General features: G+C 43.7%; 1 protein-coding gene across 1 annotated transcript; it reads right to left on the bottom strand.

Moving 5' to 3' along the window:
• Nucleotides 1–13,262: 13,262 nt before the first annotated feature.
• On the bottom strand, nucleotides 13,263–17,930 carry DOK2 (docking protein 2). Its single transcript, XM_006046121.4, has 5 exons — nucleotides 17,728–17,930; nucleotides 16,460–16,741; nucleotides 16,127–16,214; nucleotides 14,861–15,045; nucleotides 13,263–14,390 (listed from the first exon to the last, which is right to left on the bottom strand). Exons 1-5 carry the CDS (start codon nucleotides 17,788–17,790, stop codon nucleotides 13,767–13,769), a joined length of 1,242 nt encoding a protein of 413 aa, XP_006046183.4. The 5' UTR covers nucleotides 17,791–17,930; the 3' UTR covers nucleotides 13,263–13,766.
• Between the last annotated feature and the right edge of the window lie 54,159 nt (nucleotides 17,931–72,089).

The following is a 72,089-nucleotide window of genomic DNA, read 5'->3' on the forward strand; positions in this document are numbered from 1 at the left end:
CCCCCATTACTCCACAGGGCTACACTGTTCCCTCCAAATCTTGGTGCAAAAAAAAAAAAGAGAGAGAGAGAGAGAAAGAGAGAGAAATTACCCAGATTAGGGCTGGGTAATGAGCCATGCCGGGTGAGCAAGCACCATATTCCTCACTAATCTTGGTTTGTCCAGAGCTTGCCAACTCCACAGCCTCCCTCCTCCTGCCAGCTCAGAGAATATTTCCAGCTGGTGGTCTGCCAAGGGCCTAGCTCCCCAGGGTCTCCTTCAGTGAGACCTGGGAGCTCTGTGACTCTCGAGGCACTGGGTGGAGGAGGAGGCAGGCAAGCTCAGAGGGCAAGCCTCAGGGCACTTGCACAGACCTGAAAGCAAGATTCTTTACCATCTGAATCACCAGGGAAGCCCATCATTTCTAGAGGCCTCTCTTATAAAATGCAAAGACCTCTACAAAGCGGTCGTGCATTTAGTGAAACTTTCAAGGATTATTCTAGCCGGAAAGAGATGAGAGCCAGAAATTTGGTCTGGATAGAGGTATTAGTGTGTCTCTGTGTGTGTTTGCGTTGAGAGTGGGAGACGTATTGTTCCGTTCATTCAGATATTGATCACGCACCTGTGAAAAGTCAGTGTTCTTGGTTCTGGGAATACAAAGTGAACCAGAGATGAATATATTCGCCCTTGCAGAGTTTACTTTCTTTTGGGGGGTGGGGGGGAACAATAAACAAAAAACGAATAAAATGTTTGGAATGTCAGATGCCGGTCTGTGCTATGGAGAAGAAAAAAGTAGAGGAAGAGGAGGATCAAGGTTGGAGGGGGTGCAAGCCTCCTTGTGGGGGGCTTGCTATGAGGGAAGGACTAGCCTCTTGGCCTCTTCAGGTGCTAGAATAGAAGGATACTCTTGCAAATGAGCACATAGGAGAAAGTCAGGCCCTCAAATCACACAGCCTGTAGCTACACCCTCTCTGAAGCCCAGTTCAACTCTCTGATTACTGAGGAAGCTGTGTCAGCCACCATGACCTCTCATGTCCCCCACTGAGGCTTATTTTGGCTTTGTCCTGACTGTCAGGGTGACTGAGCAGCTGAGCATGTACACACACTCCCACGGGTTACCCTTGAAGATAATAATGACTTATGATTGAATAGAAACACACAATTCCCACTCACTTCTCATGATCTTATTTAAGCTGCCCAACAACCCCATGGAGTCAATGGGTATTACTAACCCTATTTTGTTGTTGTTTAATCACTCAGTCATGTCCCACTCTTGCAACCCCATGGATTGTAACCCACCAGGCTCCTCTGTTCATGGGATTTTCCAGGCAACGGTCCTAGCGTGGATTGCCATTTACTTCTCTGGGATGCAATTTGCCTAAGGTAGCACAGTTGTCAGGGGCAAGTCCAGGACCTAGTTCTCTTTCCACTCTGCCACATTGTCTCTTGGAAATCTTCAAGTCACAAAGAGATGACTTCCCTGCAGGGACTGCAGTGAGTAGCATTGGAAGGCAGCTGCCTGGCGCCACCCCACCATGCAGGGAGCTCTGGCAGGCTGCGGAGGGCTTGACTGAGTCCAACACAGACACATGGGAGCTTGCTGACCTTGGGCAAGACTGAAATCTGAACTTCAGTTTCCTCATTTGTAAACTATAAACAACACCCACTTCTTGGAGACCAACAGAGAGAATATGGAATGCCCTGGGTTCAAGGAAGCCCTGTGCCCCAGAGAGGCACCATGGTCACAACACCCCCAAACACACCCACACCCACGTGCTTGACACAATGTGGCCTAATGTGACACAGCAGCCTCCACAGCTGACTGTGACTTCCTTAAAACTGTCGTCTTCCTTCTGGGGACTTTCCTGGTGGTCCAATGATTAAGACTTTGCCTTCCAACGCGGAGGATGTGGGTTCAATCCCAGGTCAGGGAACAAAGGTCCCACATGTCCCAGGGTATAGCCAAAAAATTTAAAAACAAATAAATAATAAAATCTATAGTCTTCCTCTCATGATTCCTTTTGTGAAAAGAACTAAGTGGATCAGGTTTACAGCTGAGAGAAGCAGGAAAGACAGCCATACAGAATAGGGATGGCTTAGACTTGGAGATAGAGGTTCCTAATATCTGAATGAGAGTGAGCCCAACTTGGGACCAGGGAGAGGGAAGAGGTGGATGGACTGAGGGACAGCTCTGCAGCCAGCTTCCAAGTAAGGGGAAAGTGAAAGTGACAGTCACTCAGCCGTGTTCAACTCTTGGCATCCCCATGGACTATATATGTCCATGGAATTCTCCAGGCCAGAATACTGGAGTGGGTAGCCTTTGCCTTCTTCAGGGGATCTTCCCAACCCAGGAATAGAACTGGGGTCTCCTGCATTGCAGGCAGATTTTTTACCAACTGAGCTATCACGGAAACCCAAGTAAGGGGAAGCAGGATTTCACAGCCTATGCAGGCATCTGCTGATGAAGGACCCTAGTCCATGAAAAGTGCCTCCCAGGTGTTGCTTACAGCTGTCTCAGGTGCTGGCTCTCTGTCTTCTGGCACTGATACCACCCCTACTGAGACCACCGCGCCTATGTCTTCTGCTTCTGCACTTTTTAAATACTGAAATGTAGTTGGTTTACAATATTACATTAGTTTTAGGTGCAACATAGTAATTCAATATAGATCACACTCCATTTAAAGTGATTTTAAAATATTGGCTCTATTCCTGGTGCTGTACAATATATCCTTGTGACTAATCTATTTTATACATAGCAGCTTGTAACCTTTTACTCCCCTACCCCAGTAGTGCCCCGCCCCACTTCCCTCTCCTGACTAATAACCACTCATCCGTTCTCTATATCTGTGAGTCAGTTTCTGTTTTGTTATATTCACTCATTTGTTTCATTTTTTAGATTCCAAATACAAGTGATAACATAAGGTATTTATCTTTCTCTGTCTGATTTATTTCACTCAGCCTAGTACGCTCCAGGTCCATCCATAATGTTGTAAATGGCAAAAAAAAAAAAAAAAAAAGAAAACCTTAAGCCACTGAGCCCTTGGATCTGCTGACAGTGCTTGGCAACCTGTAGCAAAACAAGGAAACACTCCCTCTCCCTTCTCTGTTTCAGCCTCCACTTTAGAATGACTAACCATGCAGCCAGTGCTTTAGGTAAAATCAGGGATGCTGAGAAACAAGTCTTAAAGATAGATGGCTCCACCGTGGTCTCTGTGAATGGTGCTGCCTGCACTTGTACGGTGCACAGCCTGTGCCATTGTACACGATGGCCCTGTAGACACTCTACTGTCCTCAAAGCACCCCATCTCTCTCACAGCTTGTGCTTTATTCCACGGTCAAGCATGTCAGGCTCACCTGAGCCCTCATTATAAATGGCACCTCCTAGAGTTGTTCACTGCTCAACCTGCACAAGCATGCACAGAGATTCTGCAATGCCATCCCCTTCTATAAGGTAAGTCCTCTCCTAAGAGGCGCCTCTGTCCCTCACAGGAGGGGACCCATTCTCGCCCATTCTCACCAGTTCTCCAGACATTTTTGAATCCCAGCAGTAGGTCCCACTACACCTTAAATTAAGACTTTGAAGCTGTATTTTCTACACTCCCTCTTGTCAAAGTCATTTCTGCTTCCTTGCTGTCCTGAAGATTTCCCCAAAACAAAGGACAATAGAGTTAAGGGGGACATTGAAGTTCTTCTAATCCAGCTCTATCATCTTCCACATGGAAGAATAAGCCCAGGGAGGGGAAGAGACTTGCCCAGCATCCCACAGCCCACAGCCAGTTAGGGCAGAGCTGGGATTAGAGCTCCTGGCTCAGTGCTCAGTCTAGCATTCCTCTTTACAGACAGATGGAGGATAAGGACACAGAGATACTGAACAAGAAAAGATGCCCCAGGCACCAAGCCCTCTACACCATGGCTGGCCTTGCTGCCTTCACCATCAACAAACTCAAAGGGATTTTCTTTTTTAATCTTTTTTTAAGGAGGCACATCTGTCCTGTCTACTGGGAAGAAGGATCCTATGCTGGGTCAGCCGAAACAGAAGGCAGGACCAGGAGAGCTCAGTTTGGCTGTCAGGAGTTTGACAAAGTCTGAAGGTCCAAACAACCCACAGAAAGGTGGCCCGAGCTCTGTCTTAAGCTCAGGATGGGCTTGGCTTGTCAGTTCTGTCTGCGCTGGCCCTACTGGATGCACACTGGATGCCTGGCCCTGAGTGATCTATCTGACTTCTACAAGATCAACACAAGCCTCCCAGCCTTTGCCCACAAAAGCCTGCTGAATGCTCTATGCCCCTACTCTGCAACGGAGCCTACCCTGCCTGGCTGTGCTCCCCTGATCCCCTTGATCCCTCCTCCAGCACCATCTCCCATCCCAGAGCCAGCCAGGTTCCCACTCCTCCTCAGCCAACATTCCTGGAGAGAACCAGGGCTTTTTCTCTTTGGTTCTCAGGCATAACCCCAGATTTGAAACAACCAACCTCCCAGGGCACCCAGCAACACAGGAACATGGCTTCACCAACCACTCCGCTTTTCAAAAGCTGCAGCTTCTTGATGCTTCTTCATCCCTGGTGACCAGGCAGGGTGGTCTTATCCCAGCTGTTGTTCTGGAAGCTACCCTAAATAACTCCTCCATCCATTCCTCCCACCCCACTGCAACCTCTGCTTCCCCACACACTCTCCATCTCAGTTTATTTCCTCTCTTGTCCACATCTTAACCCCCAACTACAATCCTACCTGCCTCTCCACCCTCCATCAGCCTCTCCCCTGCCCTAACCTTATCCTCACTCATGGATCAAGTCTTTTCTGTCTATAGGTGTAATAGGAGCCTGGGCACCTGAAGTGGCAACTGCACCCCATTCTGGAGTTGTCTAGGCAGGAGAGTTGCCCCTGAGGATGAGGGTCAAGGATACCATGGGAGAAGGACTAGCGGGGAGTGGGGTATAGTTATTGGAGGAAACCAGAAAGGGAACAGGCTCACAGAGCGGCCCTTTCTGTACAGACCAGGGAGGTAACCAGCAGAAAATTAACAAAAACAGCCTCAGTCTAAGCGGTTTGCTGTTGTTGTTCAGTCCATGGACTGCAGCAGGCCAGGCTTCCTTGTCCTTCACTATCTCCTAGAGTTTGCTCAAACTCATGTCCATTGAGTTGGTGATGCCATCCAACCATCTCATCCTCTGTTGCCCCCTCCTCCTCCTGCCCTCAGTCTTTCCCAGCATCAGTCTTTTCCAATGAGTTGGCTCTTCGCATCAGGTGGCCAAAGTACTGGAGCTTCAGCTTCAGCATCAGTCCTTCCAGTGAATATTCAGAGTTGATTTCCTTTAGGATTGACTGGTTTGATCTCCTTGCTGTCCAAGGGACTCTCAAGAGTCTTCTCCAAGCACCACATTTCAAAAGCAAGTCTAAGCTATACTGCCCTTGATTAATCTGGGCCTCTGGCTCATACCCCTGGGCATTTGCTTGAGGACTTGCCACAGTGACATTGGAGAAGGAAAGAAAGCCTTGCTCAGAAATAATAGAGTAAGGGACTCAGGAGTCCCCTCCGCTTTGTCCCTCCCCATCCACCCAAAAGGCCAAATATGGTCTCCCTGTGGGTGTCGCCAGTGTCAACAGTAATTATTTGTTCCTGTGGCTTAAGCACAACCATAAGCAAATTTTAATAAAATGTAAATACATCTGAGAGGGATTTAAGAATTAACTTGGCCTCAGTTTCTTTAAGTGGAAGATAAGGACTCAGGCAAGAGGAGAGCTAAGGCCCTTTTCTGGCTCAGACATTCTGGTCCTAGAAGTGTTAGCAGACAGGAGTTTCTCAGCTCCACACTCCCCTCTGCACCCCTCGCCCCAGCATCCCAGGGTGCTGGCTTTGGGGGAGTGAGGCTGTGGCATGGAGAGGTGGCCCAGGAAGACAGGGGACAGAAATAGGGAGAAACCCGTCAATTCAGGGTTCTAGTCAGAGTCTGGTCTGCCAAGAAGTGATATAGAGAGCAGACTTGCAGACACAGTGAGGGAAGGAGACGGTGGAACGATTGAGAGAGTAGCATGGAAACATACACATTACTATATGTAACTCAAGTATTCTGACCTGGAGAATTCCAGAGACAGAGGAGCCTGGTGGGCTATAGTCCATGGGGTCCAAACACCACCATATGTAAAATACACCATATGTAAAACAGATAACCAGTGAGAATTTACCATATGACGCAAGGAGCTCACACCGGTTGCTCTGAGACAACCCAGAGGGATGGGATGGGGTGAGAGGTGGAAGGGAGATTCAGGAGGGAGGGGACATATGTATACCTATGGCTGATTTATGTCGATGCATGGCAGAAATCAACACAATATTGTAAAGCAATTATCCTCCAATTAAAAACAAATAAATTTAAGTAATAAAAAAAGTGTGTCCCATGCCCAGGGCCGGCCTGTGGCTCCTGCACCTGTAGGCCTGGCTGCCAGCTTGCATAGCACCAACCAGCCCACGACCCCAGACTCAGGCCAGGCCTCTCCCCTTCAGCACTCCTTCTTGCCACCACAGGGACCTCCTTCTCCATTCCCAGGCCTTCCACACTCTCTCTCCCAAGAATGGTTAGTGGGTCCCTCAAAGACCTGCTCCAGGGCAAATGCATTTTAAAAGAGGCCTGGAGAGTTCCCTGGTGGCCAACTGGTTAGAAATTCGGGCTTTCAGGCTTTCACTGCTATGACCAGGGTTCAATCCCTGTTCAGAGAACTAACTGACATCCCACCAGCCTCACAGCCAAAATAATAAATTAAAAAATAAAATGAAAAATTGAAACATAAAATTTCCATTGTTGCTGTTGTTGTTCAGTCGCTCAGTCGTGTCCTACACTTTACGACCCCCATGGACTGCAGCACACAAGGCTTTCTTGTCCTTCACTGTTTCCACAGTTTGCTCAAATTACGTGCATCGAGACGATGATGCCATCCAACCATCTCGTCCTCTGTCATCCCCTTCTCCTCCTGTGTTCAGTTTTTCCCAGCATCATGTTCTTTTCCAATAAAAATAAATAAATAAAAGAGCTTTGCTGGGAGAGGTTTGGGGAAGAGGAATTGGACCAAAACACTGATGATAGGCTTCCTGGAGTTAGTGAAGGAAACTTTCTGGAGGGGGAGTCCTCTTAGGGCTCCACAAACCATTTGTGTCCACCCCCACCCCCACCCCCAAGTAAAGTGGGCTTCATTTATTCTTTCCATCCTAAAATAGTTAATCTGCGCCTACCTCGTGCCCAGAAGTGCATTAGGTAATGGGAGTACAAGGATGAATTAAGTTAAGAATGAATCCTGGAACTTCCCTGGTGGTCCAGTGACTAAGAATTTGTGTTCCCAATACAGGGGGGCCCAGGGTCAATCCCTTGTCAGGGAACTAGATCCCACATGCCAAAACTAAAAGATCCAGCATGCTGCAACTAAGACCCAGAGCAGCCAAATAAACTTAAGAAAAAAAGAAAAGAAACTAATCCTGCCCGTAGTACATTTGCAGTCCAGTGGGAGAGACCACGGACCTCCTTCCTGCCTACCCCCTGCCAGCCTCCTCCTGCTCCTGCAGGGCAGTGGCCCCGGGGCTGTGTGATCACAACATGTTCGCCCCTTGGCAGGCTGTGCTAACTGGCCCCCCAGGTGCTTCTACCCAGCTGAAGCCTGCCCCCACACCCAGGTGTGCCAGCTGCCAGGCCACAGCAGGGATGGAGCAACTCAGATGGGGGGAGGCCATCTCCCCTGTGGCTTCTGCCCTCCGCCTTGCCTCAAGCCACAGGCCTTCTAGTCTAGGAAGAAACTTCCTCCCAAGCGCTTCCATTTCTGGGCTTCACAGCGCAGGCCAGCCCCGCTCTGCCCAGGTGGATGAAGCCCGCCGACTAGGAACCACCTAGCCAGAGGCTGTAAGGCTTTTGATGTTGTTCCTTGCCCTCTCCTTGAATGCTCTTCTGGTTTTCTTCATTCTCATCAGAATCCCAGCCAGGCCCTCCCATGTCAATGAAGCCTGAGTTCACCCCAAATCTAAACGACTCAGCTTCTCTGGGCCTCCAGCCTCTGGCTTATGAAACGACATCTCTGCCTACCCACCTGTCAGAGCCCCTGGGAGGTAAAAGAAGGTCGTAGAGAAGACAGAGCTCTGTAATCCCAGCACCAGTCTAGGAGCTGTGTATCCATCCATTCAGTCTTCACAAGAAGCTTCTGAGAAACATACTCTCTCCAATTTACAGATGTGGAAACAGGTGCACAGAGAAGTCACCTGAAGACACACGGCCAGCAGGAGCAGTGTCAGAGTCTGAACGCGGGTTATCTGCCTGCCATGCAGGAGACCTGGATTTGATCCCTGGGTCAGGAAGATCAGCTGAAGGAGGGCATAGCAACACACTCCAGTATTCTTGCCTGGACAATCCCATGGACAGAGGTGCCTGGTGGGCTACAGTCCACAGGGTCGCAAAGAGTCAGACACAACTGAGGGACTAACACTTTCACTTTCACACACACTTTACAGGCTACAGTATGTGTGTCTAACCAACTACACCTAACTGCCCCCAGAGCACTTTATAAATAAGGGAAAGCTGTACAAACTCAAGAACATTATTATTACCCAAAAGCTGTAGTCCCCTCAGGCACACCTCAGGCACCACCCAGCCCTCTCTGATCAGACACCGAAGCCCAAGGCTGAGCCAGTCCCAGGCTGCAGGTTTCAGAATTACTTAACAGCTATGGGCTCCAGCTCCCCCACAGATCCCTCAGACCCTGCTTCTCCCTCCGTAACCTGCCAGCCGCCTCTGGCCCAGAGATCTAGGGTCTGGTGTCAGGAAGAGTATTCTTTCAACCTGGTGGTCTGTAACAACCTACAGAGGTGATATGGGGTGGGAGATGCAGAGAGGTTCAAGAGAGAGGGGACCTATGTATATGCATGGCTGATTCATGGTGATGTATGCAGAAACCAACCATCGTAAACTAATTATCCTCCAATTAAAAATAAACATGTTGTAGAATAATAATAATAAATAGAAAAGAAGAGGGCTGGCAGGGAGCACAGAGGAAAAAGGCAGGCCTGGCTGGAGCCTGGAGATAGATGGTCTTGCTCTGCACTGGCTGGCATGGGATGGGCCTGGGAGCTGAGGAGTGAGGCAGGCCAGTAACATACAGCCCACCAGGGGAGAAGCCAACCTGATGCCTAACCAGATGAGACTCCCCTTCCCAGATCCCCCTCATACCTCTATCTTCCCTTCCCAGCTCACTGATCTCCCTCCCATCTCTTCCCAACCCCTCCCTCCCTAAGATCTCCAGCTGCCCCTGCTGACTTTATAAATGGCCCTGGCAGGAGGTGGGCACCTTGGCTAATTGAATCAGCGCCCATGAGGCAGGAGGCTGGTTAGCATCACAGCTGAAAGGTGGTGGCAGCAACAGCTTGAGTGCAGCCAGCAGGGAGGAGACTGAGTGAGCAGAGAGGCCTCGACAATCTGGGTCTCGGTTTATTCTGAAGCTCCAAGGTGGGAATCCACCAGAGGACCTTGGTCACCCCAGCATAGCCTGGGAGCAGGCTTATGGGATGGACCAGAAGTCAACAAGTGCACGCATACACACAGACACACACACAGACACACACACACCCCACATATTGGTCCTATGCTCTGGGGTGGGGTGGGGGGGGAAGGGAGGCAAAGAGGAAAACAAAGAAACAGGAATGCTATGTAATATTTGTGTGTGCGCGCACACAGTTACACCTATCTATGTATACATCTCTATGTATGCTGGGCTCTCTGCCTGACTCTTTGTGACCCCACAGATACGGACTGTAGCCCATCAGGTTCCTCTGTCCGTAGGAATTTCCAGGCAAGAATACTGGAGTGAGTTGCCATTTTCTTCTTCAGGGGATCTTCCCAACCCCAGGGATGGAACCCGGGTCTCCTGCATTGCGGTCGGATTCTTTACAGATTGAGCCCCCAGGGAAGCCCATGCTGGGCACCAGTCCTGACGCCATTCTCGCCCACCCTGATGCCACCTCTGCATAGTAATTAGCAAATAAAAGCAGTCTCTAAGTGCCTTGGTCACAGCAGAACATCTCATGGTATTGGCAGCTGTCACAGAGCTGTCTCTTGGTCTTATATTGCCCTGTCCCCTTCAAGACCAGGCCGTTTCCTCATCCATGAATTGGCTCTTTGACAACAGGCTGCTAGAGAAATACTTTAAGAAGGGCTTCACCTCTGTGTTTCTGTTTGCAGAGATTCATCCCTGAGGCTCACGCCTGCATGAAGCCATTCCTGTACAACCACTCTGTTCAGGAGCCACACAGGTACAGAGCGGGGCTGGTCCATGGTGGCAACTAGGGAACAAGGCCCAAGTCCAAGGTGACGGTGCCACTGGGGATGGGCTGACCCGGCTCTCTGGAGGACCTACCCCATCTGGTCACATCTGAGAAAGACCCCGTGGGCTTAGTCAGCATTCTCAGGACTCTCGTGGCCCCTCCCACTTCCCCAAATGCTCTGCTCCCCTGCCCCCACCAGCTCTCACCCCATCTTTCCCCAGGGCCCCAATCTACCACTTCCCCTTTCGAGCAAAGCTAGCTTCAGAAGGAAAAACTCCAAAGTCCCAGGATCTCAGCAGAGAGGGGAGAGGCCAGGAGAGAAGCAGTTTTCAGCTGGGGGCCCCACACCTCTTGGTGGCTGGGTCCACAGTCCTCCAAGAGGGACTCTGAGGATCTGAAGGTACCAGCTCTGAAATGCAGATCCTTGCAATTATCCCCCCATTCTTCTGAGCAGTAAATCTTGACGTTCCCTTCTGTAGGACCAAGCCCCCTCACGGGATTAGGGTTTAAGCCCCCAGTGGCCTTTTCCACAGGCTAACACTGCCCCCTGCTGGGCTGAGCTGGGGTGTCTGTCCCAAGCACTCATGGAAATTGAAAAAGGAGGAAATTGAAAAAGGGACATCCCTGGTGGCTCAGTTAACTATTCGCCTGCCAACGCAGGAGACGCGGGTTTAACCACTGGGTCGCTGGGTCAGAGAGGAGAAGGAAATGGCAACTCACTCCAGAATTCTTGCCTGGGAAATCCCATGGACAGAGGAGCCTGGCGGGCTACAGTCCATGGGGTCATAAGAGGCAGACACAACTTAGGGACCAAACCACCACCACCATCCTTGCCTAAGAAGGCCCCAGCTCCCACCCCTCATCTGGAGAGGGAACTACTGAAACTCCTGCTTCCAGTGTCTTCTGAGGCTGAGATGAGGTGATGACAGCCGGGTTAGTCCTTTGGTGCAGGCAAGAGTCAAGGTTCCTGGATGACTTTCCTCTCTGTCTCCAGCCTGCTCACCCATTGCCTCAAATTCCTTTAAAAGGGGGCAAACGCATGAGCTGAGATCAAAGGTGCCCACAACCCACATGCGAAGCTGGGCAGCCCATTGGTCTCTATCTTGCTTCCCTCCCCGCTCTGGAGCCCATTTCCAGCTGCTGCTAGGACCCCTCTAGCTGGATGGAGTAAACCCATGCGTGGGTGCATGGGTGCTCAGTCACTTCAGTCGTATCCGACCCTTTGCGACCCCATGTTCCTCTGTCCCTGGGATTCTCCAGGCAAGAATACTGGAGTGGGTTGTCATGCCCTTCTCCAGAGAGTCAAGCCATCTTAGCCTTAAACTGTCAGAAACTCAGCTCACCTTCTTCCGCAAACCCAAATCTCTCCGCAACACCCCATTTCTCTGTGTTCCACATCCAATGTGACTCCAAGATCCGTAAGCCCTAGCTCTTCCACAGCATTTGGACCCCCAGTCTCTCTGAATTTCCCCTTCCAATTCAGCTCACTGGGGCATCAGTCTATCTTCCAAGTAACCCGACAGCTGACTGACCTAACACAGAGCTCTATAGGATTCTCTGCTTAAAAGCCTTGTCAGTGTGATGGCCACGTATTGATAACTCTCGAAGGTAATTAATGGATTCATGGGGATTTATTACACTACTCCTCCCACTTTCGTGTGTGTTTGAAATTTTTTAAAATATAAGTTTTAAAAAATAAAGCCTTGTCATTCCTCCTTCCCCTTTAATTAGGTACAAATTCCTGCATAGCAGGGTTAGAATCTGCCTTCTCAAGTAGATTGCCCCATGTCCCCTCCATTTTTATTTATTTATTTATAATTGGAGGATAATTGCTTCACAATATTGTGTTGGTTACTGCCACACATCAACATGAATCAGCCATAAGTGTACATACGTCCAGGCTTCCCAGGTGACTCCGTGGTAAAGAATCTGCCTGCAGCGCAGGAGACACGGGTTTGATCCCTGGGTTGGGAAGACCCCCTGGAGAAGGGAATGGCAACTCACTCTAGTATTCTTGCCTGGAGAATCCCATGGAGAGAGGAACCTGGCAGACCACAGTCCATAGGGTCGAAAAGAGTTGGACATGACTGAGTGACTTAGCAGGCAGACAGGCATACATATGTCTCCACCCTCTTGAACCTCCCTCCTACCTTCCCCTCCATTCTTACAGAACTCTTTTCTGAGCATGTACATACTTCCCCCAATGCCTCCATTCACATTCTTCTACCAGTATCCTCTTTTCATATCCCTTCCCACCCTTGAAGGGCCACCTTAAGTGCCGTGTTTGATACGAAGCCTTTCTTGGTCCCCTAGAGAACAGCTATCTCCCCTGACTCCCAAGCTTTCGTTCTCCTCTTGTGAAACTTACATCCCCTTTTGTGATAGACATCTGTGTCCTCATCTCAGCCCACCTCTAGACTATAAGCATCACGAGGCCAAGGGAGGCTTTACAGACAGTACCCCGTAATACTGGCTGAGTTGGCCAGTAGCAGGAACATACTGACAGCCCTTTCCATGAAAGCAGGTTTTGATGAAAGGAGACTGCACAGAGCCTGCAGGGAAATACTGGGTTGGAACTTTCGGGCCAACCCAGTAGAAACATAAGGGCCAATACAGAACTTCAGAACAGGAAGGGCTCTCAGAGCCCAAATGGAGAAACTCCCTCAATTTACAGACAAAGAGATAAGTCTTAGAAAGGCAAGGGATGAGTCCCATTTCTACTCTGGCCTGTCTTCCACTCCAGGTTTACACACACACACAGCTTCCTCACTATTTTGGGGGTGGTGACCCTACCCTAGCAATGGGTTTAGCATCTTTCCCGGAGTGCCTTGACTTGCGGAGACCTCTGGCCAGATGTGGGGACCCAGCTGATGCCCAGAGAGGATCCTGCTGCTGGGAGAGGTGGTGTCAGTGGTGACCAGTCGAAGCATCCACCCCCAGCAGGGCCATGCCTGTCCCATCCCCTCCTCCCACACTCTCATGTTGCACAGAAATATTTCTGAAACGTTTAATGCCACAGGGAAGTCCAAAACTGGCAGAAAGCAGCAGCCATGCTCCTGCATGCCTGGGCCACGGCTGTCCCCTGAAAAGGTGGCCCACACAGACCGAGGAACCAGGGCGATTTGCTGACATCCTTTTGTCCTCTAAATGCCGGAGGTTCCACTTAGGCCGGCGGGGGTGGCAAAAGAAGAGGAAGTGGAGAAGGAGTAGGAGAAGGGCAGTCTCCGCAGGCACTCTTCCTGCCCTCAGATGGTGACTCATGCTGCATGCCCTGAAGGGGACAATTCCTTGGACCAGACTAAACTGGTCAAGCTGAGAGTTCAAGAAGGAGCAGAGCAGGGCTCCTGGGATGCAGTGGCCAGGAGTCACCAGCAGAAGCTGGAAGAGGAGGCCTGCCTGCCACTCCAGCTCCTTCTCACCAGCCTCTAACTTTGGCCACATATGGACAGGACTCCTGTGCTGGCGTCCCATGGGGATCGCATCTCCTCCACGCTCCATCACTTTGGGCCTTTCTTGAGTACAACATTGTCATACTCGGTCCCCTGTGGCCAGTCAGAGGCGGCGAAGTCTTGTCCCACTATGTAGCCATGCTTGAGGCCACTGGAGTCCCTGTCGGCTGTGGCCTGCCTCCTCCAGGCCTCACCCCGGGGCTCCTGCGGGCTGTCATACAGGGCCAAGGCAGCCATCCCCTCAGGCTCATCGTATATGTGGTCGGGTCGTGGGTGCGGGTGATCCTCAATGCTGTCGTACAGAGGGTCGGCTGGGGGCTGGGGAGGAACAGCCAGGACGCCTCTCAAGCTCTTCCCCAGGCTCCGGGCCACTGCATCGAAGGGCACTGCATACTCTCCCTCTAGTCCACGCTGCTGCCGGGGCGTGGGCACCTGGACGGTGGGTGACAGTGGTGGCAGCGAGTCGTGGGGTCGGGCGTACGGGCTCTCTGGCCGGGGCAGCACCGCAGGGACTGGGACTGGCTGGGTCTGGGGCCCAGGAGGGGCGGCGTTCTTCTGGGCAGAGATGGCCTCTTCCAGGGCCAGGAAGATCTCATTGCCTTGCCTGGTTTCGAACTCAAAGTTGCCTTCTCCTGAGACACAGCGCCGGCCAGCCTCGAAGGAAAAGGTTACCTGGGTGGGGGAGAAAGCCTATTACTGGGAGGCCAGCTGCTCCTATACCCAGTTTCCAATCACAAACACGTCACCTCCAACTTCCCTCCAGCCGGGGAGCTGCTTGACCTTCTCACCAAGCTGCTTCCTCTCCAAGTCTTTTCTTACAAACAAACCCCTCTCCTTTTTCCTTCTTCCTTCCATCCATCAGCATATGAAGACTGGCATAGAGTTCAACCTCCACACACCCGCTACTCCCAGCCAGGTCTTCCTCTTCTTTCCTTCCCTCCACCTCCACCTCCGTGTCTCCCTCCCCGGTTCTCTCCTCCAGCCCCTGGGCTGGGCTGATTTTCTTCTGCCGGTCTTCGTCTCATCTTCTCTCCCTCCTCCATTCTCTCTTCCTTTGAGGGTCCCTCGGCCCTCTCCCTGACACTCTCTTTTCTCTCACAGTTCATCCTTCCTCTGCCCTACCCCTGGCAGCCCCTGCTCACCTTATCCCGCCCAAAGCGTCGCAGGAACCTGTAAGGCCATTCATATAGCTGGGTGCCCAACTCGGGGCCGCCCCACAACTCCAGGGCACTCTCCCCAACCCGGAGGGTATAGGATCCCCGGAGCCGGCACCTCTCACTGACTTCTGTGGGTCTCATGGTCACAGCAAACTCCTTTCGGGGGGTCCCTGGGGAGGAGACACAGTTCATGGGAAAAACAGCCAACCTCTTTCAATTCTGTATGTGTGCGTGTTCAGTCACTCAGTTGTGTCCGAATCTTTGTGACCCCATGGACTATAACCCGCCATGTTCCTCTGTCCATGGGATTCTCCAGGCAAGAATACTGGAATGGGTTGCCATTTTCTTCTCCAGGAGATCTTCCTGACCCAGGGCTCAAACTTAAGTCTCTGGCGTCTCCGGCATTAGCAAGCGGATTATTCACCACCGCTCTAAATAAGCAGGCCAGGTCTCCAGAAGAAAAGTATTATCGGTGGCCCCATGACCCTGGTGCCTGTGTTCTGAAGGCTTAGCTGCCCTGTGCCAGGTCAGACTCCCCAAGATGCCAGGAACCCCCACCCCCTCCCCCAGGAGGCATCGTGCCCTAGCCACGAGCACCCCGACTCCTCCGTGGCCACATCCTTCCTGCTCCTGTCGCCAGAGTCACAGCTTTGTCTCCTCCATCTCATTGCTCGCCCCAACCCAGCTGCCTCCCCATCCCTCCTGCCACACCTGCAGGTGCTACCCCACCTCCCCAGCTCTCCCTGCCTACCCACCCTCTGCCGAGGCCATGGGGGGTCGGGGGGCCCTCCAAGGGGTGGAGCCTGGATGCACCCCTTGCCCTGTGTCTTCCTGCTCCGCCCAGGCAGTCCCCAGAGCGCTAGACAAGAGGACAGGAGGAGGACTGCCTTGTGAGCAAAAAGCTCCCTTGCTGCAGGACACCTAAGATCCACAGAAGGGAAATCATTCTTTTTACAGACGATTGCTCAGGTCCCATCAAGGGAGAATTCCAAACCAGCACTTTCACCTGGGTCCCTCAGCCAGGCCTGGATCAGAGGGAGCGGGCCAAGGGTGAAGGGTTGACATTTAAGGCAGGCCAGCCTCCCCAACCTTGGGCCTGGCCGGAAGCGATGAGGAGCGGCTGATAAGGGGCTGGCTGGGGCCGGGGGCAACCACAAGGCAGGAAGACTGGGCCGGCTGCCGGCCAACTCTCACCTCCTCCCCACCACGCCCTGGAGAGAACAGCCAGGGGAGAAGCAGGGGCCCCCTCACCTGCGGTCGCGCTGCTGTACAATTCATTTTCCTCCATGCGGGGCCGGCCACCCTTCCCCTCCAGCCCTGACAGCTCCTTCCGCCGACCCTGGGGAGAAGGCCCAACGTTCACCACCATCGCCATCTCCAGCCCCACCTCTGGCCACCCTAAGCTTTCTTGCAAAATGCACTCAGTCTGCCACCCCCACCCCCCACCCCCCCATCTTTATTCTGAATTGGGATCCACACCCCACCAAAGAACCACCCTCAGCATCCTGACCTTGACTAGCACAACACCTGCCCTCGGCAGGCACCCGGTGCCCCACATCCTCTCTACAGCCCTGGACGACTCACGGGGAAGGCCAGGAGGCAGATGGCCTGTATCCAGTCGCCACGCTCAGCGGTGGGGGCGGCCAGCAGGTACAGGCGTTCCGTGGTCTCCAGGAAGAAGGTGCTGGTGTCCCGGGGGCTGCTGGCCTCCCCACTGGCTTCGGACACCCTCAGGCAGTCATTGAGGCGGATCACTCTCCGGGCGGCCTCTCCCCGGCGCGACTTCTCGGAGCCCTCCTGGAGCTCCAACCGGGCCAGTGCGCAGCCTGAACCTCCATACAGTGCAGCCCCGAACCGGCGCCATTTCTGGCCCCAGATGGAGAGATGGTGACCAGCGGGGAGAGGAGGACCCCAGGGGGAGATGTAGGGGAAGATCACAGGAGACCCAAGGAGGCAGAGGGCTTAACACAGGCCTTAAGAGTTAGTATGCGTTGAAGATGCACCCCAAGTGACCCAGAAAGAGACCTCCAGTGACAGCAGGGAGGAAGCCAGAGGCAAGAAAAAAAGAAAAGGCACAGGGGTGAGCCCCATGATGACAACTGCAGGGAGACTGGGTAAGCTCAACGCAGGGAATCCCAGGTGAGAGGCAGAAAGCATGTGAGTCCTGAAGCCCAGAGGAGGCGAGGAGGGCAGCCTGAGAGCCCAGACTGGGGAGCTCCTCTTTCTGCATGAGGCCCCACAGAAGGCCCTGTCCCCAGGAACTTGCTGACGCTCCTGAACCTTCCTGACTCGTGGCCTGAGGCCATGAGAGGGACAGAGAGAGAGAGAGGAACCCTGGGGTGGGTCCCCTGAGGGAAGGAGGACTTCCCTATTCAAAGAGGCCAAAAGAATGAAAAGGAGTTTAGACACAATGGGGGCCTGGCTCCCAGAGAACCCGACTCAAGTTCAAAAGCAGCCAAACGCACCCCACTGGGCAGGAAAGGAGGAAGGAACCTCCACGGCCATCCCGAATTATCCCCTCCACTGTGCAGTCCAGTCCTTCCCAATGTGTCCCGGTGAGGAGAAGTCGCCACAGAACAAGAAAGAGTCAGAGTCCTCTGGTATCCCCTCCTCCTGGGGTCACGGCTGTCAGCAAAGGCCATGATGTGGAGGCTGCTCAAGGGAGCAAGCGGCTGCTAAGGAACGAGCCCTCCCAAGCTTGTGTTCTGCACCCAGTATGGTAGATGGCAGTCTCCATCACCCCATAAGGGTTTTGGAACATTCCAGGGCCTCCTCTCCTCTCCGGGGAGTCGCTAGCACCCCACCCTCCACCACCTCTCAGCCCAGCCCCAGACCAACGGTGCTCTTCTTACCTTCCCAAAAGTCTGCTGCTGCTGGAGGTACAGGAAGCCCTGCTTCACCACCACGTCCTCCATCCTCGCAGCATCCCGGGGCCCCTGAGCGCCAGCTCTCCCCTTCCACACCCACCCGCTCTCACTCCTCTCTGCCCTAGGTTCCCCCTTCTCTCAAGTTCATTTCCTCTCTGCCTAGAGTTTTCTGCACTATTCTCGGCTGCTCGATGACGACAGGCCGATAGGCCCTGTGGTTTCTTGCTCTGTGTGTGTGTTTTCTTTCTGACGAGTGAGTTTCACATTCAAGCTTCCTGCATTTTCAGTGAGTAAGAGAGAATTTCCAAAAAGCCCAACTCTAGCATTTCACTGAACGCAGCTCAGGGACAGAGGCCAGCAGGAGGGAGTCACCGACACAGGGTGGATGGCCCTCTGGAACAGAGACCCAGAAACAAAAATTTGACTGTAAAACCAGGAGCCAAAGGCTCCGCCATGCTCAGGCTGGATGGTTAGCATGATGGAGCTAGGAGACACCTGAGAAATCAACCAGCCCAACATGCTCATCTAAAAATGAGGAGACTGAGGCTCACAGAAGGGCTGAGGACAGGTTCAAGGCCATCAAACCGGAAACCAGGTCTCTCAGCTCAGCAGGAGCTGAGCCACACATGCACACTGGACACATTAGCCTCAGTACTTTCACACACTCTGCTGAAATGGTCTCCCTCTGTGGGGACACTCCCTGTCCCCCACAATGACACACACACACACCACCTCCTGAGCTTCTAGAAACATGAATGTCTCCACACTGAAGCGAGCTACACTCCCCAAGCACATCTCAACTGTTGGAGACCACCTTCTTTTCAACCTTTGTGAGCATTGTAAAGACACTTGAATTCTATCTGGAGGTTATAAGTTACAATAGCAAACTCTCACATTAAAAAAAAAAGTTTCATGGTTATCAAATGTGCTTCACAGTTAGCAAAGGTCCCAGGTCCACACAGTCTACAGACACACTTTCTACCCTTGGAAGAAGGAAGGGCAGGTGTGAACCCACCTGTTTGCAAGTCTCCTGAAGTCACAAGGCCAGAGGAGGAAGTACCAGGGTAACTGATCTTTTAATTGAACAGTCTTTTTATTGCTGACCTCAAGGATGCCTCGTGGGCTGCAGTCCATGGGGTCAGAGTCAGACACGACTGAGTAACTGAACAACAACAACAGATGCGACTGGTGGTAAAGAACTTGCCTGCCAGTTCAGGAGGAAAAAGAGGCGTGAGTTGGATCCCTGGGTCCAGAAGATCCCCTGGAGGAGGGCATGGCAACCCACTCCAGTATTCTTGCCTGGAAAATTCCATGGACAGAAGAGCCTGGTGGGCTAGAGTCCATGGGACCGCAAGAGTCAGACATAACTGAAGCAGCTTAGCATGCAAACAAAGTCTAGACTCCATGCAAGAAGATATATGGCTTAGGGGAAATCTAAGTGCCTCAGAGACTATCTAACTTTGGGCCAAATGGTTTAGAGAAGCAATCTGACAGAGGCATAGTGTGGAAATATTGGGAAAACCAGAGAATTAGACTAGCACTCTTGGGGTAACCCCATAATGGGTGTTTATGTAACTGAGCCATTTCCTCTACTGCAGGGGTTCGGTCGTCTTGGGAAGAAGAGCAGAGCAGTGCGCTGCTCAGATCTTCTGCTGTACATGCCATGTGCTTTACCAAAACAGCTCCAAACATGAGCATTATGGGCTCTGGGAGGAGAGGACTAAGACACGTAAAGCAAGCTCATGACACTCAGTCCAGCTGCCTGGATTTGAACAGCTGAATCCAGAAACCAAAGGGGAACCAAGGATGCTGGTGAAGGGGGAAAACGCCTTGAGAAGGGGTTAAGAGTATGGAAGTAGGTGGCTTATTCCATCTCTCTGGGCTTCCCTGGTGGCTCAGTGGTAAAGAATCCACCTACCAATGAAGGAGGCATGAGTTGGATCCCTGGAGTAGGAAATGCATTCTGCTCCAGTATTCTTGCCTGGAGAATTCCATGGACAGAGGAGCCTGGCAAGCTACAGTCCACGGGGTTGCAAAACAGTCAGACTTGACTTAGTGAGTAAATAACAACAATTCCATTTCTCCAACGCCTTAGGAGAAGCAGCATTACATAGGGGCTGCATGGACTGTGGATGACTCAGCATCTCCTTAGGGAGTGAGAAAAGAAGGGCTTCTAAGGCCATCCTGGGGGTTGTCAGAGAAGTGCCTTTCAAACGCTAATGTGCAAACCCGGTTGCAGATTCAGATGCAGTAGGCCTGGCATAAGATCTGAGATGCTGAAGTCGCTGGTGGGTGGACCGGACCTGACTAAGTAGCCAGACAACAAAGGATCCTCCCCTCCACCTCTCTGATCACTTTCCCCGAAGGTCAACTGGACGCATTCCACTCAGAACCACAGGGGGGAGCCCGAGTTTGCCAGATTACCAGGAAATTACTATTTAATCCCTGGAGGTTTAGACCCTAAGGAATCGGTCTGCAATGCAGGAAACTTGGGTTCGATCCCTGGGCTGGGAAGATCCCCTGGAGGAGGGCATGGCAATCCACTCCAGTATTCTTGTCTGGAGAATCCCCATGGACAGAGGAGCCTGGCGGACTATAGGCCATTGGGGTCACAAGGAGTTGGACACGACTGAGCAACTAAACACTGAGCCCAGGAATTTTGCATACCCCGCCCCGCTCCGTGCCATCCCTTGCCTACGGGAGCAGGAAAAGTTATTTTCCTGTGTCTGTTTGCCACAGGCTTGAACTCAGAGCAACCCCCACTTTTCCTGGCAGGACTTGTGGGGACCCTGCAGAGAAAGTACTAACCCCAGTATTTTCTGCCTGGCCACAGGCAAACCCTATGCGCAGGGACCCAAAAGAACACAGCAGAAGGGCAAAGAACCAGAGGCCCTTAGATGACCCAGGCACCAAAGATAGGGAAAGAAAGCAACAAAAAGGCATAAGTGGAGGGCAGGGTGCCCCTAGACTCCTTTTTGCTTTTATTGGCAAAAAAGGGACACCCCGCACCTCATTTGTGCCTTGGTATAAGCCACAGGATCCTTTCCTTTACAATGGTTTCTCTCAGCTGGAGTTAGGAACAGATCTGGAGATCAGGGCTCTAAGAACCTGGCAACTTTTTGTTACTATTCTCATCAGTGTTGAGCAACTAAATCTCTAATACAAAAGGGTTTCTGGGCTTGTCTTTGGGAGCTAGAAAGGAAGGAGCAGAAGAGACTGATTCCTTGGGCAGGTTTAAAGATTAAGCAACCCCCAGAGGATGAATGGCTGGGGAGGGCTGGAAAGGGGAGTACTACCCCAAAGGCAGCTCTGGACAGCAAAGAAGCAACAGCAAAGAAGGTATAGAATGGTGGGCAGGGAGTTGGTGGGGGCCGGAGAATGATGGAGGACTGAGCACAGAAATAAGTTGTGGGGGGAGGAGTTCAGTTCAGTTCAGTTGCTCAGCTGTGTCCGACTCTTTGCGACACCATGGACTGCAGCATGCCAGGCCTCCCTGTCAATCACCAACTCCAGGAGTGGGAGTGTTTGTAAAAGCAATCCTGCCTTCTCCCACCCCAGTTGTTCCTGTCAGTGGGGGAGGAAGGATCTGTCTCTTGAGTTTTATTCCTAGTCCGCACTCTCCATTAAGTATATCATTATTAACATAATAATATTACTTAACATTGGCGTAACACTCCTTAATGTTCAAACTCCTTAATGTTCTCCTGAGAGCCCCAAATGCACCCTAGGATGAGACTGAGATAGGAAGAATTCAGGTTAAAAGTTATTTTTTTGAGCATCTCCTCTGTGCAGAGGTAGGAGGGACAGGGCATAAACAAGACATTTGCTGTTGTTATTCAGCTACTCAGTCTTGTCCAACTCTTTGCGACCCCATGGACTGCAGCACGCCAGGCTTCCCTGTCCTTCATTATTTTCCGGAGCTTGCTCAATCTCATATCCATCGAGTCGGTGATGCCATCCAACCATCTCATCCTCTGTTGTCCCCTTCCCTGTTTTCATTGTGGTTCCCTTCTCTTTTTAAAAACATTTCTTTACTTGGCTGCACCAGGTCTTATTGCGGCAGGATCTTGGATCTTCGTCACAACATACGAGATCTTTAGATGCAGCATGCAAACTCTTAGTTGTGGCATGTGGGTTCTAGTTCCCTGACCAGGGATCAAACCCAGGCCCCCTGCAGTGGGAGGATGAATCAATGGACCACTGTTACCAAGTCCAAGCTCACTCTGCTTGCCACACGACAGGCCAATGAATCCGAGAGACAAGGTGCTGAGACAAGGAATACAACTTTATTTGGGGAGCCGGCTGACTTGAGGAAAAGGTGCCTCAAAATAACCATCTTGTCCAAGTCTGGATGCCAAGTTCTTTTATAGATCAGAGAGAAAGCAATGAGGAACTAAAGTCAAAAGACAGATGAGAGGGAAAGGCAGTGGGGAAGTAAAGATGTTTGGGTCTTCCCTCTCGCAAAACACCTCCAAGGGAATTGGCCAGGCTCGGGAAAGGGTTGTTGTGTGTGCTCATGCTCAGTCATGTCCAACTCTTTGGAATCCCATGGACTGGAGCCTGCCAGGCTCCTCTGTCCATGGGATTTTCCAGGCAAGAATACTGGAGTGCGTTGCCATTTCCTTCTCCAGGGGATCTTCCTGTCCCAGGGATAGAAGTCCCAAGTCGCCTGCATTGGAGGCTGATGCTTTACCACTGCACCACCTCTTGGAGATGCTTTGCAAGCCTTGGGAAAGGATGTGTTCATCTCTTCTATTCACAGGTGGGCAGGGACAGATTAGCTCTCAATGAGCTGAAAAAAGGCACTTTAGTTTACAGTCAAGCAGAGGGGCAGGGTCCTCTGAGGCAAGCTATTAAGTATGATTATAATAACAAAAGCAACAAAAAGCAAGTCAAAGAAAGTTTCCAACAGGGACTCAGTTGGCTTCTCTGCAACACCACCAGGGAAGTTCTTGACTTTTCTTTCTAGCTGGAGACTCAGATGATGAAAAAACTAAATATGTAAATACCTTAAAACAGACTATGATCAGTGCTCTAAGTATGACAGTGATGGGGGGAGGGGACAACTTTCTATAGAACTGGTGAGAAAAGCCTCTCTGAGGAGATAACAATTGAACTAAGACATCAGTGATACGGAAACCAGCCACTTGAAGATCTAAGGGGAAAACACTGCAGGCAGAAGTTCCTTCAAGGGCAAAGGCCCCTAGGCAGGAACAGCTTAACGTGAAGAACTGCAAGACGGACAGAATGACCAGAGCATTGCAAGCCAGAGGGGACCGGGGACAGACGGTCCTATCACATGGCCTTTCAGGCTACAGGAAAGATTCGGAATGTATTCTTTTTTTTTTTTTCCGAATGTATTCTAAGTGCAATGGGCGTTCACTTGAGGATTTTAAAGCAGGAATGTGAATGATCTGATTTATGATATTAAAAGGGTGTTCTGCAGCTATAGGGAGCATGGGTTGTCAAGGGGCAAGATCAGAAGCAAAGAAAGCAAGGATTCCATTATCTGAGCCCAGCAGAAAACTGATGGTGGTCTGGATCAGGACGTTAGTAATGATGCAGATGAGTGGCCAGATTTGGGTGTGTACTTGACTTGCATGTGGACTGGCTATGAGGGACTGTTGAAACACTAGATTATCATTTACTGCAAAGGGGAAGATAGAGGGAGAGAAACAGGTGTGGGGAGGGTTGTTGGTGGGCAAGGATTTGGGTCTGACCCCACAGGGAGCTGTTATTTCTACTCCATCAGGCAAGTAGGGAATTGGAAGTCTACCCCATTGCAATCATCACTCCAAGAAGACAGCAAGGAAGCACCTGACCCACCACCCCTGCTCTGTACGCTCAAGGAGCTAAGAACTGGATACTGAAACGTTGGAAAACAAAAACAGAAAAATCCCACATCTTAAAGGCTAGACTTGTCAGAAGCAACAATCAAAAGCTCTGTCTCCAAAGTTTTCTCCAAGTGAATCTAATTGGCAGTGAAGCTAAAGGTAAAGGAGAAAAGGAAAGATACCCATCTGAATGCATAGTTCCAAAGAATAGCAAGGAGAGATAAGAAAGCCTTCTTCAGAGATCAGTGCAAAGAAATAGAGGAAAACAATAGAATGGGAAAGACTAGAGATCTCTTCAGGAAAATTAAAGCTATCAAGAGAATATTTCATGCAAAGATGGGCACAGTAAAGGACAGAAATGGTATGGACCTAACAGAAGCAAAAGATATTAATAAGAGGTGACAAGAATACACAGAAGAACTATACAATAAAGATCTTCATGACCCAGTCAACCATGATGGTGTAATCACTCACCTAGAGTCAGACATCCTGGAATGTGAAGTCAAGCGGGCCTTAGGAAGTATCACTATAAACAAAGCTAGTGGAGGTGATGGAATTCCAATTGAGCTATTTCAAATCCAAAAAGATGATGCTGTGAAAGTGCTACACTTACTATGCCAGCAAATTTGGAAAACTCAGTAGTGGCCACAGGACTGGAAAAGGTCAGTTTTCATTCCAATCCCAAAGAAAGGCAATGCCAAAGAATGTTCAAACTACTGCACAATTGCCCTCATCTCACACGCTAGCAAAGTAATACTCAAAATTCTCCAAGCCAGGCTCCAACAGTATGTGAACCATGAACTTCCAGATGTTCAAGCTGGTTTTAGAAAAGGGAGAGGAACCAGAGATTAAATTGCCAACATCTGCTGGATCATTGGAAAAGCGAGAGTTCCAGAAAAACATCTACTTTTGCTTTATTGACTACGCCAAAGCCTTTGACACTGTGGATCACAACAAACTATGGAAAATTCTTAAAGAGATGGAAATACCAGACCACCTTATCCACCTCCTGAGAAATCTGTATCCAGGTGAGGAAGCAACAGTTAGAACTGGACATGGAACAACAGACTGGTTCCAAATCAGGAAAGGAGTACAACAAGGCTGTATATTGTCACCCCGCTTATTTAACTTATATGCAGAGTACATCATGCAAAATGCTGGACTGGATGAAGCACAAGCTGGAATCAAGATTGCCAGGAGAAATATCAATAACCTCAGATATGCAGATGACATCACCCTTATGGCAGAAAGTGAGGAAGAAGTAAAGAGCCTCTTGATGAAAGTGAAAGAGGAGAATGAAAAAGTTGGCTTAAAGCTCAACATTCAGAAAACTAAGATCATGGCATCCGGTCCCATCACTTCATGGCAAATAGATGAGGAAACAATGGAAACAGTGACACACTTTTATTTTCTTGGGCTCCAAAATCACTGCAGATGGTGACTGCAGCCATGAAATTAAAAGATGCTTGGTCCTTGGAAGAAAAGCTATGACCAACCTAGACAGCATATTAAAAAGCAGAGACATTACTTTGCTGACAAAGGTCTGTCTAGTCAAGCTATGTTTTTCCAGTAGTCATGTATGGATGTGAGAGTTGGACTATAAAGAAAGCTGAGTGCTGAAGAACTGATGCTTTCCTGGTATTGGAGAAGACTCTTGAGAGTCCCTTGGACTGCAAGGAGGTCAAATCAGTTAATCCCAAAGGAAATCAGTCCTGAATTTTCATTGGAAGGACTGATGCTGAAGCTGAAACTCTAATACTCTGGCCACCTGATGTGAAGAACTGATTCAATGGAAAAGACCCTGATGCTGGGAAAGATTGAAGGCAGGAGGATAAGGGGACAACGGAGGATAAGATGGTTGGATGGCATCACTTACTCCATGGACCTGAGTTTGAAAGCAAGCTCTGGGAGTTGGTGATGGACAGGGAAGCCTGGGGTGCTGCAGTCCACGGTGTTGCAAAGAGTCGGACAGGACTGGGCGACTGAACTTAACTGAGCTTAACTTGCATATAGAACCCTGGCTGCAAGGAAGTCTGGGTAATGTAGTTTTTAGGTGTCCTACCTCTGCGAATGAGGAAGACACACTCGGAGGAGGACGAAGGTTGATATGAATGCTGAGCACCAGTCCTCCTGATCCTTAACAGAAAGTGTGCGTCATTACTACTAACATACAACCTATACTCTCAGAATTCAGATAAAATTTAATCTGGGGACCATGACTGGAAGCCAGAGTGGGATCTAATGGAAAACAGGATCTATCTTTCCAAGTGGGAAAGACTAGAATTGGTCTCAGCAGGCAAGGCCTTACCTGACCTCACCCAGAGGGATGGCTTTTCCACTCAAGACTGAGCCCAGGGGTCCTAAAATCCCTTAATCTCTCCCCCCTACCACCTCCCGCAGCTTCTGACCACTCTTAGGAGGCAGCCTAGACAGCTGACTAAGATGACAATTTATTGGGGAAGGGCGGAACCGTGCCTTCTGCGTGTATCCATCATTACCATTACTTGGCGGTTATTTCCATGAATGTTTAGCGTGGAGAAAAGGATATAAATGGAAACAAGGAGATTTGAGTTGCTGGTAAAACCTAGGATGAGAGAGCAATGACCCCTGTCCACCGGAGCAGAAATCCAGAAGGACACAAATTCGTCGGCAGTGGAAAGTAAAGAATAATGCAGGCGTCCTAAGTGGGCAGTGGGCGCACCGGAAGAACCCCCGGGGGTGTGGTGTGGTTTGGTGTTACAGCAGTGGCACGGCCGCAGCCGGGTGAGGGGCACGACGTGAGGACACTTTTGCAGGGAGGAATCCGTCAGGTGCAGGGGTCTGGGCGGGGATAGGTCTTGGTCCCCCCGGGAGCCCTCGCCAAGCCGATGAGCTAAGGCAGCGCCACCTCCCGCTGCCGCTCTCGCCGGCCCGCCGGAGCGAGCGCGGCCCCTTTAAAAATCATGTAAACAAAGCTTTGTTCCGCCGGCCCCCTCCCCTCGCGCCCCCCGGTCTGCTCCCTCCTCCACCCGCCTCCCGCGTCTCCGGGCCGCTGACGTTGCCGCGCCTTTACGCCGTCCCAACGGCGCTGCGCATTCTCCAACCGCGGCCCCTGCCGCCCGGGCCTGCGCAGCCGGGCGGCGCTACGCCGCGAGCGCAGCGCGACGAGCCCCCAGCGCGCAGGCGCAGCGGCGACGGCGGCGGCGGCGGCGGCCGGGCCGAGGTGCGCGTTGGGGGGGAGGGGGGGCCGCAGAGGAGCATGAATGGAGCAAAATGGCGGATCATGTGCAGGTGAGAGGAGCTGCGGGGGAGGGGGCGGCCGCGGAGAGTGGGGACTGGGGGCGCGCGCGGCCCGAGGGGCTCGGGCAGGGTCGGGGCTCGCCGGGCCCGCGCCGCTGCCACTCGGGGCTCCGGAGACGCCGCCCCGTCCCGGAGCCCTGGGGCCTTTCCCGCCTCCCGGGCCGGGGGCCTCCTCCATCCCCTCCCACCCGGTCCCAAGTCTCTCGCGCGGGGCTGGAGATTCAGGGATCCGCGCCCCGGCGGGCACAGCCTACATCGCTTATCAGTGACTGTCCTCACTCCGGAGGGAGGCCTCCCGCAAGTCCTCAGTGCCCCCCAAGACGGGGGCGGTAGGGAGACCCCTTGCCGACTCTGTCCTGAGGGGCACTTCGCCGTCACACTCGCCGGCCCTAAACAGATAACAATAAGAATACCTCGCACTGATCAATCTCGCTCTACCGAATCTTTCCCGCCGCCTTCCTCTTCTCGCCCCCGAACATAAGAGAGACCCCCCTCCCTCCTGCCTCCTTCCCTGCTCCCACGGATTCGCCCACCACTCCCCCACTCCTGATCGCACAGCCTGCAGGGCCGAGCTCCCCGATCCTCCAAAATGGGTGCTCAGGCCTGGGCCCGCCCTCCCTCCGGTCCCCCTATCCCCAGTGAAGGAGTTGAGTGCCCACACCTCCTCTGAAACGCGGGGTGGAGGGGGTGTGTCTGAATCGAGAGCTGCAACGTTGGGTGCAGACGTTTGCTCTGGAGGGTCCCCATGGGGCTGCAGAGCTGCCCCGGGCGTGCTTTGGGCCCAGGCCACTTTTTTTCAAAGACATGGCACAGGCCCTAAGAAGGGACAAACCCTTAACCGCTCCTAAAAGTAGCTCGAGGAGTCAGGGTTATTTCTTGCAAACTCGATAAAGTTTTTCTTTTCTGTGCTTTAGATCCGATAATTTTATGACACAGTTATTGTTACAGTTATATTGTCAGAAACCTTTGGATTTTCTAGGTAACCGCACGGGTTTTGTGTTGTGGGAAGTAGAAAGTAGAGAGTATAGCAAGTGTGTCTCCTTATTTTGCATATTGTATAGTTATCATTCCTCAAGTAAAAAGGAGAATCGTCTCACGTTTTGTCTACAAGGAACTGCGGTGGTGTGACTTCTGTCAGTTTCTTTGGGAGAGAAGGGACTAAATAAATTCTCAGGCCAGGGATCAGTAGAGTAAATCTTTGATGGGGGAAGCACAAGTTATCAGGACAGAATTATATAGAAGATTGTAACCACTGATGGAAGACCACAGATTTGTATTTGAAACTCAGTAGCATGATTCAGAAGTAGCAGTAAAACTTGATACAAGGTGATAATAATAATACTGTAGTTCCTTGAGTTTTATAGCAAGCATTTCTAAGAAGCATGTAGGATTTTTATGTGTGTGTGTGTGTGTGTGTTTTTTAATTCTTCCATCCTAAAAGAGTAGATAGGCATTAACTACTGTCATTTTGAGGAAACTGAAGCATAGAACTGATGTTAGATTTATTTAGGAAGTGGATTGGAGGCTTCTGACTTTGGGTCCCATGCTTTTATCTACTGGGGAAATAAAAAAATAGTGTCAGAGAGCATTCCAGAATATGGTTTGAGTAGATAGCCTTTCTGATGATGCTTTGGAAGACAGGAAGTTCATGTACTTTTATGAATATGCATCTGTCTTATCTCTTGCAAAGAAGTCTCTCTTCCTGTGATCTCTCCCACATTTTGAATCAAAAAGGTGGTCATTCCTCACCAGAGGAACGTCAGGATGAGTTCAAGTGGTCTTCATAGCACTTACCTCTCAAAGGAGGGTCTGCCTTAGTAAGGAGTTGTTTTTTTTCCCCACCCACCCCAACATAAAAATCTACCAAAATAAGACTTACTAACTTTTCAAAACAAAGAGGAGGCGGCCAGTTCAGTGCTTCATTTGATTTCAGAGAGTTATAGTATGTTACTCTCTAATAGTGGTCTTTTTAACAACTAGATAAGTCTGTGAAGGAATTTTTTCTCTTTATGCTTTTGTTTGTTAGACCACTAGATTACTTTTACTTCTGGATACTTGGAGTCTTAAACATGTACTTTATTGTAGCAGAAAACCTTCTAAAGAAAAAGATAAATTCTCCCCTGTGTGGAATGAGTAAATAAATGGAAAGATTAAGGACAAATCTGAAGTGCTTTGAGGGGCAGTATTTTTCTGAAAACACTATTGGAATATGAGGTTTAAAAAAGTCTATCACTGATTCAAAACAGTGATTATTTGAAAGCTTCATGTGTAGTTCTAAATAGTTGAGTCATTATGTAGCTAGTGCTTTCCTGAACCACCAGGGTGAGCAGTTCTGTATTGTTGTTTTTTCTATTGACACTAAGTAAGTGTCATATGATTCTTAGGCTGGAGTTCTGAGCATCTCTTCTGATAAGTATTTAATGGAAGTCACAAAGCGATAGTAATGGAAAATTACAATATTTGATTTGTCTTTTAGCTCTGTTGATGTCAGTAGTCAAGTCTCTTCAGAAGAGAGGCTTGTAAGAACCTTCTCGTTGTGATAAGTTTCTTACTCTTGGTCTTAGAGGACCTTATCTAACACCCACCAAGGAGGCAGTGATTGTTAAAAATCAAACTCATTTGTATTTATCTTCATAAAATGAATGGTCCTCCTTCCGTTTTTAAAAAACATTAAGTTAGATGAAGATAATGAGGATTTGGTATTTTCACTTGCTGGCTAGTTATTGTAAAAAAATGAAAGTTAGCTTAGTGTACAATGTAACAGAAAAATTAAGAAGGATCATCAGATGTTTTAATAATGCTAGCTGGTATCCAGGCTCAAGAGAAGAAGGAAAATGTGTATGATATAATTGGCTATTAAGTATATTATTTAACATATAAGTCTATGTAAATATGGGACTTCCCTATAGCTCAGATGGTAAAGAGTCCCTCTGCAATTCAGGAGACCCTGGTTCAATCCCTGGGTCAGGAAGATTCCCTGGAGAAGGAAATGGCAACCCACTCCAGTATTCTTGCCTGGAGAATCCCATGGACAGAGGAGCCTGGTGGGCTACAGTCCATGGGGGTCGCAAAGAGTTGGACAGGACTAAGCGACTAACACACATGTAAATATATTAAATGAATGATAATTCTGGGGGTTTGTTGGATTTATTCTATTGTTATCCGGGTCTTACTCAGACTCTTACAGTATTATTTACTGGTCTCTGCATTATGACTGAGTAATAACAGAAAATACAGTTTTCACATAGTCATATTTGTTTAAATATTGACCACCACTGTAACTCTAGGGGTCAAGAAGAATCATTAAAACTGGCAGGTTAAAATTTAACAGAGTGCAAAAGTTTAGCCCGTTTAGAGGAAAAGATAGTTGTCTTTTTAGCTTTTAAAAACATGCAAGGAAACATGAAGGACTATGGGTGATTTATTTGGAGAAGAGAATTCTGTACAACTTTGGAGAATTTTAAAGGGGGGAAAATAGTTACTTTTGTAATTTTCTTTCAGTTAAACTGATACAGTAAGGGCTTAATGTGCCCAAAGCGGTTCTCTGTGCTGGGAACTGCAGAGGATTGAGGACTGAAAAAGATATTGGAGCCAGACTGCTGAAGTATCAAATTCTGATACTGTCTTGGGCAGGCTTCAGAAGTACAAATGGATAGAAGAACTAATACATTGATTGCAAAACATGCTACGTTTGTGTTGGATCATACGAAATAGCTACACATTCCCTCACTCACCCCAGGTACCTCTCCTGTGGATTTATACAAATAATGTCAGTATTTTAGACGGACACCTTTATACGTACTTGATAATTCTGACAGTGTTATTACCTCTTGTGAGAAAAGCCTTCAGAAGAATTAAGGGTTGTCTACATCCATGTGATATCATTCAAACACACAATAAAACAAAATATTTCTATAATGGAATCTCTAATTTAGATGGAGGTAGGAAAAAGGAGCATTAAGAAGATCCCTGTTCTGTATCTTACAGATAAATTAACTTCCATTTGATCCCAGAATTGATGTTCATAACCACCAGCTGTATTTTCTTCTTGATTGGGTTTGGAACATGATATTGTACCACAGCCTTTGGTGAGGTGAAAGTTGCCAATTTAAACCGATAAGCTGATGTGTCTGTAGGTACAACTTCCAAGGCTACTTTGCTCACTTTCATGTATGTAAGGAAGAGAGTATTTAGATATTGCATCATAGTTTTTTTTCTTCTTCTTTTAAACACCAAACATACATTATCTCACAGATATTCTCAGAGTCAGGAATCTGGGAGTGTCTTGACTAGATGGCTCTAGCTGAAGGGTCTGGTTGTCAAGCTGTCAGCCAGGGCTGTGGTTCACCTCCAGGCTTAACTAAGGATGGAGAGCCTGTTTGCACGCTCACCCACATGCTCATTGACAGGCGTTAGTTACTTAGTTGCAGGAGGGTGGGTGGGGGCCACAGTGCCTCTCTGGCTATTGTCTGGAGGTTTCGGCTCTTCACCACGCTGACCCTTCCTAGGATGTAATTTTTAAGGACTTCTTTTTTTACATTATGTAATGTCTGCTACGTATAAGTGACCCATCTTTGTTACGTGTTTTTTTTTTTTAATCTCTTATTGAAATATTCCTTCAGACAGATACAAAAATCATAATTTTTCAGACTGATGAATTTTCACAGAGTGTACACTCTTACAACCAGTACCCAAATCCACGATGTTTTCAGTGCCTCAGAAGTCCCTCTGATGGCCCTCTCTACAGCTACCCACACATCCTTCCTCCTGAGGGTAATTACTGTCCGGTCATTTGATTTTTAAGGATGCTTTTAGGAGTCCAGCTGTGGAAGGCCTATCCATGAGAACTTGAACTTCAAAGCGAGGGGAGAAGCAGCATAGAACACTGGTTCTTCAGTTTTGGGGGGACTTTGTTTAAGAATGTAATAGAAGCTGTGTGCTCTCTAGGGAAGTAAAGTATATCTATGTAAAAATTTGCCTACAATTTCAAGCTATTTGAGTACTTTAGAACTAGAGTTTAAAGATATATTCCTTTTTAGATGAAACACCTATCGTATTTTATTGAGAAACTGATTTATAAGTCTTTCTCAAGCTAGTTCAGGGTCTCAGTATATATTCCTGGAGAGTTACATGCAGGTTGAATTTTTAAATTACTGAATTTTTGAGGATGATGAAAGACAATGAATGACTATTACGCGTTTAATGTCCTGTCTTACACACATGCAAGGAAGTACAAGATGTGTTGTCCTATTTTCAGGGGCCTTGCATGGTAATTAGATACTGAACCTGGGTTGAGTTGTGAATTTGTCGTGAGACATTGTTTTTGTCAACATATCCTTGAATGAAGGAACTGTTGCTTCCATCACCTTTACCCCATTCCAGTACATCTGAGTTTGTGCCTCACACTAAAAGTGAGTGACTCATGGTGGCAGGAAATTTTCACTGAAATGAGATTGGTACCCAGGAGTCCATATCAAAATCTGCAGAAAGGAGAGGAAATGTCAAAAATTGAGTCTTAAGTGTATCTGATATTTGCATCCATGGCTCCTTACCCCATCATATGTGTTTGTGCACACACACACAGAGACACACATACACACTCGTACTGTCATGAATGGAAAGGACATGTTTGAGAGAGGACAGCATTGGAAACTTGACACTAGCACTGATTGGACTTTTAGCTTCTAACCATTTTACATGATTTCATTTAATGCTCACAGCAACTCTACACAGTAGGTATTACACAGATCATAGTGATGTTCCTTGAAATAGGCTGATGAAAGGACCTGGTATCTCTGGAAGATTTAGGTTACAGTGTGGTGGTGGTGGTTCTTGCACACCTTACTGGTGGGGGACCTTGGTTGGGGGTAAGCAAAAGGGTGATACAAATGTTTATGGAATATCTGTTACATGCCAGCACCACGCTAAGCCCCTTGATATGTGTTATGCCATTTAATTGGGCAACTCATTTAGTCTCCTTGAACCTGAATTAGGTGCTTTCTGAAGTCCCTTACAGACGTCCCTGGTGGCTCAGATGGAAAGAATTTGCCTGCAATGCAGGAGACCCAGGTTCGATCCCTGGGTCAGGAAGATCCCCTGGAGAAAGGATTGGCAACCCACTCCAGTAGTCTTGCCTGGAGAACTCCATGGACAAAGGAGTCTGTTGGGCTACAATCCACAGGTTGACAAAGTCCGACACTACTGAGCAATGGGCGCTTAAGTCCCTTACAGGCTTCCCAGGTGGCACTAGTGGTCAAGAATTCGCCTGCCAACACAGGAGGGGCAAGAGACACAGATTCATTCCATCCCTGGGTTTAGAGGATCCCTTGGAGGAGGAACTGGCAACCCACTCCAGTTTTCTTACCTGGAAAATCCCATGGACAGAGGAGGCGGGGGAGGGGGGCCGGGGGAAGGTTGAGGCGGGGGCAGTCCATGGGGTTACAAAGAGTCAGACACGGCTGACCACGCACACACACTTAAGTCCCTTATACTTTCAGCATTCTGCTAGGATTTCTAGTTGTCATCCTTACCATTCTCTCCCAAATAGAGAACCATCTTCTCAATTCATATGTACACTGTCATATATTTTCCTAAGATATTTATGTAATACTTATACTTCCATTTCATCTATCTTAAATATGCCTTCCTCTCCCCCACCTACCATTTTTTGTTGGGGAATGTGAGGACTAAATCTGTAGCGTGTCTCACAAATTGAGCTCTGTTTTACCCCAGATAATAAGTAAAGAGCTCTCTTAAGCAGTAAGCAGTGAAGGACATTTTCTGTGGTGCCAAGAAATTAACGTTATTAGTCAGATGTTGATGCTTGTAAAAAATGATTATCACTTAAAGTCCCTGGATTTAAGCCTCTCTTAGAGAAAAACTTAAGATGAAAAGCAGTCAAATGCTTTCCTGTAAATACTTGGGAAAACAGATTAATTGAATATTCCTGTGCTACATCAGGAAGTTGTGATCCTATAGCTGTGGTGGCCTTTTAATTTTTAAGTGCAGGAATCTGTGTTGCTCACAAAATCTGATCTCATTTCTATTTTGTATGATAAATTATGATACTTGAAGTGTGTGGTTTCATAAAGAATTGAGAGTTATGCTAGACATCTTCCCTAACATCGGAGTCAATAGTATATGGTTAAAAGGGGTGTATTTAAGGTCAGAAATGGGAAAAGCAGAGTTTTCTAAAGGATTTTTTTCAGGCCTATTTAGTAATATTTGCAGAGTTTTGAAAATGTGAAAGTGAAGTCGCTCAGTCGTGTCTGAGTCTTTGCGGACCCCATGGACTTAGCCTACCAGGCTCCTCCATCCATGGGATTTTCCAGGCAAGAGTACTGGAGTGGGCTGCCATTTGCTTCTCCATCTTCCCAACCTGGGGATTGAACCTGGGTGTCCTGCATTGCAGATAGATGCTTTACTGTCTGAGCCACCGGGGAAGCCTGGTGTTTTGAAAACATGGGTCTTAAGTTTAGCAAATAATTTCAAATCTCAGTTTTTTCAACCACCTCATCTCCACTAACTCCTGAATTTTGGTATTTTACTTCTCTCTTCCAAAGCACATTGTCTGAAGTCAAGCATGACATTTAATTTGACTCTAGAAACCTGTAACATTGTTTGCTCTGAGAAGAATCTGGGGAGCCAAGTTTGTATTTCACATATCTATACTCAGTTAAAAAATAAAACTATCCCAGCTTTGACCAATGTATAGCCATAGATTATTTAAAATATTTTTTATGTTTTGTTAGTAGGTGATGTTTTAATCATTATTTTGCCATTGCTCCATCTAACAAGTCCCTGTAAGTTCTTGTCAAAAACTAGCCTAGAATTTAAAAGAATGAATAAAACTTAACTAGAAAATGGGACCTTGTTTTCTTTCCTCTTAATGTTTTGAATTGATAATATCATTCCAGAGTTGAGCAAGTATCTTCTAGTCTCCATAGACATAAATATTTGGTATATATCAAATATTTTCAAACAAACTGAGTCTGAGCAACAGGGTTTTTTGTTGTTTTGTTATTGTTCTTAAGTAAGGACAGTGTTTCAGAGGTATTACAAATGGAAACTTGTTTTAACATAAAGGATTATTTACTAATTCTTGGAATCCTACATTTTAGTCTGACTTATCATACATGTTCCAGACAGAGAGATCAGAGTGTATGAACAGGAAAGATTTTCAATTCACAGAATTCCTAAAACTTGTCTGTTTAAAGCTCTTTGTTTGATACAAGTAACTTCTAATGTGCCCTACAGGTCCCATCTGCAGTGATGGTGTGAGACGCCAGGCTAACTTAACCTGTCCCTCGCTTACCCATCTCCTCAAGTTAAACAGCACTTACAAAAGTGAATAGAACAGTTCACAGAGATTGCTGTGTGTAAATTGGATGCCAGTGGAATCAAGACTTGCTTTAACTCACCTTTATATATACAGGAAACAGCATCCATTTAAAGTGTATAAGTTGACATATACACAACTTTGACTGCTTTACCACAATTAAAATGCAGAACATTTCCTCCTAACTGCAGTCTGCCCCTCCCTCAGCCTTTAGTTCTTGACAGCCCTCATCTGCTTTCTGTCACTGTGGATTAGTTTGTATTTCCCAGAATTTTATGTAATGCATGCACTATGTACTCTTTGGGTTTTGATTTGTTTTACTCAACACAGTGATTTTGGGTTTCACTCCGTTTGTCGCGTAGTATCAGTAGCTGGCTACTTTTTATTGCTCAGTAGTATTTCATGGTCTGAATGTGCCACTTTGTGTATCCCTTCACCCCTCTGTGGTATTGGGGTGGTTTTCCAGTTTTTAGTCCCTCTGAATAAAGGGCGTATAAATAGCCATATGGAAGTCTCTGTATAGACATAAATTTTCTCTTACATACTTGGAGTAGGGTTACTGAGTCCTATGATATGTTTAACCTTTTAAAGAAACTGCCGGAAAAAAAAATAATAAAAATAAAGAAACTGCCGAAGTGATTGTAGCATTTTACTTTCTCACCAGCAGTGTGTAATAGTTCCAAGGACTCTGTATCTGCACCAGCCTTTGCTTTTGCCATTCTTGTGGGATCTTATTGTGGTTTTAGTTGGCATTTCCTTGATAACTAACAGTGTTGTGTGTCTCTTCTTGTGCTTACTGACCTTTCTTGTATCTCGGAGGCTTGCAAGCCAGGCAGGTGGTTTGGCTCCACAACCTGTTTTTGTACGGCCTGAAAACTAAGAACCGTTTTTGCATTCTTAACTTGTTGAAAAAAATCTAAAAGAGAACAATAATAATAATGTTCCATGACACATGATAATTACATTAAATTCTGATTTCTGTGTTCATAAATAAAAGTTGTATTGGAACACAGCCACATGAACTCCTTTCCAAATTATGTATGGCCACTTCTGTGTTACACTGTTAGAGATGGATAGTTGCAACAGAGACCATTTGGCCTCCTGGCCCACAAAGTCTAAAATAGTTACTCTCTGGTCTTCTACAGAAGTTTGCAGATTCCTGGGGGTGTGTCCCTTCAAATCTATTGCCTGACCCTTCAGTGGGGAGAGGGCTAGTCCAGTATGGGTCTAACCCAAGCCCAATTTGACAGGAACCAGATCAAACTTGATACATTTTGTTGACACTGGCATTTATTACTGCACTGTTCAGAATGGTAACTTCTAGCCACATTTTGCTATTTTAAAGTAAAAATTAAGTTCTTCATTCAGCTGATCACATTTCAAGTGCCCAGTAGTCACATGGTGGCTGCCATACTCTACAATGCAGTTACAACATCTTTCCATTATCATGGACACTTCTGTCGGACAGTGCTACTCTGGAATAAGAAAAATCTGCCACAGAACCAAAGAGATTGGCCACAGAAGTGGAACGTAGGTTATAGAATTGCTTTCCTATATGCCTACAAAAATAAACTAAATCCTCATTCTCCCAAGTATGTGAATGCAAGTAGACATGTTTAATAATTTATTTAACGTTACAGTTCATGCTCTGAGCCTGTGATATGTTTGTTCTCTTACTTAGCCAAGGGAGTGAGAGGAAGCAGTCAAATCATTAAAGAAATTCAGAATTTTACTAATTGGAAGTAGTGTGTTAGAGACTTTTTAAAAGTACCCTAAATGTATTCTTTCCCAAAGCACTTTGCAGAAACAAACCTTCTAACCCCTCCCCTCCGTAACCATTTTACTGATAAAATGGAGGGAGAATATTGAGGAAGATATTAAGCAATTATATCACTTATTCAAGATGCTAACCCTTGCAGAGAACACTTATGGACACAGTGGGCAGGAGAGGATGGGACGAGTTGACCAAGTAGCATTGAAATAGATACATTTCCTTGTGTAAAACAGATCAGATCAGATCAGTCGCTCAGTCATGTCCGACTCTTTGCGACCCCATGAATCACAGCACGCCAGGCCTCCCTGTCCATCACCAACTCCCGGAGTTCACTGAGACTCACTTCCATCGAGTTGGTGATGCCATCCAGCCATCTCATCCTCTGTCGTCCCCTTCTCCTCTTGCCCCCAATCCCTCCCAGCATCAGAGTCTTTTCCAATGAGTCAACTCTTCACATGAGGTGGCCAAAGTATAGCCAGTGGAAATGTGGTGTATGACACAGGGAGGTAACCCTGTGCTCTGTGACAATCTAGAGGGGTGGGATGGGGTGGGAGGTGGGAAGGAGGCTCAAGAGGGAAGGGATATATGTATACATATAACTCACTCACTTTGTTTTGTTGTATATCAGAAACTAACACAACATTGTAGAGCAATTATCCTCCAATTAAAAAATTTTAAGATGCTGAGTCTTGATATGCTAGCAGTTCTGGTTCCCTTTAGTTGCTACTTTTAAAATATTATTGACCTTAAAGTTTTTCATAATTATAGCGTTAGCTTTGAAAATAACCCAGAAATATTAGAAATTAAAATGGTTGAAACAACCTGTTTTAAGATTGTATTTTAAGATTTTCCTTTGTATCAGTGAAAACTTGTTTTGTGGTTCAGCTCTTAGGGACAAACATAACCAATTTTAAATAATGAAGTGGAGCTCAGTAAATCCATTTTCAAATAGTCATCCTCTTCTTTAGGAAAAAATATGTAATTACTATAGGCTTGCCAGTGGCTCAGTGGGAAAGAATCCACCTGTGATGCAGGAGACATGGGTTTGACCCATGGATCAGAAGGAGCCCCTGGAGACGGAAATGGCAACCCTCTCCATTATTCTTGCCTGGGAAATCCAATGGACAGAGAAGGCTGGCAGGCCAGAGCCCATGGGGTCGCAAAAGAGTCTGACACAGCGTAGCAACTAAGCAACAAACAACAGCAATGTAGTTATTATAGCGGATGAATTATCTTGTTCTTAACATAAATAGAAGTGTTTATAAATTTTTAGTGACTAGCCAGCCATGTCAGTATAATCCACCCTAGAAATAAATGCTTTGCTGCACCAGCTAACAGTGAGAAAGTAGAAAGTGGGCATTCTAGTGATGTTCTTGTATGCAGATGTAAGGAGACGTGTAGTGAGGGAGGTGTGGCATCAGTGCCCAAGGACCTGAATAACTAGAAATGTATACCAGTCCATTCCCAGTGGCACTGGTGGTAAAGAACCTGCCTGCCAGTGCAGGAGGCATAAGAGATGTGGGTTTGATTCCCGGGTCGGGAAGATCCCCTGGAGGAGGGCATGGCAACCCACTCCAGTGTTCTTGCCTGGAGAATCCCATGGACAGGAGCCTGGTGGGATATAGTCCATGGGGTCGCAAAGAGTCGGACATGACTGAGTGACTTAGCATGCACAGACGCAAGGACTGTAGAGTGAGACAGATGTCAGTCTTCCGTTGGAGAGCCAGGAGAGGCTTCTTAACGTGGTGAATGCTTAAGCCAGATCTAAAAAGACATGGTCTTCTCCCAGTTGGTAAGAGTATACCAGCCAGAGGGATTACCATAAGAAAAGATACATATGTACACACACACATGCATACAACATACATACATATATATTTATGCATACATATATATATATACATGGAACATTCCAAGAAAGTCCAAGAAAGTGAAAGCAGTGAAATATTGCTGCTGTATAGGGAATAAAGAGGAACTAAGTGAGAAATGAGACTCTAATGGTAGAAGAGACCAGAAGGTAAAGAGCCTGTTACATCTTAGTAAGGAATTTGTACAGTGGATGTGTAGTTGAAAGTTGCTAAGTAGAAGTGACAGAATAATCACATCACTGTGGTGATGGTATAGAAAATTGATTGGATGTGGACAATGCAGCAGATGAAGCAGCAGACAACGCAAGAAATAATTGGGACTTGAACTAACGTAAGTTAGCTGCAAGGATGGAGAATAGAAAATTGATGTTAAGGAGGTTACACTGTGGGGTTTGGTTAACAGTTGAATGTATAAAGTGAGAAGGCAGGCTTCCACATTTCTGGGCAGCAAAGTTGATAGTGAATGAATGAACAAGATACGTTGAAAAGATAGTAAGGTCAGTCTTAAATATGCAGATTTTGAAGGGCTGGCGAACATTTGAGTGGAGATTTGTCCAGTAGGCATTTCTTTACCTGTTATCAGCTTGTTTGGAACTCATGTTTTCATAGTGAAGGTCATAGCCTTCAGATGTAAATATGTAACGTGTTAGCTACTCACAATACACACCTATCATATTTCTTACCAAGTCTTAACAGCAACTGTAAAACTTAGTGAAACTCTGGTAATTTATTCGTTTGTTTCCTGAAACAGCCTCAGATTATGTTACCAGAGGCAGGAATAAAATGCTTTTGACAATCGGCCAGGAAATTGATGAGTGCACATTCGTGTGTACTCAGCTGCTCAGTCATGTCTGACTCTCTGGGACCCCAGGGACTATAGCCTACCAGGCTCCTCTGTCCATGAGATTTCCCAGGCAAGAGTGCTGGGGTGGGCTGCCTTTTCTGCCTCCAGGGGATCTTCCCAACCCAGGGATTGAACCCATGTCTCTTGCTTGTCCTGCATGGGCAGGTGCGTTCCTTACCATTGTCCCTGCCCCACCTAGGAAGTCTGAAATTGACATGCATGCAGTAAAAAAGAGGTTATATTTAAAAGTTTGAGTAAAACTTACAGTGTTGACAGCTCTGGCTATCAGTATCTCTTAAAGATTTCTTTATTGTTAAAGCAATTAAAACTAAATCTACTTGATCTTGAACTAAATTTATAACCTTTGGTCTCTTTTGTCTTCCCATCCTATTTTTATTTTTTGGAAAACCAGATTAGTTTTTTTACCCTCAAACACTAGTTATCTCCCATCATAACTAGTGTTTGAGGGGTATCCAGAAAAGACTTTAAAACTCATTATTTCTTCTAAATCTGTTTCCCAACTTGCCTGGTCTTCCTTGTTGGGTGACTTGATGAGTTCTTGGATTTTTTGGTAGGTCATATAATAGTGTAAACTTAAGGCAAATTGATATCTTACAGACCTGTTAAGGGAAAAATTCCAAAGAATCAGAAAACTGCCATGTATGGGGCATGTATACCAAAACCTAAGAGACATTTTACTTAAAACTCTTTTTTGCTTTTTCTGTCAGGAGGTAAATACAGAACTGTAAATTCTAGCTTCTCTGAATCAAAGTTTAGGGTTCTAAAATTAAGTGTTTGTGATTACCTTTATCTTTTTCCCTTTAATAGTCTGTTTTGAGGGCTTCCCTGGTCACTCAGCTGGTAAAGAATCCGCCTGCACTATGGGAGACCTGGGTTCGATTCCCCGGGTTGGGAAGATCCCCTGGAGAAGGGAAAGGCTACCCACTCTAGTATTCTGGCCTGGAGAAGTCCATCGACTGTACTCGCAAAGAGTTGGACACAACTGAGCGACTTTCACTTTGATCTCCTTAATCTTTTTGGTGGAGTCTTCTAAAGGAGTACATACAGTATTTGGACTTTTCTCATGGGAAAAGAGATAAGGAGAGTTGAGAGGCTTTCTTCTGAACTTTTAGGCCAGTAAAAGCTCTGTTCTCTATCCCTTTCTTAAATCTTTCTTACTTACAAGCTTTTAAACATTTTTTAACAATAGTTAGAGTGCTATTCAGTAGGCCAGAGGAGATGCTATCTTAATATCTCAGAATGTTAAATCTCAGCAAGGCTCAGAAATTACAGGCTGTTCATTCTTGATATGGACAAGCTGTTCATTCTCCATATCTGTTAATAGTGAAGTGAAATTCACTCAGTCGTGTCCAGCTCTTTGTGACCCCATGGACTATAGCCCGCCAGGCTCCTCTGTCCATGGAATTCTCCAGGCAAGGATACTGGAGTGGGTTGTCATTCCCTTCTCCAGGGGATCTTCCTGACCCAGGAATCAAACCTGAGTCTCCTGCATTGCAGGCAGATTTTTTAAAACATACAAATGAGGGAATACAAGGAAAGTTGGCCTATATACATGGTATATGGTGTATTTGATATATGCATTGACTTTTAAAGATCAAAGATGGCATTTCTGTAGGACAAGAAAGTATTAGTTGGCATGGCATTAATTGGCACATGACAAGTGTCTTAAGGGATTCCCTGGTGGCTCAGATGGTAAAGAATCTGCTTGCAATTCGGGAGACCTGAGTTCGATCTCTGGGTCCAAAAGATCCCCTGGAGAAGGAAATGGCAACCCACTCCAGTATTCTTGCCTGGAAAATCCTGTGGACAGAGGAGCCTGGCAGGGTACAGTCCATAGGGTCTCAAAGAGTCGGACACAATTGAGCAACTACACTTTCATGATGGTGTCTTACTTGACTGCCACAGTTATAGGAGTACATGACGTTCCGAGGTTGTAGAAAACTGTTGACATGTCTTCTTATGATGTTACCATTATTACTGTTGTTTAATAGATGATGTGCTGTTTTGAAAATTCCTGTAATTGAAAGATTCAGGGTTATATAAATCATGAGTACCCCAATAACATGTACAGGTTTAAGACTGGAGTACCATCCTGACCCCTGTGTTTAAATGGACAATTATTTTAATGATGTACAATAGTAGCTTGCTTCCTATTTAATATTACATTTTATTTAAGAAAACATTTTAAAGCCAGTTAAACATGTCTCCACCAAATACTGTTTTTGTTAAGCTACAACTGAGTATTCATAATGTTTCATTTATGAATGCAATAATTATATTACATACCCATGGTAATGAAAATAATACTGTTACCAGTTCATGAAATGGGATTAGAATCACATAATTTTTAAGCTAAAAATAATCTTAGAGTGTGATGATAAAATTTTTTTAAATTTACATGCCCTCTTTTTCAAGGATAGCTATTGTGTGTGTGTGTGTGTGTGTGTGTGTGTGTGTGAATGATAATGCAAGGATTTTAACTATCCTGACCATTAAAATCTTAATTTTGTTTTACATCTATACAAGTCAACATGCTTAAGGAAGGTTTATTAGACAAGAATAAGTTTAGACAAGAAAATCGTTTTTCAGATTATGTATTTCCTTTCTATGGGGCAGACACTATGCTAAATACTAGAGAAAAAGCAGAAGGAAAAAAAAAAGGCATGATAACTTGCTCAGGGATAGCTACTCAGAAATTGTGCCAGTAGATCTATATTTACAATTTGTGATAAGTGATACTGAAATCTTTGAAGAGTGATTTCTTATTTTTATTATTGGGTGGAGATAGCAAGAAAGGAAGGTAACAGTGTACCAGACAAAAAGAAAAGGCATGTTTAAAGGCCCTGAGGTCAGCAAAACCTCCTCTTGCAGAACTAGAGGAGACCATCCTGTCTGCAGCTTAGTGACCCAGGGGAGATGAAGCTACAGAGATTAGCAAGTCGACTGAGCGACTTCACTTTCACTTTTCACTTTCACACAATGGAGAAGGCAATGGCAACCCACTCCAGTGTTCTTGCCTGGAGAATCCCAGGGACGGCAGAGCCTGGTGGGCTGCCGTCTATGGGGTCGCACAGAGTCGGACACGATTGAAGCGACGCAGCAGCAGCAGCAGCAGCATAGGATGAATCACTTTGCAGGTATTCAAATCAGATTTTCACAGATTTAAATGATTTATTAAAATGCTCATTCTAGACAGAAAACAGCAAAATTCTGTAAAGCGATTATCCTTCAATAAAAAATTAATTATAAAAAAAATGCTCATTCTGTAAATTAAAAGAGCACAGAGTGAAACTTTGTGTAGTGTTCCAATTCTCATTTTCAGTTGCAAGGATGGAGGCTGTAAATAGCAAGAAGGAAGCACATCACAAAGGAGATCATGATTACCTCTGATTTTTTTTTTCCTTCCTATGTTTTCAGTTTGGCGATTTAGTTAGCAGTATGAGAAATAATATGGCTAAAATAGGCATATTTGTGTTAGTAAATGAGGACTGTCTTTTGAATAAAATATCTTTTCCCCCAAGGTAAGTTGTTATCTCTAAGGACTATAGTAGTTGTCTATATAGTAAAGGTTATGTATTGTATGTATGTGTGTGTATATACCTTATGTGTTATATATATATTACATTTTACCTTTAGTTCCTACTAGCTGGAACATTTATTCTGGTATTAGTCAAATATCAACTGTTTCCCTCAAGAATAGTTAATGTCCTTTGGTAAAATGATTCTATTCTGAATATATTGTCATTTACCTAAAAAAGTAAAAACTCAAGATTTTTTATTACATATTTTATCTGTTGAAATTCATTTGGGGATAAATATCTAATTTCATTCTTCCCACGTGGATTTTCTCAACCTGTTTATTGCAGTGCACTCAGCTTTTCTCCACTGATCTGTATTGCCATGGCTCTCATTTCTTTGGGTGCTCTGTCTTTTCCATTGGTCTATTTCTCTGTCCCTCTACCTGTACCATAGTGTCTTAATCCATGTAGTTTTATAGTAAATTTGGGTCTCTGGTAAGGCGAGTGCTCCCAAGCTTGTTCTTCAAAGTAGCCTCCATCATTCTTGGCCCTTTTTCTCTTCTGTGTGAATCTTAGTATTTAGGAGGGGAAGGAGCTTTCCTAGTTTTCTTTCCTGTCCTCCCCTCCCCTCCCTCCCTTCATGTCTGTTTTGTAGAACAACTTAAATAAGATTGATATTAGTACTTAAATGTTTGGTAGCATTTACCATGAATGTTTCAGGAGGTGGCACAGTAGATCTTTTCAAGTTTTCTTTTCCTTCTTGAGTCATTTTTGGTAAGGTGTAATTTTCTAAAATTTTTCATTTTATCAGAGTTTTCTAATAAATTCACATAATTCCATAGAATTGTAATTTTTAAAAATTTCTGTACTGTCTTTCCAAGTGAGTTTACTTTTTTCCTTACATGTGCATCTTTTAGTAATTGTTTCGGCAATTTGAAAAAAGAAACTCAGTCTGCTTTTGTCTGAAATTGTTTTTATTTAGCCCTCACTTCTGAAAGATATTGTAGCTGGATACAGAAACGCAGCACTGTCACTTTGTCTCACCCATTGACGAGGTTCTTCTTTTGTCATCCGTCTTTAGTTGCCAGGTCTTTTGTCGGTCTCCGTATCATTTCTTTGATAAAATTACTCGATGTTCTGGCTGGGACATAATATTCTGTAACAGTCCCGGTTTTTTACTCCTATTGTCTTGGGGTCCCATCTGGTTTAACATTTGTCTCAGGAAAAAAAAGTGCCCCAGTTTGGAAAATAAATTATGTGGTCACTCTTAAGATCTCTTTGTTTTACTACAAAGTGGGGTGGGTTGATATTTATTGATTCTGTTTGGTGTATGTTTCTTGAAATTAGGGATTTCTAGTTTTCATCAGTTCTGGAAAATTCTCTGAATATTGCCTTTTGCATTCTGTATCTTCCATTCTGGAAACTGTTTTAGACATAGGTTGGGATTATCTTGTTCTCTCTCCTGTATGTCTTAACCATTCGTATCTCATGTCTTTTTTTTCTAGTCCATATAATTTCCACAGATTTCTCTTTTAGTTCACTAATTCATTCTTCAGCTGTGATTATTCAGCTGTTTAACTCACCTAAAGCTTTTGGATTAATTAGCTTATATTCTCCTAAGTTTTATTCCCTCCTTATTCAAATCTGCCTTTTTTGTTCATAGTGTCTTACTCTCTTAAAGTTTTGATTATTTCAGCATCAGTACTCATTCTGTCATGTTATCTTATATGAATTTCTTAGGGGTTTAATTCTGTTGTTAGTTTACTGATTCTTGCTCTCTTCATATTGTTTTCATTAGATTTTGAGATAAACTAGAATAGAGATTTGTCTGTGGTCTGGATTGGAGGTGCCCTCTAGTGGAGAGGTTTTGTATTTAACTCCACCTGGTAGGAAGTGTCCTTGGCTCAAGGTCAATTTATATGTTAGTTTTTTGACCTGCAATTTCCTGAACCAGAGTTTGACACCACTCTTTGGTTCCAGATTCTCAAGGGATTTTTTTCCCCCCTTTACCCAGAGTCCAGATTAAGATAGACATGCTTCCTTATTGTCTCCCTCTGTGGTGGGCAGATTTTTAACTTACTTTTTTTTTTAAAGTGAGACATTTTATATATTAGTAAATCAAGAATCCTTGGGGGCTCATTTCCAGCTCCGACCCAGTGCAGGCCCAAATGTCTCTTGTCCTTGTACAGAAGTCACAGTGTGAACCCCTAGATTACCAAAACTGACTCCCCTCATCTGCACTAGGACAGTCACAGGCTATCTTTTATGCGTACTTTGAATTTCTTTTATGCTTACTTCTCTCTTAGTTTTTGGCACTCGTTGATTCCCCCTACTCCTTAGTTACCACAGCCATGCATTTAAAGTAACTTCTGTCTTAAAATATTTAAATGGCAACTCTAGATGTTTGTGTCAGGAAGGTTTGAAGCTAACTAGTTGACCATATTGTTGCAGCCAGAAGTATGAACCTCATTTATAAAGTATTTTCAGATGAATCATTTCTTTTGATTTTTATGTCAAGGTACAAGCTTCCTCCAGGCAAGCAAAATAATTGTAAATTGTGCTTTTTGCCCAAAGTCAGAATGAGTGAGAGCCAGGATTAAAACTCTAATATTAAGCTTCAAATATAGATTTCTTGCCAGTATTCCTTCTTTTCCACTAAGTACAAATAGGATCAAGTCATGTATTTATTGGTATGTATATTTTTTACTAAGTAACTTGGTCTTTTGCTTCGTTAGGATTTAAAAAGGAATTTATTTTTTTAGGCAGTATGGTTTAGTGGAAAGAGCATTGGATTTGAAGCAGCACCTAAATTTTAATTCATTTAATCACAGTGTAACTTTGGGCAGATAATTTTAATCATCGAAGCTTTAGTTTTCTTACTATTGTCTAGGGTACTGGGAAAGTGAAAGTGTTAAGTTACTCAGTCGTGTCTGACTCTTTGTGACCCCATGGCCCTCTGTCCTTAGAATTCTCCAAGCAAGAATACTGGAGTGGATAGCCGTTTACTTCTCCAGGGGATCTTCCCAACCCAGAGATCAAACCCAGGTCTCTTGCATGTACTATCTGAGCCACCACTTCCTTCTGATTAAATCCAGGGCCCCTCTAGTACCCCTACAGTCCTGATAAGGAGTGTGTATGCACAGGATCTTTCTCTCTCCAAGTTCTGCAAACCCCAGGGACTCGGTCTGCTTTCATTTTTATTTTGTTTTCATGTCTGTTGGTTGCTCCCATCTTTTCTGTTCATTAGAGCTTTCTTTTTCCAAACATTTTTATGGACTATATCCCCCTGAAAGTGTAATAGGACCTTTTTTTTCCCCTAACAGCTTTACCCCTAATCACTACTCGAAGACTGACCAGGAATAAATGTTATAACATTATATGAAAGTGGAAATGTTAGTTGCTGGTTGTATCTGGCTCCTTTCGACCCCATGGACTGTAACCCATCAGGCTCCTCTGTCCATAGACTTCTCCAGGCAACAATACTGGAGTGGGTAGCTGTGCCCTTCTCCAGAGGATCCTTCTGACCCAGGGATCCTACCGGCACCTCTTATCTTTTATTCATGTAATTCTATTTAATAGCCAATGTGAAACACTCATTGCTCTTTAGGTAGAATTTTCAGTTTTTTCATTTGAAAAGAGGGAATAACGTCTGCTTCATATTGGGTGATTTTGAGGATGAAAAGAGGGTTAAGCGGTCAATGTTGACTGGTTAATTAGTCTACTTGTTACCTACATAAGTGCCTTGCTACTGCATCCCAGCTTTAGCAAAATAGAAAACTTACTCTGTCATCAACCTTGATAGAGTCAAGGTCACTCTTGATAGACTCAGGCTTTGACTGATTGATTCTGTGAGTTTTTAGTCATAAAAAGGAATGGTATATTGCCATTTACAGCAACTTGGGTGGATCTAGAGAATATTGTACTTAGGGAAAGAAGTAGATAAAGTGAAATACTATATGATATCATTCATATGTGGAAACTATAATACAAATGAATGTGTATGCAAAACAGAAACAGACTCATAGATGCAGGAAATAAACTCGTGGTTACCAGAGGGGAGGACAATCAGGAGCATGGGGTGATCAGATACAAACTACTGTATATAAAACAGATGAGTAACAAGGGTATATTTTATAGCAAGGGAATTATAGCCATTATCTTGTAATAACCTATAATGAAGTATAACCCACAAAAATAGTGAATCACTGTGCGCTACACCTGAAACTAACATGATGTTGTAAATCGATTGTACTTAAATTTTTAAAAATCATTAAAAAGGAAAAGGAATTTTTTTTTTAGGAATAATTTTTTAAGAAAAAAATTTCCTAATTTGAAGGTAATAAATGTGAAAAACTGGAAAAAAATTTTAGATCATCTGTAGTCCCACAGTCTAGATAATGCTTAACATTTTGTTATATTTCATCCAGTTGTAAATTTGTAAAATTGGAATCAATATAGCATTAAAAATGTATTTTCCTACTTAAAAAAAAACTAATCTGTGAGTTTCAAAGTTTTACTCTATTGCCTCAGATGGTAAAGAATCCTTCTGCAATTCGGGATACCTGAGTTTGATCCCTGGGTTGGGAAGATCCCCTGGAGAAGGGCATGGCAACCCACTCCAGTATTCTTTGATGGAGAGTGCCCATGGACAAAGGAGCCTGGCAGGCTACAGTCCATGGGGTCGCAAAGAGATGGACATGACTGACCAGCTAAGCACACAGCACAGCACAATAAGAGCTCAAAAAATTGTAAACTTGCATATTTTCTGAATTTTTCAATAACGGTGAGAAAAATTTTAGAGTGATATATATCTGTATATATAAAGTTATTTGTAGATTATAAATTACCACCATAAAGCATATACAGATTAGTTTTGGTTGAATAAGTGAATTTTATTTGGGTTTATTAAATGTATTTCTAAAGTACACTTGTCGTTAAACTATTTGCTTTCTAAAATATCTTGATCTGTTGGCAGAAGTACTTTTGATCTCTTTACTACCAGAATTAAAACTCTCAGTTCTCGTGTAATAGGAAAGACTTGTGTCTGATATTTTGCTGCCTACTCCACAGGACCTGAGCTTAGTATACTTTTCAAGCTGTGCTTGTCAAGTTCCTTAACCTTCAGAAGTTCTTAGCTGTTTCCTTCATATTCCTATCAGTGTGCCTCTTACTGCAGGGTGCCTATGTAAAACAGCCTACTGTTTTACAGTTGTCAGAAAAGATACTCCTTTTTGAATTTATTAATTACTAAAAGGCTCTAAAATCACTGGAAGTTTTTGACTAGTGACTGTTTAGTTGTAAAGGATCAAGCAGAAACTGAAGTACCCTGGAACAACACAGAAACCTGCGTTTCTGTTTCTCAATGCCTGATTTTTGGTATCTTTGTTCCTCTTTCTTAAAGCAGTGTGTATTTGTTGAGCAGCTACTGTGTTCCAATTGGTACTCAGTTTTTGGAAGTAGAAATGTTATGTGGATAAATGAGAATCTTGAAAGGTCTTAGATTAATTTATAAAGAAGATAGAAAATTTGTATTAAGTTCCTATATTTATTAAATGTTTTATTAGTAAAGTTTCAGAGAAATAAGCTATGTTTATGAGTCAAGCATATAAGTTTTTCTAAAACTTTTTTCATATATAGCCCTTTTTAAAAAGGACAAATGGTGTCTCACCAATCCCCGTATTAATTTAAAATAGGTCAATACATTTATTTTAACTTGTTTTAATGTAACAGATATGAATAAACATAAAACTAGACATAAACTTCACAGGGTTGTCACTCTTGTGTTAGGTGCTCAGTTATGTCCAATTCTTTGTGACCCCAGGGACTGTAGCCTGCCAGACTCCTCTGTCTATGGAATAGAAGAATACCAGGCAAGAATACTGGAGTGGGTTGCCATTCCTTTCTCCAGGGGATACTCCCAAACTAGGGATCGAACCTGAGTTCCCAGCATTGCAGGCAGATTCTTTACTGTCTGAGCCATCAGGGAAACCATTATGCAACTATAAACACATTTTATCTTAGGAATTACATAAGATGAAAGCCATCATTTTGAAAATATTTAATTCAGCGGCTTCCAGTTTATCCACAGTGTTGTGTGAGCATCACCCATTATCTAACTCTGGAACATGTTCATCACCCCAAACAGAAACTCCAATCCATTAAGAAATTTCTAAGTTCTGTTTTGAGTTCAGCCAGTCTATTGTGTGCCATGTGATGACTCAGTTCTCCCTATATTTTTCTTCAGAGGAAAAATGTACCTTAACATGGCCTTCAGTTGGTAGAATGCATCATTTACGTACTAAGTCTGCCTGCCCCTTTTTTATTAGCCCTCAGTTATTCAAGAATAACTGCTTGGCCCAAGTATATCCCTGAGCAGGTACGTGAGCACCAAAATTGTGAAGTAGTACTCGATACTAAGGTGATTAGCCAGCTGATCCAAATTAGGCTTGTATTATTTTAAGAACAATCACACAAGGGAAAACAGATCACTCAAATTCTCATCTAGAATATATAGTCTCACTGAGACTATACCTGAGGATCCCAAATTGAGGAACACTTTATATAATTGTTGAGGTCTTGTGTATACTTAGTGAGAATGAGAAGCATGGGCATTTAAAATCTCTTATATTTGAAAATTTTTAACATAATTACTCTGTAGTGTGGGAAAAAATGTCTTTTTGGGAAAGTCTTTCCTATCTCATTTTGGTGAAAAGAAGCTATTTATTTACATAATTTTGTTCACAGGGAGCATGAAAAGGCTTTCTTCCTTTTAGACACCAAATCATGACATCCCTTATGAACCAAGCTAATGAGATTTAATTTTATTCTGAAAACCAAGAAGTCATTGAAGAATTTTTAAAAATATCGTTAGCAAAACATTTCCTAATCTCTTAAATTTTGTCTGAACTTAACCTTGGCATTTTTGTTAAGAAAATCGTATTTTTAAATCTACCCTGAATTTTGTCATGTATTTGAGAACTAATTATAGTTGTCAGCCTTTTCCATTGTTTTTGCTTATGGAGATGGACCTTCTCAGGTGTAAAGCTAGTCTTTCACTAAAGCTAAAACTATAGTTAAATTTAGCCTTGGATGGCCAAAATGTGCTGTTTAGAAATTTGGCAGAGAAGTTAATCAGTTCAGTTCAGTCGCTTATTCGTGTCCGACTCTTTGCGACCCCATGAACCGCAGCCCACCAGGCCTCCCTGTCCATCACCAATTCCCGGAGTCCACCCAAAGCCATGTCCATTGAGTTGGTGATGCCATCCAGCCATCTCATCCTCTGTCATCCCCTTCTCCTCCTGCCCTCAATCTTTCCCAGCATCAAGGTCTTTTCAGATGAGTCAGCTCTTCACATCAGGTGGCCAAAGTATTGGATTTTCAGCTTCAACATCAGTCCTTCCAATGAACACCTAGGACTTATCTCCTTTAGGATGGACTGGTTGGACCTCCTTGCAGTCCAAGGGACTCTCAAGAGTCTTCTCCAACACCACAGTTCAAAAGCATCAATTCTTCGGTGCTCAGCTTTCTTCACAATCCAACTCTTAACATCCATACATGACCACTGGAAAAACCATAGCCTTGACTAGATGGACCTTTGTTGACAAAGTGATGTCTCTGCTTTTTAATATGCTGTCTAGGTTGGTCATAACTTTCTTTCCAAGGAGTAAGCGTCTTTTAATTTCATGAGAAGTTAACGAGGTATGTTTAAATCCACTAGTTCTTTTTTTTAATTAATTTTTTTAGGAGTATAGTTGCTATAGTATAGCAACTATATAGCTTCCCTGGTGGCTCAGAGGTTAAAGCGTCTGCCTCAATGCGGACGACCTGGGTTTGATCCCTGGGTCGGGAAGATTACCTGGAGAAGGAAATGGTAACCCACTCCAGTATTCTTGCCTGGAGAAGCCTGGTAGGCTACAGTCCACAGGGTCCTAAAGAGTTGGACACGGCTTCACTTTCACATTCACTTTCATAGTTGCTTTACAGTGTTGTTTTTGCTGTACTGCGAAGTGAATCAGCTATATACTTATATATATCCCCACTGTTTTGGATTTCCTTCCCATTTAGAACACCATAAATTCATTCGTTAATGGTATTTTTAAAGTAACAATGTTTGAGAGAATAGCATTGAAGCATGTATATTATCATATGTGAAATAGATCGCCAGTCGAGGTTCAATGCATGAGACAGGGTGCTCAGGGCTGGTGCACTGGGATGGCCCGAGGGATGGGATGGGGAGGGAGGTGGGAGGGGGGTTCAGGATGGGGAACACATGTACACCCATGGCTGATTCATGTCAATGTATGGCAAAAATCACTACAATATTGTAAAGTAATTAGCTTCCAATTAAATAAATTAATTTTTAAAAATAATTGGATACCTTAGAGGGTGGTAGGAAACCAATTCATTATCTTAAAAACTGGTAAAGGAATTGAGTATTATCCCTGCCTTTTCTGAGTGCACTGAGCCAACAGATAACCAATTAGTAGGGGTAGAATCACTTTGTGATGGAGTGGCAGACCAGAAGTTGAGAAGTAGCAGATAAGAAGTGACAACTACATTACTGTTCAGTTTAGTTCAGTTGCTCAGTTGTGTCCAACTCTTTGTGACCCATGGACTGCAGCACGCCAGGCCTCCCTGTCCATCACCAACTCCTAGAGTTCACTCAAACTCATGTCCATTGAGTCAGTCATGCCATCCAACCATCTCATCCTCTGTCATCCCCTTTTCCTTTCGCCTTCAATCTTTCCCAGCATCAGGGTCTTTTCAAATGAGTCAGCTCTTCACATCAAGTGGCCAAAGTATTGGAGTTTCAGCTTCAACATCAGTCCTTCCAGTGTATATTCAGGACTGATTTCCTTTAGGATGGACTGGTTGGAACTCTTGAGAGTCTTCTCCAACACCACAGTTCAAAAGCATCAATTCTTCAGCGCTCAGCTTTCTTTATAGTCCAACTCTCACATCCATACATGACTACTGGAAAAACCGTAACCTTGACTAGACAGACGTTTGTTGGCAATGTAATGTCTCTGCTTTTTAATATGCTGTCTAGGTTGGTCATAACTTTTCTTCCAAGGAATAAGCGTCCTTTTATTTCATGGTTGCAGTCCCCATCTGCAGTGATTTTGGAGCCCCAAAAATAAAGTCTGCCACTGTTTGCACTATTTCTCTATTTGCCTAAGTGTTGGGACCGGATGCCATGATCTTTGTTTTCTGAATGTTGAGCTTTAAGCCAACTTTTTCACTCTACTCCTTCACCCTCATCAAGAGGCTCTTTAGTTCTTCACTTTCTGCCATAAGGGTGGTGTCATCTGCATATCTGAGGTTATTGATATTTCTCCCAGCATTCTATATTCCAGCTTCTGCTTCCTCCAGCCAAGTGTTTCTCATGATGTACTCTGCATACAAGTTAAATAAGCAGGGTGACAATATACAGCCTTGACGTACTCCTTTCCTATTTGGAACCAATCTGTTGTTCCATGTCCAGTTCTAACTGTTGTTTCCTGACCTGCATACAGATTTCTCAAGAGGCAGGTCAGGTGGTCTAGTATTCCCATCCTTTGAAGAATTTTCCACAGTTTGTTGTGATCCACACAGTCAAAGGCTTTGGTATAGTAAATACAGCAGAAATAGATGTTTTTCTGGAACTTGCTTACTTTTTCCATGATCCAGTGGATGTTGGTAATTTGATCTCTGGTTCCTCTGCCTTTTCTAAAATCAGCTTGAACATCAGGAAGTTCACGGTTCACGTATTGCTGAAGCCTGGATTGGAGACTTTTGAGCATTAGTTTACTAGCATGTGAGATGAGTGCAATTGTGCGGTAGTTTGAGCATTCTTTAGCATTGTCTTTCTTTGGGATTGGAATGAAAACTGACCTTTTCCAGTCCTGTGGCCACTGTTGAGTTTTCCAAATTTGCTGGCATGTTGAGTGCAGCACTTTCACAGCATCGTCTTTTAGGATTTGAAATAGCTCAACTGGAATTCCATCACCTCCACTAGCTTTGTTCGTAGTGATGCTTCCTAAGGCCCACTTGACTTCACATTCCAGGATGTCTGGCTCTAGGTCAGTGATCACACCATCGTGATTATCTAGGTTGTGAAGATCTTGAACATGGAGTTATTAACAGGCCAAGATGATTGATTTCCTGATGATCTTTTCGTAAGCATCATGAACAGAAGAAGACTATATTAAGACAAGGTGGCAAGAATATACCAAAGAACTATACTAAAAAGATCTTCATGACCCAGATTATCACGATGGTGTGATCACACACTCTGGGAATACCAGACCACCTGACCTGCCTCCTGAGAAATCTGTGTGCAGGTCAAGAAACAACAGTTAGAACTAGACACGGAACAACAGACTGGTTCCAAATCGGGAAAGGAGTACATCAAGGCTGTATATTGTCACCCTGCTTATTTAACTTACATGCAGAGTACATCATGGGAAATGCCGGGCTGCATGAAGCATAAACTGGAATCAAGAATATTGGGAGAAATATCAATAACCTCAGATATGCAGATGACACCACCCTTATTGCAGAAAGCAAAGAGCTAAAGAGCCTCTTGATGAAAGTGAAAGAGGAGAGTGAAAAAGTTGGCTTAAAGCTCAACATTCAGAAAACTAAGATCATGGCATCTGGTCCCATCACTTTATGGCAAATATATGGGGAAACTGGCAGCAGCGACAGACTTTATTTTTTGGGGCTCCAAAATCACTGCAGATGGTGACTGCAGCCATGAAATTAAAAGATGCTTGCTCCTTGGAAGAAAAGCTATGACCAGCCTAGACAGCATATTAAAAAGCAGAGACATTACTTTGCCAACAAAGGTCTGTCTAGTCAAGGCTGTGGTTTTTTCAGTAGTCCTATATGGATGTGAGAGTTGGACTGTGAAGAAAGCTGAGCGCTGAAGAATTGATGCTTTTGAACTGTGGTGCTGGAGAGGACTCTTGAGAATTCCTTGGATAGCAACTATATCCAACCAGTCCATCCTAAAGGAAATCAGTCCTGAATATTCATTGGAAGAACTGATGCTGAAGCTGAAACTCCAATACTTTGGCCAGCTGATGCAAAGAAACTGACTCATTTGAAAAGCCCCTGATGCTGAAAGCAGGAGGGGAAGGGGACCACAGAGGATGAGATGGTTGGATGGCATCACCGACACAATGGACATGAGTTTGAGTAAGCTCCGGGAGTTGGTGATGGACAGGGAAATCTAGTGTGCTGCAGTCCATGAAGTCACAAAGAGTCGGGACATGGCTGAGCAACTGAACTGAACTGAGAATCACTTTATAAATGTATTCCAACTAATAAATTTTAAAAATTATAGAATTAAAAGTATCACTATTTAATAATCCCCACTGACAGTAGCAGTAAGCATCAGTGGCTCCTAACATCACAAGAGAGAGATAATGAGGCATTATGTGCCTCCTATATTCTTGCCAAAGGGGGACAGAACCTGAGTCTAATCCAGTCTCAGGATCCATCTGTCAGTTTTTCAGAAATACCAAGGAAGAGGAATATGCTGAACTGTACCAAGAATATGCAGTTGGCAAAACCCAGGAACTCTATACATCCTGATCTATAGTACAGCTGGGTTCTTCAATAGATAACATTATATGTAAATGAAAGGGAAGCTGGAGAACCCTATCAATTACCAAAGACCTAGAAGACACTTGTTTTTTTATCCTAAATGGGCAAAACTAACCTTTAGTGTCTAGGGAAGCTCATGATAGAAGGCAAATGGCAAAGGAATGATTAATATAAAAGCAGGATAATGGTTACATACAGCAGGAGAAGGAAGGTGTGGTTGGGATGGGACTTCTGGGGTGGTTTGACAAAGTTGTATTTCTGGACTTGCCTGGTATTCACCTTAGAATAGTTTATAGGTCATCATTGCAGTGCTGGAGAACATGGACAAGTAGCAAATAGTAGCCCTAAGTGTTTCCTGATAAATAAGATAAGTGAGGTAGTTTGTAAGTCCCGCTGTATGTAAAGTGGAGCAGGGCTTCCCAAAGTGATGCTTCTATCTGCTGCAGGAGCAGTTGTCAGATAGTTAGGTCTGGGGATCCCTTTACCCTAAGATTGTCGAGGACTACAAAGAGCTTTTATTTAGATGATTTATATTTACCAGAAATTAAAGCAAAAGTAGAAATTAAAAAAAATTAGAAATTACTTTTTTTAAAGTTAGAAATCAAAGCAAAATTTTTAGATTGTGTATTTATTCATTTAATGTAATAATTATAACCCATTATAAACATTTAAGATTTTAAGTATAATTGACATACATTATATTAATTTCAAGTGTACAACATAATAAAACATGATATAGTCCGTGAAATAATTGCCACGATTAAGTTTAGTTAGCCTCTGCCACCATATACAAACTAGAAGTTTGTGCCTTTTGACTCCCTTTACCCATTTCACGCACACCAGCCTCTGGCAACCACTGATATGTTCTCTGAATCTAGGAGCTTGGCGTTTTGTTTTCTTTTGTTTTGTTTAGATTCCACATATAAGTGAGATGATAACGGTACTTTTCTGTCTCTGACATATTTCCCACAGCTTAATACCCTCGAGGCCTATTCATGTTGTCGAAAATGAAATACTTCCTTCTTTTTTTATAGCTGAGTAGTATTCCATTGTGTGTGTGAGAGTGTGTGTGTGTCACATTTTGTGAATAATGCTGCAGAGAACATGAGGGTACATATATTCTTTCATGCTAGTGTTTTCATTTTCTTTGGGTAAATATCCAGAAGTGGAATTTCTAGATCATATGGCAGTTTATTTTAAAGTTTTTAAAGAGCCTCTGTACTGTTCTTCATAGTGGTTGTACCAGTTTACATTCTGTCAACAGTGCAAAAGGTTTCCCCTTTCTCCTCATCCTCTCCACAACCTCACTTGCTATTTCTTGGGGGGTTTTTTGATAATACCCATTCTAATAGGTGTGAGGTAATATGTCATTGTGGTTTTGATTTGCATTTCCCTGTTGATTAGTGATGTTGAGCATCTTTTCACATGTTTGTTGGTTTCCTGAATATCTTCTTTGGAAAAATGTCTGTTTAGATCCTCTGTGCATTTTTATATCAGATTTTTTTTTTCTTTTTTTGCTGTTGCTTTGTAGGAGTTACCGACATTTTTATGAAAAAAATGTCCAAAAATGCAAAAATTTAGTAAAGTAGAATTGTTCTGTATTTCTTTCTCAGCCTCTTTAATACCTTGCTTAATAGAGTGTAGCCAGATTTTCATATTTTGGCGTTCAGTCTGTTACCATACATTTTTTTTTGGTTGAAAGTATTAAAAAAAAAAAAAATCCAGCCTCACACAGATAAGTAGTTGGAAGAGGAATATTTTAATAACTTTTTCAGATAATTCTGGATATTCTTGGATTGTTTTTTGACAAGTAGAAGTTTCATGAAGATGAGTTGTAGTGTGCAGTCTGAAACCACATCTGAACTTCCCTTGCTCTGTTAAATGAAAACCCACTGGTATGCAGCAGAAAGATTTTAGGCATACTTCCCATTTGTCACGTGCAATATTTTTAAAGTGCCCCCAAGGTTAAGATTTCATAAAAAACAATTATTTTTTCTGCTTCCTTCATCAAGGTTGTTCTTAAGTGAAACTGTCTTTTTTTTTCCTCAGTAAGTGTTGGCAGTGAAGAATACAATGACTGCTATACACTCTGATGCCACTGCCTTGGTTTGTACTAAGTTAAAGCAATTTTATTCACTATTGCCTTTGTGCACCATTTATGCAGATGTCAATACAGTGAAAAAGGTAAATGGTGTCTTAGTGTTACTGTGAAAATAGCTTGGATTCTATAGACCTGAGGGAGTCTCAGTAATCACAGAAAAGTGAAAGTGAAGTTGCTCAGTCTATCCAACTCTTTGTGACCCCATGGACTATAGCCTACCAGGCTCCTCCGTCCATGGGATTTTCCAGGCAAGAATACTGGAGTGGATTGCCATTTTCTTCACCAAGTAACCATAGAGGTCCATGAATAATAGTGTGAGGAACACTGAACTAGAAAACTTTGTGGATGCTCACTGGCTGTTATATTCAGCACTTATGTTTCTTATTTTTTGAGAAAGATATGAAAATATAACTCCTGTGTTTTCCAGAATTGGCACACAGTTGTGGCTTTCCCAGTCTTGTCAATAATTAAGTACTTCATAATTTATGGAGTTCCTTTATGGTTGTCATCAATTGAGTAAAATATTTAGGACTTAAGTGTTAGGATGCTGGCTTTCCAGGTGGCACAGTGGTAAAAAACCCACCTGCCAATGCAGGGGACCCAGGTTCAATCCCTGGAGAAGGAAATGGCAACCCACTCCAGTATTCTTGCCTGGAGAATGCCGTGGACAGAGGAACCTGGTGGGCTACAGTCCATGGAGCCTCAAAGAGTCAGACATGACTGAGCACACACGCATGTACACATGCATGTTAATATGCTACAGTGATTAACTGAGTGTTTCAAAATATTCTATTCACATCTTCCTGCAAAATGTATAGGCCCTCTCATTCTTTGGGTTACTGTAACTGAATGCATTTCTTTCACAAGTGTTTGTTGCTCTACTGTTTGAAGAAATAAGATTTTTAAGGATATAAAAGCGGATTTTAGGGAACTCCTGGTGGTCCAGTGGTCTTTATTTCCTTCCTTTGAGAGTAATAAGTAGAAAAATCCTGTTTCTTTCCTCCTCTAATGAGGGTAGGACTAAAGATGAGAGTTCTCCTTTTCTTCCCAAATTTCACACATTTAAAAGGCATTCTTATATAATAAAGCAGTTATTTATTTGCAATTTGCTGTATGTTCAACACTGTTAAATTTCATGAGAAGAAGAGTTACAAATACATTAAACAATTAATAGGCAGTATATAATTAAAGTGTAAAAATGTGTGTTGCTGAATTCAAAGTGATACTAACGAGATCAATATCATCTGAATGTTCAGAATGGCTTCATGAAGGATTTAAGATGCGTCAGTGAGGCTTAGTAGAAAAGGAGATGCCATAGACAGAATATATCTGGATTTCAGCTAAGCACTGGATAAGATCTTTGAGGATATCCTCATAGACACAGGTAACTGGCTGAAATGTAAATTTAATGCAGTACCAAATACTTGTCAAATAATTAAATAATTAGTTGAATGGTCATACCCAGGCATGCTAATCAATACATCATTGACAGCTAGGAACAAGAGTCTCTGGCTCAGGGCTCTGACTGTGGGCTTATCCTGTTCAGTATTTTTGTCAGCAACTTAGGTAAGGACATTCATTCAGTATGCGTTTAATGACTGTCACCTGTGAGTTGTATAGTCCAACATGCTGTCAAAAATAAAAAAATAAATAACATATAGTGAGCTTCCGTGTTGGTCCCCGATCCACTGCAGGGGCACAGGTTTGATCCCTGGTCAGGAAAGTTCTGTGTCGAGGTGTGGCCAAAAAAAAAAAAAAAAAAAAAAAACCTGACATATACCCTATCTTTTCCTCTCAATGGGGAGTAAAAGAAATGATCATATAAACAAAGAGCTGTGCTTAGTGGCTCAGTCGTGTCTGACTCTTTTCGACCCCATGGACTGTAGCCCATCAGGCTCCTGGGTTCACACGGATTCTCCAGGCAAGAATACTGGAGTGAGTTGCCATGCCCTCTTCCAGGGGATCTTCCCAACCCAGGGATCGAACCCAGGTCTCCTGCATTGCAGGCATATTCGTTACCATCTGAGCCATCAGGGAAGCCCAAACAAAGAGCAGCTTGAACAAAATTTTAATGGGCTGCTCATATAATAGAGTGAAGGGGTGGATGGTTTGATAATAGCAGCTCAAAAGATCTCAGTAGACTAGAAAAATTCTCTGAACCTGACAAAAATAAGCTTATATAGATAAACCCATGATCCTACACGTAGGTATAGAAAAACTGCATAGTATAAAATGGGTGAGATCTAGTTTAAACATGTTTGAAAAGGCTCCTGAAATTTCTAGCAGTGTGGCAGAGTACATTACTTGAAAATTCTCCTATATAACACTCAGAAATGCTTGGTAACGTATTAAAATAACTCCTTTAAAGCACATAGTTGACCTTATCCCCCAAAAGTAAGGAAAATCCCTTGGGAGCAAAAATGAGTAGGAAGATACGAGTTTCAGAAGTGGATCCTGTTGAATTTGAATAAGCATTGACACATTTGCAAGAAAAAAAGGAAATCTCCCAAGTCCTCCACCCCATCAGTTAATTTAAATGAAGCCATTCTAACTGGAGCGTGAGGAGTGAAACAGAAGTGGCTCTAGGGTCAAATGCCAAAGCAGAAAACTTTGTGCCTGCTGCGGAGTAAGAGGTCTAAGGCTGAAACTTCCCCATTAATTCGGTTCCCTAGAAAGCGGTTGGAGTTGTTAGCACTCCTTGGCCACTAGCAGAAACAGGAAAACATAGGTATTCAGGATTTCCGCAGTTTCACATCAGCCAATTGTGAATTTATATTATACTCCCACATGGGAAAAACCCCCACAAATAGGCATTATTTATTTAGTTTTGGCTGTGCTGGATCTTTGTTGCTGCATACTTTTCTGTAGGAGCGGCGAGGGGGGCCTACTCTCTAGTTGAGACGGGTGGGTTCTAGGGTGTGCAGGCTTCAGTAATTGCAATTCCCGGTCTTTAGAGCATAGCCTAAATAGTTGTGGCACACAAGCTTAGTTGCTCCACGGCATGTGGGATCTTCCTGGATCGAGGATCAAACCCGTGTCCCCTGCATTGGCATGTGGATTCTTTACTACAGAATCACCAGCAAGCCCCAATAGTGATTTTTTTTTTTTAAGTGACTATCAGAAATGATGAGGCACATTTGAAAACTCAAGTTGAATATAAGCTAAAAATATAATTGTTGAAATTTTAAACCCAATGAATAGGTTAGCATGTTAGAAAGTGAAGAGGAGAGTTAAAGAACAAGAATATCTGAATATGTGGTTCAGAGTACAGCACAGAGGACAGGAAATATATAAAATACAAAAGGTCAAAAGACATAAGGGGTAGAATATTTAACATACCTAGAAAGAGAATGGAGGAGAGAAAAGTATTTGAAGAATGTTGACTGAGAAATTTATGGAACAGAAGTTAAAAGTGCTCTGCATATAAAACAAGGTACATTTTTGGAAAATCACACCTGAACATGTAGAAAAGCTACAAATTTCCAGAAAGAAAGCATGACCTACAAAGAAAAATCATGGTGACAGAGACATCTCAACAGCGATCTGGAAGCCAAAAGATAGTACAGAGAGAAATTAATGTCAACTTAGAATTGTGTACACTACAAAATAATTTCTTAAGAATGAAAACATTCTTAATCCTTTTTAGATAAAGAAAAACTGAGTTTTTATCAACAGATCTTTACTTAAGGAGTGTCTATAAAGGATACATTTAAAGAAGAAGGAAAATACCTTAGAATAAGGGTAGTGAAAAGTAAAAGGGAACCAAGAAATTGGCAAACATAAGTAAATCTAAACAAACTGTATGAAGAAGTAAGAGTAATGTCTAATTTTTAGGACTAAAAATACATAACCAGAAAATCAGCTGTGCTCCAATAAAATTAAAAACTAAAAAGAAGAAAAAGTAAAAATATAAAACCAAGTAGTAGATAATAACAGACTGTAATCAGGAGAGAACTGATCATGTTCTAAGGTCATTGTTTATTCAGGATAGGGGATAAAATATTGCTAAGTTTGGACTTTATTAAGAATCTGTGGTTACTAGTCTTGGAGTGGAAGGTGATGGAAATCAAGAACTAGCAAACCAAAACAATTGTTTAAACCCAAAAATATCAAGGAAGGGAAAAGAAGCAAAGAGAAGAGGGCAAACACAGCAAAGGAAGAGTCCATGATGCATTCGTAATAACAGATGTGAAGTAGGTGCTAGTCCCTCAGTCGGGTCTGACTGTTTGTGACTCCGTGGACTATAACAATCCAGGCTCCTCTGTCCATGGGATTCTCCAGGCAACAATACTGGAGTGGGTTGCCATTCCCTTCTCCAGGGGATCTTCCTGACCCAGGGATCCAACCTGGGTCTCCAGCATTGCAGGCAGATTCTTTACTGTCTGAGCCACCAGGGAAGCCCAGTATGAAGTAACCTTGAAAGCAAATTTGTCCAGGGGTGTTAATAATATAGAAGAGATAAAGCTTGACCACCAAATATACCGTGTAAGATAAACACTTCAAGCTGGCTTTTAGATCTAAAGTTAAACCAACATTTAAAAGATAACATAGAAGAAAATGTTTGTGAACTTAGGATAGAAAAAAAATCTTTTTAAGGACAAGCAAAACACATAAAGGAAAATAGCAATAAATTGTACTGTATTAGAATTAAGAACTTTTCTTCATCAGAAGACAGCATTAAGAGTAAAACAAAACAAAAAGAGTGGAAAGAGATACACATAACTGGCAAGTCTTTAGAGGTCAAAATAGTCACTAAATGACAAAAGACAGCTCTTAAACTTGTTTGCTTTTCAGGAAGTAGCTTCCGAATATATAAAGTAAAAACTGAAAAGCATAGGGCTTATCCACTATTAGAGTTAAAAATCACTCAGCACTGATTGGGCAAGGAGCCAAAAAGAATAAAACTACAGAAGATTTGAAGACAAATAACAGGTTGGATTTGATGGACAGCACATTCTCTGCACGAACACACATTCTCCTCAAGCACACATGGGACATCTATAGAAATGAACAGAAACAGAAGAGCTAAAGTGGGAAGAAGGTGCTGGAAGTGCAGAAGAAGAATGAGCGATAGATCTGAAAGCCAGAGCTGGGAAGGTCTGCATTGAGGGGTAATGAAAAGGGGATGGGGTAGATTGGAGGTCAGATGGTTTACCAACTTTGTCTCACCCCACTTTGTTGATATAAAAGGAAGGTCTGACCCTTAGAAGCAGAACACAAACATCCAAGTACTTTGAAGACATTTTTAAGTGTTACTTTTATGTACTGGATTGAACCACGTGAAACTCCCATTTTTTTTTTTGTAGAACAAGAAGGATCGGCTATTGGCATTTTCACATGGCTCAACAAAACAAAGTGAGAATTGAGCTTTTCTGTTTTGTTTTTTGTTTGTTTTTAATTCACCTTCTTCAAAAAGACAAGTGTTAGTAGACCAGAATTCAACATCCTATCAAAAACATCTGTGCCAGAGTCTTCCTACATTTATTTAATATCTTACACACTAGAGGATGTCTCAGGCTTTGTTAATGACACATTCTCAGACAAGAGGTAGATGTTGGATTATTTCAAAGACACCATTTGGCTCCTCAAAGCATCCTTTAAAAAGCCAGTTAGTGTCCTAAAGCATGTGGGTACTGAACGTGTGGTCTCATCTGTAGTGAGAGTCATCACCAGGAAATACCTTTCTTGGGTCTGGGTGCTTTCTATAAGAAATTAGGTATCCTGAGATCAAAATAATTTTCTAAAGGTTTGTTCACCTCTCTGTTCAAAACTCTATAATGCCCTCTGTTTCTGGTTTCTGTTTCACTGTTGAATTACACTTTTTCAGGAAATCTCAGAAACTGACACAGTAGTTCCAGAAATTAATGTTATAGAGAAAATTAGTTTATTCTCACTGCAAAGTTTAATTTCCACATTATAATTGACTAGTTCCTTCTGTAACACAGATCCTCCTGGCTTAACCAACTTTTATTCTTTGTGATTGGTTGTTGGTCCAGCAGCCAACAAAGGCTCGCCCTGGTGTGATCTTTAGCCCCTTGCGTGCCCAGAGACAATTGCTACATAGCTATCTTCTCCCAAATCTGTGTCATTGAATAACATGAAACTGACAAGTAACTTAGACTTGTTCTGTGTGGATACTTCTCCCACTACTCAGATGAAAGTTATTTTTATGCACTAAATGCACTCAGTATGTCTGCAGGTTTGGAAAACTCAGCAGTGGCCGCAAGACTGGAAAAGGTCAGTTTTCATTCCAATCCCAAAGAAAGGCAATGCCAAAGAATGCTCAAACTACCACACAATTGCACTCATCTCACATGCTATTAAGTAATGCTCAAAATTCTCCAAGCCAGGCCTCAGCAAGACATGAACTGTGAACTTCCAGATGTTCAAGCTGGTTTTAGAAAAGGCAGAGGAACCAGAGATGAAATTGCCAACATCCACTGGATCATCATAAAAGCAAGAGAGTTCCAGAAAAATATCTATTTCTGCTATATTGACTATGCCAAAGCCTTTGACTATGTGGATCACAATAAACTGTGGAAAATTCTGAAAGAGATGGGAATACCAGACCACCTGACCTGCCTCTTGAGAAATCTGTATGCAGGTCAGGAAACAACAGTTAGAACTGGACATGGAACAACAGACTGGTTCCAAATAGGAAAAGGAGTACATCAAGGCTGTATATTGTTACCCTGCTTATTTAACTTATATGCAGAGTACATTATGGGAAATGCCGGGCTGGATGAAGCATAAACTGGAATCAAGAATATTGGGAGAAATATCAATAACCTCAGATATGCAGATGACACCACCCTTATGGCAGAAAGTGAAGAACTAAAGAGCCTCTTGTCGAAAGTGAGAGAGGAGAGTGAAAAAGTTGGCTTGGAGCTCAACATTCAGAAAACTAAGATCATAGCATTCAGTCCCATCACTTCATGGCAAATAGATGAGGAAACAGTGGCTGAATTTATTTTTGGGGGCTCCAAAATGACTGCAGATGGTGATTGCAGCCATGAAATTAAAAGACACTTACTCCTTGGAAGGAAAGTTATGACCAGCCTAGACAGCATATTAAAAAGCAGAGACATTACTTTGCCAACAAAGGTCCATCTAGTCAAGGCTATGGTTTTTCCAATGGTCATGTTTGGATGTGAGAGTTGGACTATAAAGAAAGCTTAGTGCTGAAGAATTGATGCTTTTGAACTGTGGTGTTGGAGAAAACTCTTGAGAGTCCCTTGAACTGCAAGGAGATCCAACCAGTCCATCCTAAAGGAGATCAGTCCTGGGTGTTCATTGGAAGGACTGATGTTGAAGCTGAAACTCCAGTACTTTGGCCACCTGATGTGAAGAGCTGACTCATTTGAAAAGACCCTGATGCTGGGAAAGATTGAAGGCAAAAGGAAAAGAGGGTGGCAGAGGATGAGATGGTTGGATGGCATCACCGACACAATGGACATGAGTTTTAGTAAACTCCTGCAGTCGGTGATGGACAGGGAGGCCTGGCATGCTGCGATTCATGGGGTCACAAAGAGTCAGACACGACTGAGCGACTGAACTGAACTGAATTGTACCATAATTGGTTAAAAGCAACGTGATGGGGTGATGGGAACAAGGTGGGAAAAAGGTAGTGTTCATGGACGCTTTAAAGGCTAAAGGCTCCCTGACGTTTCTTTCAGTCTTGTGACAACCAAGGTGTTGGAGCTGCTGCTGCAACTGCCAGGGCTCAGGTTAAGCTTACTTACGCCAGGGGCGACCTTTTGAAAAACCGTTCTACCTCAGCATTTTCAAGTCTCACTCGAATTTTTGTTCAGGTCTAAACTTTACTGAGCACTGTTGATTATTTTTGATAGGGAAACACAGATAGCACTTGCAGTTTGTTGCAGTTTGGGAAGTCTTAAAGTTTCTTAGGGAATAGAGGTATCAGTACTTTCTTTTTAACCACCAAAGTAGGAACAGATTAAGTTCTGGAATAAATTTTTTAAGGTCATTTTTACTGGGATCTAGGTTTAGCTTGAAGTTTTTTTTTTTTAAAGCAATCATATTAGGTAGGTAGGTTTGTTTTTTACTTAATGCACAGCCATACCCTGTAATACTTCAGAATCCAGGGCTGAGTGGGTCTAAATTTATTTCACTTCCTTAGAAGCAGTTTCTTTAATCTTATTTGTTCCACAGGCTTTTTAAGGACATTTTCAAAGAAACCCTTGCCCAAAGATTTAATTAGCATTAGTACCATTCATTGAGGACTTCCCAGGTGTCTCATGGTAAAGAATTCACCTGCCAGTGCAGAATCAGACATGACTGAGCATGTACACATACACACACACACACACACACACACACACACACACACGAATTAACACATAACCAGTGCCCAGAGAAATGGTCGTGTTTCCCTTTGAAGACTTCATGTGTATCCTCTTACTCATAGTGAATCCTTGTTAGGAGTCGTAAGTAGATGTGCTTACCTCTTCAGTCAAATCTCTCACTTTGTAAACATGTTATTTCATTTTTTTCTCCTCTCTGTGCATTCTCAGTTGCTCAGTCATGCCTGACTCTTTGCAACCCCATGGACAGTAGCCCACCAGCCTCCTCTGTCCATGAAATTTTGCAGGCAAAAATACTGGAGTGGATTGCCATTTCCTCCTCCAGAAGATTTTCCCAACCCAGGGATCGAACCCAGGTCTCCTGTGTCTCCCTCATGGGCAGGCGGATTCTTTACCAGTGAGCTACCCGGGCAGCCTTGGCAAATAACAGGCACTCAGATACTTGTTGTAAAACGAATGCTCTGTTTCCTGTATGATAGAATAGAGATGTTCAGGAGTTAGGGAAGTTCCACTGTCACGTAAATAGTCTAAAGCAAAGCGGCACATAGAGCCCCCAGTTAAATGTAGACATAGTGACCATAGTAACGGTTACCAGGAAGGAGGGAGGGGTGGGGAGGGCAAAATGAAAAAGGGGAATCAACTGTGTGGTGACTGGTGGAAACTAAATTGGCAGTGAGCACGCTATAGGGTATACAGAAAGTGGACATACAGTGGACATGTGAAACTTAAATTATAAACCAATGTACCTCAATAACAAATCTAAAAAAGAACAATTATTTGTATCTTTGTATACTACGTCATGCACACACATACCACCAGTTAAAACCTTCCTTTCATTAGCCTGGCATTCTGTCCATTTAGTTAAAATATTGATGCAACCTGTATTTGGTCACACTTGGAGAACCCCTTAGTGTATAGGTATGTTATCAGCTGTTCTGTTATTGAGGGTCTCCAGCTACTGCTAATGTGTTTTTTCCAGAGCTTCATGTTGTCAGCCCAGTATTTTTGGAAAATTACTTTTAAAGAGTATTGTATTTATGGTACTAGAACTTATAGTAAGGTCATATGTTAACTCTGAATATATTTGAGTTTATTGAGTTTATTTGAGTATATTGAGTTTGATGCAGGTTTGATCCATGGGATGGGAAGATCCCCTGGAGAAGGGCATGGTAATCCACTCCAGTATTCTTACCTGGAAAATCCCATGGACAGAGGAGGCTGGCGGGTTACGGTCCATAGGGTTGCACAGAGTCGGACACGACTGAAGAGACTTAGCACACGTACCTCTCTGTATGTTGTCGGTGAAAAAGAAGATGCTGTGCTGTTTAAACAATGGGACTGCCTAGGGATGATGGAGAAATAATAGTTCGAGATAGGAGTGATTATTAATAACCTAACCCAAGTCTTAGCAAATTTAAACAAAGCACATCAGTACCATCCCCACATTGTTAGAAGCTTTCTCCTTGGTATTAGCGACCTGTAGCAAATGTCACTTCTCTTCTAGAATGTCAAGTGCATTTGGCCTGTTTCTTTTGTAAAAATGTAGCTCAGAAACCACACCAGTTTCGGCTGTGAGAAATGATGAGATACCTGTAGTCATTTCCTACAGCAAGCTTGTGAATGAAGACTTTAGGGCCATTCAAAAATAACTATTGGTATGTTGCACACACTAGTTTTTTGTTGTTGCACACTTTGTCATTTGCATATATGGCTACAAATCTGCCAAAACTTACTGTAAACTCTGTTCTTCAGGTGTTCTTGTGCTTCTTTTTTTTTTTTTTTTTAAATTTTTAAATGACAAATGCATGGTTAAGCTACAGAAACTTACAGAGAAGACTTTTTCAATTGTCAACATGTGCCAAAATTGTATTTGTGTTTTTGAAAGGAGGGCAGAACACCAGAGATATTATATAAAAATAGAGGACCCACAAAGCAAACCAAATTAGATTTTGCTGACCTTTTGCATATAGACATGTATTTGAGTCGTAAGAGATGATTTAGAAGAGTAACAGCAAGTTATTTAAGCATGAACATTACTTTGAAATGACCTTATAAATCCAGCTCTTGAAAATTTTTCCTGTATACATCCTCCAGCAAAAGAATATTTTGTACCAGGTGGATGCAGTATGGTTTCCATTAATAATTCACATCTGCTGAGAACCACTGTCAATTACATCATCTTTGAATGACAGTGTTATAATGCATATGTATTAAACTAGGGAACTTTAACCATTTTATTGCCCTGTCAAGTGGACTAGCAGAGTGAAAGCTAGGATATGAAATGATATGTTTTATTATAAAACATTGATTAGTAAACTAGACAATATTAAGATAAAATTTGGAGAAGATTGGGACTTTTTTTTAATTGACATTAGATTTGTTTTTAATAGACTATTTTCTAATATATTTTACTTTTTAGAGTAGTTTTAAGTTTGCAGAAAAATCCAGTAGAAGGTACAGAGTTCCCGTGCACCTCATTCTCCTCGGCTGTTTGCTCTGTTGCTGACGTCTTCATTACTGTGCTGTATTAAGGTTGATTAGCCAATGCTGATACTTTATTACTCACTGAAATGCACTCTGTGTTGTATGTTCTCTGGGTTTTGGCAAACGTGTGAGGTCATGTGTTGATCATTATACTGTCATACAAAATAGATTCGCTGCCCTAAACATCCTCTGGCTCTGCCTGTTCTTCATCCTTTCCTCCTCTTCAAACTCTTGGCAACCACTGTTCTTTTTACTGTTTCTCTAGTTTTGTCTTTGAAATTTGGAATCATAGAGTATGCAGCCTTTTCAGAGTGGCTTCTTTACCTCAGTAATAATGCATTTAAGGTCCCTTTATGCCTTTTTGTGGTTTGATAGCTTATTTACTTTTTAGCAATGATTTAATATCCCATTTTCTGGATATACCACAGTTAGTTTTTCCATGCACTATTGAAGGACATCATGATTGCTTCCAAGTGTTGGCAGTTTTTAATAAAGTTGCTGCGAACACTCATGAGCAGGTTTTTGTGTAGATACAAGTTTCCAACTCCTTTGGGTAAATACTAAACAGCTCAGTTGCTGGATAGTATGGTGAGACTATGTTTAGTTTTGTAAGAAACTGCCAGACTGTCATCCACAGTGGCTGTACCGTTTTGCATTCTCATCAGCAATGAATTGAGAGTTCTGTTGCTCTACATCCTCGCCAGCAATCAGTCCATGTTCAGTGTTTGTTTTTTAGCCATTCTGATAGGTGTGCAGTAGTATCTCACTGTTGTTTTAATTTGCATTTCCCTGATACCATACAGAGTTAAACATCTTTTCATAGGCTTATTCGCCATCTGTGTATCTTCTTTGGTGAGGTGTCTGTTCAACTCTTTTGCCAGATTTTTAATTGGGTTGTTACTGTAGAGTTTTAAGAGTTCTTTGTATATTTTGGATACTAGTCTCTTCTCAGATATATGTTTTGTAAAGATTTGTCTCCCAGTCTGGCTGATCTTTTTCATTCTCTTAAGCAAATTATATTCTCTTTATGACTGCAATTCCTATCAGCCATGGAAATTGAAAGAACTAGTAACATTAAAAGAAGAAGGAAACGCTATTCCTAAGTTGCTTGAATAGTCTTCAGTTCAGATCAGTCGCTCAGTCGTGTCTGACTCTTTGCGACCCCATGAATCGCAGCACGCCAGGCCTCCCTGTCCATCACCAACTCCTGGAGTTCACCCAGACCCACATCCATCGAGTCAGTGATGCCATCCAGCCATCTCATCCTCTGTCGTCCCCTTCTCCTCCTGCCCCCAATCCCTCCCAGCATCAGTCTTTTCCAGTGAGTCAACTCTTCGCATGAGGTGGCCAAAGTACTGGAGTTCAAGCCAGTTGCAATTATTTGGCTGACCTATTAATAAAACAAGTATAGTGCTTAAACCTGAAATTCTTTTTATTTAGTCATTGTAAAACATACTAGCAAAGCTGGGTGATTGGGGGCGTCAGATAATTGTGTGTCTGATGACTTTCTTTGCTCTCTTATATGGATTTAGTGGCACTTGTAATATTTTAATATGATGCTGCATAAAATATCCCCAGTACTCTTTAAGTTTGGCTCTTATACCATATTGATATTAAGAACATAAAATTAAAACAATAAATGCACACTGGCCCAACAGTCTCTATCTATAGTGTAGCTTAAATAATAAAGAACTCAAAAACATACATTTCTTGGAAACCAGGGCCACGGCTAAATGAAATGTGAAAGGCTCTCCCATTTTGGCTCCTTTAGCACTTAACCTATACGCTGTACTTTCCTGACCTTTAGAAGTCATTTGTTTGACCATGACTGCTATGTGGTATGTGTATATATATAGATAAACACACACACACACACACACACACACATACACACACACATATGTGCTCAGTTTCCTCAGTCCTGGCTGACTCTTGCGACCCCATGGACTGTAGCCTGCCAGGCTCCTCTGTCCATGGGATTTTCCTGGCAAGAATACTGGAGTGGGTTGCCCTGCCCTCCTCTAGGGGATCATCCCCATCTAGGGATCAACCTGCATCTCCTGCATTGGAGGCAGATTCTTTACTGCTGAGCCACTGGGAAAGCCTATATTTATACACACATAAACTTCCCTGGTGGCTCAGACGGGAATGCATCTGTCTACAATGCGGGAGACCCGGTTTTGACCCCTGGGTTGGGAAGATCCCCTGGAGAAGGAAATGGCAACCCACTCCAGGACTATTGCCTGGAAAATCCCATGGACAGAGGAGCCTGGTAGGCTACAGCCCATGGGGTCGCAAAGAGTCGGACACGACTGAGTGACTTCACTTTCTTTTCTTCTTTTCTTTACACATATTAAATTTATAAGGAAAAATATAATATCAGTAGACAGTACCATTCCAATGTAAGAGATATGGTTTAACATTCTTAACATGAGTATTGAACTTACAGGATTTTTCCCCTACATAGACCTGCTTTTAAAAATGAAGTTTTAGGGAAATGATAATATAGCAGAAAACTATTTACATGTATGATTGTTTCAGACTGCAAACTTGGGTTCCCACATGGCTGGGTGTTGGCTTACTTTCCTAAGGTGATCAGCTAGGCCTTCATAATCGACTCTGTTGCTCAGCCATTTTCATAGCAGAATACTTTGTTTTGGTCTTTTAATACTGCCAGCATGGCAAAATCAAGTTCCATTAAAAGGCATTTGGGAAACAACCTTTTTTGTAAAGGAAGTGAATGTGGCAAAAACCAAGTGTATTCTCTTTTTTTCTTAGTAGAACTCCATTTGTAAATCATAGGGTACAAAATTTTTATGCCTAGAGCCTATTACCGTTTTTAAATGCTGTCAGTAACCACGCTGTGCGGTATTCATTTCAGAGTTGTCTTTTATGTTACACAACTGCTTTTGTATTTGGAATGTTAGTTTAAAATGATGTCACAGCTCTGTAGAAAAAATTTCCAGAGTTTAATGGAGAGTGGTTACTTTGTCAGTTAAGGTCATTTCTGTGAACTAAACTTCAACATGGATTTAGGAGAAATCTTAACATGAGAACTCTGTCCTTGATGGCAGCAGCCTTCTTGGTGATGACTTTGTCTGCATGACTTGTCCCCTGAGCCTCTTAGCTTGACTAAGGCCGCCTTGCTCTTCAAGGCCAACTCTCAGCTGTCATCCCAGGACCTCCCTTCACCATCCTCCCGAAATTCCCTTGATATCACTCTCTGTGTTAAAAGAGTCCCCATCTGCTGCACTCCATGTTTAATGTTTTTTATGGTGTGGTGTGATGCACATTCTTTTAATAGTAAATAGCATAGGTGATAAATTCTTGTGGCCTTAGCTGCCAGAAATAGCTTTCTTCTGTCCTCCCACTTGATTGCTTGTGTACCTGGGTAAATATTCTGTGTTGATCATTGTCCTTCAGAGTCTTGCAGGGACTCCTTGTCTTGTTGGCAAGTATTGCTTCTGTGCTGCCCAGAGCCATCTGATTCCTTATCATTTATGTGTTTTACCTGACTTGGATTTTGTTTGTGTTTTTTGTTCCCATCGACCATCTCCTTGCCTCCTGGGGGGCTTACAGAATCTTCTTTTTGTCAGGCTTCTCAGGTTTCATAGCGGTATGCCTTGGGTATGGCCTGATCTTCACTTATGCTGGACTTTGGTAGAGCTTTCCTTCTGACATCTATGTTCTTCAGCTCTAGGAGGTTTTCTTGGATTATTTTGTTGATGTTTCCTCTCTTCTGTTCTCTGTGCCCTCTGGAACTCTTGTTAATTAGATGTTGGACCTCTGGAATCAGGCCTGTGATTTTATCTTTGCTCTTATTTTCCATCTTTTGCTCTACTTTCTGAGAGGCTTTAACTTGATTTTCCAACTCTCTTATGGAATATTTTGTCTCTGCTATCATATTTTTAATCTCTTAAGATCTCTTTTTATGTTCTTTGAATGTTTCTTTTTTAGAGCACCCTGTTCTTACTCCCAGTTGCAAAATATTTTCTTATCTCTTTGTCAAGCTTAGTAATACTTTTATCTTTATGTTTTATCTTTTTTAAAGTTTCCTTTTTCCTGCACAGTTTCTGTTTGTTACAGGATTTTTTTGTATTTGTTTTGTTTGCTGTTGTTACAAGAGAAACCGAGGCATGTTAAAAACTTTTAAGAGTATACTTGAGCAAAAATCAGTTTCAATGAAGCAGCATCCAGTCTGGCATATAGAAAGGAGCTCCAAGGGGCTGTACAAAATAAAAAAACTTTAGGTGAGAAGGGAGCAGGAACAAGGGAGTCATACTAAGCAATAAAACTAATTGTTGCAAAGTTGCCTTCCTTTAGGGGCCGACAGGGGTCTATCCAGCAGATTACCTAACTAGTGCTAATCA

The sequence above is a fragment of the Bubalus bubalis genome, chromosome 3 (genome assembly GCF_019923935.1).
Source record: "Bubalus bubalis isolate 160015118507 breed Murrah chromosome 3, NDDB_SH_1, whole genome shotgun sequence".
Classification (NCBI taxonomy): domain Eukaryota; kingdom Metazoa; phylum Chordata; class Mammalia; order Artiodactyla; family Bovidae; genus Bubalus; species Bubalus bubalis.

Bases quoted from the DNA above. Each gene is read 5' to 3' on its own strand.
- DOK2 (XM_006046121.4), bottom strand. From the start codon at position 17,790: ATGGAGGACGTGGTGGTGAAGCAGGGCTTCCTGTACCTCCAGCAGCAG. The intron at 15,046-16,126 runs GTGAGGGGGCCC...TCTCCTCCCCAG, and splicing joins GTACAGCAGCGCGACCGCAG to GGACCCCCCGAAAGGAGTTT. The intron at 14,391-14,860 runs GTGAGCAGGGGC...TCCCCCACCCAG, and splicing joins GACGCTTTGGGCGGGATAAG to GTAACCTTTTCCTTCGAGGC.